General features: G+C 31.9%; 6 protein-coding genes across 10 annotated transcripts; 3 read left to right on the top strand and 3 right to left on the bottom strand.

The window, feature by feature from the left end:
* Nucleotides 1–20,513: 20,513 nt before the first annotated feature.
* Nucleotides 20,514–26,547, top strand: LOC105139224 (transcription repressor KAN1). The gene is made up of 6 exons (XM_011045598.1): nt 20,514–22,026; nt 22,252–22,328; nt 22,821–22,866; nt 23,147–23,309; nt 25,708–25,804; nt 25,949–26,547. The coding sequence occupies exons 1-6, from the start codon at nt 21,060–21,062 to the stop codon at nt 26,060–26,062; spliced, it is 1,464 nt and encodes a 487-aa protein (XP_011043900.1). The 5' UTR covers nt 20,514–21,059; the 3' UTR covers nt 26,063–26,547.
* A 930-nt stretch (nt 26,548–27,477) lies between these two features.
* On the bottom strand, nt 27,478–29,910 carry LOC105139223 (voltage-dependent L-type calcium channel subunit). Its single transcript, XM_011045596.1, has 3 exons — nt 29,446–29,910; nt 28,060–28,297; nt 27,478–27,852 (listed from the first exon to the last, which is right to left on the bottom strand). The coding sequence occupies exons 1-3, from the start codon at nt 29,731–29,733 to the stop codon at nt 27,716–27,718; spliced, it is 663 nt and encodes a 220-aa protein (XP_011043898.1). The 5' UTR covers nt 29,734–29,910; the 3' UTR covers nt 27,478–27,715.
* A 422-nt stretch (nt 29,911–30,332) lies between these two features.
* On the bottom strand, nt 30,333–34,531 carry LOC105139222 (Translation initiation factor eIF3 subunit). The gene is made up of 8 exons (XM_011045595.1): nt 34,390–34,531; nt 34,226–34,293; nt 33,853–33,925; nt 32,990–33,108; nt 32,170–32,306; nt 31,271–31,418; nt 31,019–31,178; nt 30,333–30,638 (listed from the first exon to the last, which is right to left on the bottom strand). The coding sequence occupies exons 3-8, from the start codon at nt 33,863–33,865 to the stop codon at nt 30,544–30,546; spliced, it is 672 nt and encodes a 223-aa protein (XP_011043897.1). The 5' UTR covers nt 33,866–33,925; nt 34,226–34,293; nt 34,390–34,531; the 3' UTR covers nt 30,333–30,543.
* A 2,377-nt stretch (nt 34,532–36,908) lies between these two features.
* On the top strand, nt 36,909–40,931 carry LOC105139220 (hikeshi-like protein). 3 transcript variants are annotated; one of them, XM_011045594.1, is made up of 3 exons: nt 36,909–37,167; nt 37,267–37,753; nt 40,921–40,931. In XM_011045594.1, the coding sequence occupies exons 1-2, from the start codon at nt 37,065–37,067 to the stop codon at nt 37,728–37,730; spliced, it is 567 nt and encodes a 188-aa protein (XP_011043896.1). In that variant the 5' UTR covers nt 36,909–37,064; the 3' UTR covers nt 37,731–37,753; nt 40,921–40,931. The 3 variants fall into 3 exon arrangements, with proteins under 3 accessions (XP_011043896.1, XP_011043895.1, XP_011043894.1); XM_011045593.1 differs by lacking the exon at nt 40,921–40,931 and adding an exon at nt 37,884–38,228; XM_011045592.1 differs by lacking the exon at nt 40,921–40,931 and having other exon boundaries at nt 37,267–37,976.
* A 3,497-nt stretch (nt 40,932–44,428) lies between these two features.
* On the top strand, nt 44,429–46,512 carry LOC105139219 (butyrate--CoA ligase AAE11, peroxisomal-like). Its single transcript, XM_011045591.1, has 2 exons — nt 44,429–44,722; nt 44,820–46,512. The coding sequence occupies exons 1-2, from the start codon at nt 44,525–44,527 to the stop codon at nt 46,374–46,376; spliced, it is 1,755 nt and encodes a 584-aa protein (XP_011043893.1). The 5' UTR covers nt 44,429–44,524; the 3' UTR covers nt 46,377–46,512.
* Nucleotides 46,513–56,308: 9,796 nt separating this feature from the next.
* On the bottom strand, nt 56,309–67,854 carry LOC105139218 (RNA-binding protein 10-like). 3 transcript variants are annotated; one of them, XM_011045588.1, is made up of 17 exons: nt 67,758–67,854; nt 66,753–66,868; nt 66,499–66,539; nt 65,518–66,238; nt 65,353–65,424; nt 65,168–65,260; nt 65,012–65,091; nt 64,560–64,698; nt 63,786–63,873; nt 63,617–63,708; nt 63,458–63,526; nt 62,695–62,868; nt 61,662–61,854; nt 57,709–58,665; nt 57,294–57,472; nt 56,487–56,666; nt 56,309–56,452 (listed from the first exon to the last, which is right to left on the bottom strand). In XM_011045588.1, the coding sequence occupies exons 2-16, from the start codon at nt 66,798–66,800 to the stop codon at nt 56,487–56,489; spliced, it is 3,126 nt and encodes a 1,041-aa protein (XP_011043890.1). In that variant the 5' UTR covers nt 66,801–66,868; nt 67,758–67,854; the 3' UTR covers nt 56,309–56,452. The 3 variants fall into 3 exon arrangements, with proteins under 3 accessions (XP_011043890.1, XP_011043892.1, XP_011043891.1); XM_011045590.1 differs by having other exon boundaries at nt 56,316–56,666; nt 64,560–64,695; XM_011045589.1 differs by having other exon boundaries at nt 56,316–56,666; nt 65,518–66,235.
* Between the last annotated feature and the right edge of the window lie 1,666 nt (nt 67,855–69,520).

Genomic DNA, 69,520 nt, shown 5'->3' with positions numbered 1-69,520 from the left:
AGTAATAAAAAGAGTTTATATTATATTTATTTTTAATATCATTAGTGGATCCTCTAACCTTGACATTTGTTTTTTTATCATTGTTTAATCTTCACAATAATCTAACATCTCAAAGTTCTTTTTAACTCATCATTCTCATCATTGACATCTCAAAGTTCTTTTTAACTCATCATTATCATCATTATCATCATTATCATTATTAGCATCATCATCATCATCATTATTTATAATTTATACAGTTAACCTCACCGTGATTCGATCCCAGTCTTATTGGATTATTTATTATTTCAACACTTCTTCATTTAAAAGAAGACATCCTTTTGGTTGTGTCAGCTTCGATGTGGAAGAGAATGGCTGGGACAAATCTAATGGTGTTGGTCAAGTCATGGTGGAACTAGGTCGAGAAATATTGGTGGGATTGGCTGTTACTCATGGTGGCTAGCTTCGGTGTGGAGGAGAATGGCTAGGACAGGAAAGAGAAAATGATAGTGAAGTTTTATAGGGGTCGAGGGAAATGAGTCTTAGGTTTGAGAGAGTGAAAGAGATTGGTTTGTTGTTTTATTTTTGGTTGAGAGAGGAAAGGCTAGAAAAGTTTGTTCCAATGGTTGTGGTAGGCTGAAAGCAATTTAACAAAAGGAAAGGGTTATTGGTATGCTGAAGGTTGAAGATGGGTGGCCGAGAGGAAGGTTGGTTTTGTTAGTGGAAGAGCTAGTTAACCAGAGATAGTGTTGGTATCACAATTCTTTCCTCTCTCTCGATGGTGTCTGTTATGGTGGAGGGTTATTAGCCAGAGATGGAGGAAAGGCTAGTTGATAATGGTCAGGTCTTTATGGTGAAAATGAGAATGGAGATAAAGGAAAGGCCTGGTGGTGGCTTAGCAATGGTTAAGAGAGAGAGTAACTAATCGAGGAGGGTTTTTTTTATGTAGTTGGTGGCTAGGTTTATTAGGGGTTAAGGGTTTTTTTGTGGGTATTTTCTTTAGGTTTTTTCGCTAATGGCTCTCTCTTTTTTTTATCAGTGTGTGTAACCACCTATATATAGATGGAAGATTTTATCTTCTCTCCCAATTGTTTGGTCCAACATTTGTATTTTAATTTTTTTTAAAAGCAACATCGACGCAACATTTGTATTTTGATTTTTTTTAAAAGCAACATCAACATTAACTCAATAAGAAAAATTAATGATTTTGAAAATAACATGTTAAAAGTTCAATGTGTTGAAATGATTTTGAAAATAACATATTAAAAGTTCAATGTGTTGAAAAAAAAATTGAAATTTAAGTCCTTTTGAGATGATGCTAAAAATATTAAAAATGACGCAAATACATCAAAAACATATTTTTTAAAGGGTTTTTTGTGTTTTTTTTACTATTTTTTATTTTTTTATATGTTTCTAAAATGGGATCCAAAATTGGATAACAACAGTAAAAATGGAATGCATTTCTTCACATGAAATTTTGATAACTAATATGATTTTTTAAAAGAAAAAAATTGTATTATTATTAATGTGAAAAACTATCATCTAAGTTCATTGGCTATCTACTAGCAAATACATTCTTTAATGTTATATCTAATAGGTTGTAAGGAATTTATCCTTCTCACATGTACTCTTTATAAACTTTTCTTGACCAGCTATTACAACTAAAGTTTTGCATGGTGAAACTACTCAAAAGAAGCACATTCAATTGCAAGATGCTTCATCATCAAATGTTAAGTTGCCTTGTATCAAATGTCATGCTTCAACATTAAGGACCTAGCTTTTCCCAAACACTCAATATGAAACTGGACTAAACCTTGCTACCTCCCCCCCTCCAAATGAAAACCTAACCAAATGATGTTGTCCCAAAGAAAAAAAAAAAGGTTATGAATAGAAGCACTCTTTCTAATTAACATATTTTTAGCATAAATAATGGTAAAAATATGTCACTTTCAAATCTAGAATGAAAATGAAAGAACCTTTCTTTTCTTTTGTTTCTTTTAACCTTGATATGAATCTTCAAAGAAGCAACTTAAGATGAAAATTGCTTTATAGGAGTGTTATATGCACACGTGTATTTTGATGAATTAAATTTATAAATTATTAAGTTAATGTTTGGTTGCTATCTTATAATAAAAAGAACAAACATAAGAAAAACAAAAAGAACATGTCTCTCTATATTTTTTTATTTTGAAAGTATATAAATTCACTTTATTTTATGTCTTCTTCTTTGATCTTTCAACTCACCATGTTTTTGTTCTTGTTTTTCTTGTTTTTCCTTTCCCGAAACAGTTACTAAATGCTATCTAAAGTTCAAATAATGAGAAATAAATTCTTTTTATTTTTCTTATTTCAAAACAAATAATTTATTTCTAATAAAAGATAGAGTTTAATCTTATTGTGTAAAATTGTTACAAAAATATACCACCTAGACAATAAATATATATAGTCTTTGTCCTGGCAAAACTTTCATCTTCATGATATCAGCTAAACTTTTCAGGGATTGTTTGAAAAATCAAATTCCTACCCAAATTCATAGAAAGATTTTCTTGAAGAAATAAATTGACTAAGGTGATGTACTACACCCCCACATCGATATCCTAGTAAAACGCAGCACTAATTACTTTGGAAAATAATGTTGATCAACCATCTTGGCCATGCATAATACAAGCATAGTCGTCAAGGATGGTTGAAAATTAGCCACTCCAACTTCTTTGTGGAGGGGAAGGTAGGAAAATTATTATACTAACATGCTGATTTGTATGGATTAAAATTGTATTAATTTTGATATTATTAATTTTTCCTAATTATTATACTGACATGCTGATTTATATGGATTAAAATTGTATTAATTTTGATATTATTAATTTTTCCTAATTATTATACTGACATGCTGATTTATATGGATTAAAATTGTATTAATTTTGATATTATTAATTTTTCCTAATTATTATACTGACATGCTGATTTATATGGATTAAAATTGTATTAATTTTGATATTATTAATTTTTCCTTTGGTATATATAAACCAAATCCATACTATAATTATTCAAGAAACCCTGCATATATGAATAATATCCATGCACATGTAGAAGGTAGAGCGCAAGCTTGTGAGTGAAAAAAAAAAGTGGGAGAATAATTAAGAAAATGTAATAATTATGCTGAGTTGATTGATGTTGGCCGACACAAATAAAGCATGGTTTCAATCACATATGTTTCCCTTAAAGTTATCGAACTAATAAAAGAAAAAAATAGTCTTTAAACTTTTGAATTTTTATCTATAGAAACCGTTTTAATTAAGAAAATTTAATGAGATCAAATCTTCTATTTTAATTAGAACAATAAAATACCATGTGCATCTTTATTTAACACATCCTTTCGCAATATTCTATTCCGACGCATTTAAGAGAATAAATTCTTTATATGCTAATTTTAAAATTCAAATCCAACAAAATCAAGAGAATATTAAACAAATCTACTTTACGAAACCTATTTATTGTTTGGAGTTGCAGTGGAGACAATTTTCAAAGTACGAGTACCCTCGAAGACTCCCTCAAGCTAGCTCCTTTAATCAAGCGCTTGAGCTTTCATCGAAGTAAAGTCTCATCACTTGTGAAAGGTAACACTACTCTTGGCCAGAGAGTACAGGTAGACGAAGGAGAAGGAAAAGTCTTTGAAAGAATGAAAGAGCATTTAATACTCAAAACAAGGAGAGAGTTGGATCCTTAATTTCTACATGTGATCTCCTTTCAAAAGTTAAGGCTTAAAAAAAAAAAATTGAGTGATCCTTTTCCTCACCCTTCTTTTAATTAGATCTTCCTCGTCCTTTAATATCTCTCTTGTTGGGCCATATACAAAGCATTAATGTGAGAGCTAGCGTGGGGGCTAGATAACCATTCTGTGCTTCATATTTTCTTATGCTCATTTACATACATGGATTGGAAAACGTGCCCTTTCCCTTTGTTTTTTTTCTTATCTCGAGTTGTCAACACTTTTGATATAAATTTTAGGGATTAGATACTAACATTGCATGGCATCAAGCCTTGTAAGTTGAAATCGAAAACTTACCTCTTTTATGTAACTCGAGACCTAATTTATTTAGGGTATTTGCATAAAAAAAAGAAGAAGAATATTTTATCCCTGCAAGTTGAGGAACACAACTCGATCAAGGTTTTCATGGAAATAAAGTTTTGATTGTGACGTTGGGACTATAAAATTCAGGATTTTATGTTTAAGTTTCTGTGGGGAACATGTTAGGGTTTTGATCTAGGTTAAAACTTCGGTTTTATTATTGTGTAAATTGCTAAAAATTATCAAGTGAGGGAACCATTTTCTAATGATCAATATGTTAGTGCCATTAAACGTAGTTGCTTGAGGTTTTATTTTGATCTCTAGAGCGGGTGGGGATGGGTGTTCAGGGAATAGAGCACTGTTGTTGGAGCCCAAGATCGATCTATATATACATATTGAGCCATTAAACCCTCCAAAAATCATATTTAATTTCTCAGTGAAAGACTTGTTCTATCCCTTATTTTTATTTTTTTATTTTGCCTGACCACTCAACAAATATATAGATGTGCGAAGAAGAAAAAAAAAGTATACTGAGAAGAAAAAAAAATGAAAGTTAGAAAATGCTTATCCCTTATCTGCGTGTATTGGCCTGGGAATTATATAACCTAAGCCTGATTTAGCCGCTTTTAATAGTGTAGTTTTATAAAGTAATTTTTATTTAAAAATATATTAAAATAATATTTTTTATTTTTAAAAATTATTTTTGATATTAGTATATCAAACTAATTTAAAATATTAAAAAATAATTTAAAATTAAAAAATTAAATTTTTTAAAAATATTTTTAAAATACAAAAACAAATAAAAATACCGTTATGCTCGCATTTTAATGTACTGAGAATGGTTTTTATAGCTATAAATGCTTGTATAATGTTTGTATGGCTGTAATGGCCCTGACGTGTCGGCGGGCTCTGCTCTCATTTAAATAATTGAGGTTTTTCTGGTTCAAAAAACTAGTGTAAAGTGGTATGCTACTTTATTATTCTTAGACATATAAACATCAATATATTAACAAACTACTTATAATATATAATATTATTTGAAAATAATACAAATATATTTATGCAGAATGTAATACGTAATGATATATTAAAATAACTTTTCTCTATAATATGTAGCTTTCATAATACAATTTATATGATTTAAAATATATAATTATTGTTTGATATAATATGTTATGTATTATAATGTATTTTCTATAAATATTATTTAAAAAATTTTGATAGTATTAAAAATCTTCTTATTTTAAAAAACTTAATAGCTCAAAATATATTATTTTTCATCTTATTTTTTATAATAATTTCAAAGATCAAAAAATAAATTTATATGATAAATTGAAAATTAAAATAATCTATTTTTTTAAGAAAATTACTTTTTTTTAATTCAATTTTTAAAAGGGATCCAGTTATAGCCAAACAAATACAGTATATTAGATGCTAATTGTTAAATGTGTGGACCTCCTATGTTAAGTGGGGTGTTTAGTAGTGTGGTGGAGGATGCTTTTTAAAATATTTTTTTGTTTAAAAATATATTAAAATAATATTTTTTATTTTTTAAAATTTATTTTTGATATCAACATGTTAAAACAATCTAAAAACATTAAAAAAATTTAAATTTTAATAAAAAAAGTTGCACCGCAACCCTAAATAAAATATAAATATTATAGCAATATCTAACTATAATTATTAGACCTAGACCAGATTGAATTTAATAACTATACCCGACTGTTGTTATACCCAGGCATGCATTTAGCCCATGAAGATTCGTGTAACTTGCCAAGTCAACTAGGATCAAGGTATCCCGTAACAACCCAGTATAGACTTTTTTATATATATTAATAAAAAAAATTAAAAAGCTAAACTACAAATACCTAGATTCATATTTTTAGAGTGTTCCTTGAACCAAAGTCAATTTTTTTTTTTAACAAACCAAAAAATTAATCTACAAATACCTAGTTAGCGATTGAACAAATTTCTTTGGGTGGGAACTAAAATAATGATTTAAGTTTAAGAGCCAAAAATAAATTAATACTAAAGACAAAAGGTTCACAAAACATAGTTGTTGTCTCACACATAGAGGGATAATTGGAGGTTTTTCTCTTGCTCAACTCAACCTTGCATGCAAGTTTATCTCTTATTAGTTGCTAGATCATATCAAAGTCTATTATATCAATACTAGAAGAAAGTTTTATTTTTGTAATGTAGGATTGGAAGCCCATTAATATATATATTCTATGTTTATAAAAAGAAAACTATGTTTTTCTTACATATATATTCTATGTTTATAAAAAAAAAAACTATGTTTTTCCTATGTGGGATATAAAATATTTGTTGTTTAAATGTTTCAACTTAAAAGGAGATGATAGTATTTTTTTTCAATGTGAGATGAAAATTAAAATAATCTATTTTAAAAAAAAATATTTTTTAAAAAATTCAATTTTTAAAAGGAATTCAGTTGTAGCCAAACAAATACAGTATATTAGATGCTAATTGTTAAATGTGTGGACCTCCTATGTTAAGTGGGGTGTTTAGTAGTGTGGTGGAGGATGCTTTTTAAAATATTTTTTGTTTAAAAATATATCAAAATAATATCTTTTATTTTTTAAAATTTATTTTTAATATCAGTAAATTAAAACGATATAGAAACACTAAAAAAATTTAAAAATTTTAAATTTTAATAAAAAAAAAAAGTTGTAACGCAACCCCAAATGAGGTATAAATATTATAATAATATTTAATCATAATTATTAGACCCAAACCAGGCTCAATTTGATAACTATGGCCGGTTTTTGTACCCAAGCATACACTTAGCTCATGAAGATTCATGCAACTTGCAAGTCAACCCAGGATTAAGGTGTCCTATAACAAGACCTTTTTTTATATCTCAACCCAGGATTAAGGTGTCCTATAACAACCTGGTATAGACCTTTTTTTATATTAATAAAAAAAGCTAAAAAGCTAAACTACAAATATCTAGATTCAAATATATTTTTAGAGTGATCCCTGAACTATAGTTAATTTTATTTTATTTTTGAACAAACCAAAAAATTAATCTACAAATACCTAGTTAGAGATTGAACAAATTTCTTTTGGTGGGAACTAAAATAATGAGTTAAGTTTATGACAAAAAATAAATTAATACTAAAGACAAAAGGTTCACAAAACATAGGTGTTGTCTCGCATATAAGGATAATTGAAGGTTTTTCTCTTACTCAACTTAACCTTGCACGCAAGTTTACCTGTTATTAGTTATTAGATCATATCAAAGTCCATTATATCAATACTAGAAGAAAGTTTTATTCTTGTAATGCAGAATTAGAATTAAGCTCATTAGTATATATATTTTATGTTTATAAGAAGAAAATTGTGTTTTTCTAACGTGGGATATAAAATATTTTTTGTTTAAATATTTCAACGTTAAAGGAGAAGATAGTATTTTTTCAATGTGAGATAAAAAATCTTTTGAGATAATATTTAAAACTTTATTGTTTACAATATATATAGCTACATCCATATAAATTATTTTTATTTTTTTCTTATGAGATATTAAAGTCTCAAATATGTTTTAAAAAAAATTGAGTTAATTTGGAACAATCCATGTAATTTAGGACCCGGCCTTCTAGCCAATCCAACCCTGAAATGGGTTTAATAACTATACATCCATCTTGATGGAGAGATTGGGGGTATGATCTTATTATTATTCATCATGTACCATTACTTGTTTTATCAAAATTATTCTATAATTATTCTTTTTATTGTCAGGATATAATAAAAAATAATTAAATACCACATAAAAATAAATGAATAAAAAGTTGTTTTAAATAAACACTATCTAATTTTTATATATGTTTGAATTTTGAGATTTTTAAATCTAGCTAAAATCTTAAAAAAAAAAAAAGATATTATTACAGTACTCTTGTACTAAAATGATTGAAGCACCTCAAAAGCATATTAAAAACAAATCATTCACAACCATTTAGTAGGTGATCTGATGATAAGAATTTAAAATTAGAAGGTTTGCTCCCCTGTAATCTCAAGTTCTAGCATTATAATTATTAATATGATGGTTACTGGAGGTTTACATGGTCATTAATTTCAAAAATTGTAAAATTAGTTGAGATACGCACAAGCTAACCCGAATACCCATATTAATTTAAAAAAAAAAAAACAAATCCTTCCCTGCTTGTAATTAAAGGATTCAAATGAACAAATTCTAAAAGTATAGCAGCTAATTAATTAGATGATTTAATATTAATCGGTGTTAAGGGTTACCTTTAAAAAAAAAAACGAGGAAATGAAAATGCGGGACCCATAAAATGGCTGTCCATTGATAGAGCTGTCCCAGAACAGAAATATTAAGTGTAATGTCACTCACAGGCTATTCCATATTCTCTACCATACATTCTTGTCAAAACTGACAACCAATTAATGAGATACATGTGGAATATATATCTTTCTGATCATAGTTTTTGTAAATTATATTTATTTATGTGGGATTTCTTAGCAAATGTTGTGTCCGGTCCCTCGTGGTTCATTGCCAGCCATGCCATGAAGACAGATATGGGATTTCATTCAGATTTTTGCATGACAATAGTACAGTATATTTAAAGTTTTGCATGAAGATATATGGCCCATTACCTTCCTTCTTTCTTTGATTTCCCCTAATAATATTTGATTATTCTCTCCATGCAAAAAAAAAAAAAACCACCATTAATTTTATCTTTGAAACACAAGAATAAATAGATTTTATATCTATTATTTTTATTTTAGAACAATATTAACCAAACACAACCTTAGTTTTTGTATAAAAAGGTTTCATTGTGAATTTTGGTCCCTCTATATTTAAATGCATGTTATTTTGGTCCCTCGCTAATTCTATTTACCCGATGTGCCATCCGTCTAGGCTCTTTCTCTCTATTTTATAATTATTATGTCCTTCCATTAATGAAGACAGAAAACCCTATTGTTAAGTGTCGCATGTCTTTTTATTCCAAGCGATGCTATCTATGACACTTATTGCATGGAACATGGATGTGAATTACATGTAAAAAAGGTGCCAAAAAAAAAATCAACAGCTAGTTTTATGGTAAATCAAAATCCTAATTAATATTTCAAATATTTCAGATAAGAGTGTGGTTATGTAGTAAGAAAGATATTCATAATCATATATTTTACCTAAAGTAATCTACATTATTATTTATTTTTAATAATTAAGGTGTTTAATATGCTTATATGCTAAAGGTTTACCTAAACCGGTATATGCATGTTTTATTATTAAATGTAAAATATTATTATAACCTAAGTCAATAATTTAATACCCAAACCTGGTAATAAATTCTCAATATAAGCATGTTCAAAGTTATGTTATGGAAATGGGTCCAAAAGCAAATACTCGCACTTAATAAATCCATATGAAATTACTCTGATCCAACCCAAATCCGCTTACAATAATAAAGAAAGGTGTCCCCACGAAGAAGAACACAAAAATAAAATTAAAAACACATCCACTTGGACAAAAAAATATAAAGTAAAATAAGAATTAAATTTTTACAAATCAACGTCCACCTTAACATTTCATAAATCATCATATTTTAATTTTAAAAATAATATTGTCACCGTAAATAACTTTATTTTTTTTAAAATGACTAGTTAGATGACTGGAATATTAGTTCAGAAGAGTTTTGTCAGGTACCCTTAAACTCGTCTAGATTCACAAGAGGATAAAAACAAAACTTATTATTAGTTTTTTAAAACAAAATCACAAGATAAGAAAATAAAAAATAATATCTTGAAAATATTTTTTAATTACACCTTATGACTATGTCTGGTAATGGTTCATTGTTACGATTAAAATAAACTTATTAGTCTAGATTCACATGAGGATTTTAAAAAAACAAGAAAATTACAAGTTAAGAAAAATAAGATCTTGAAAATATTTTGTAATCACAACTTATGACACTACTTAATGATGGTACATCTATCATAAATAGGATCGGTGGAGATAACAACAAAGTCACGAGAAAAATACTTCTTGATGATGATATTTTTTTTATAGATAAAGAATTTAAAAATATTTTAATATGATGTTTTAAGTAATTTTATTATTGACTAATTTTATCCTAGGATACTTTTGGATGATGATGCATCTATAATGGATAAAGAGTTTAAAAATATTATTATATTAAATTAAATGATTGTTATTTGCTTATTGACTACACCCCATGACACTACCCCATAATGGTTTATTTGTCATAGGTAGGGATCATTAACCAAACAATACATGATTCAAACACAAGAAAAATAGATTTTGGAATATTATAATTTATTAAGCGATTTTATTACTTACTAATCAATCCCTATAAAATGTCCAATAATAGTATTTCTCATAGATAGAATCGCTAGCCAACCAAAAATGATGATGTGACTTATTAAGCAATTTTATTTCTCACTAGTTACATCAATGACAATGCCCAATAATAGTAAATTTTCCGTAGGGAAGACCATTGACCAAACAACACAAGACAAAACATATTTCGATTAAACAAATTTTTAATTAAGGTATATTTAGGCATCTTAAGAATTTCATTAAGGTTTGTAGTTGGAGATGGAAAAATAATGAGATTTTGGACAAGTAAGTAGGCAGGAAATATTTCGACCCTCTCACATCAATACTTTACAAGGTTGTTTGCCTTATTAGTGCTACAAGCAAGTCGAATTTCACTTTGAAACTTGGGTGGATTTAGAGTTTTTGTTGGAGGAGGGAGTTATAGGTACTTAAACAAGAAGTTAACAAGCTTGAAGGATTGCGGACCGATTCTGATGACAAGAAGCACATACAAATATGGTCTGGTTTTTAGCTTCATGCCTTGTACTTTTTATCTTAGTTACACAATCTATGTGGCTAACTTTCTTTAGTTAATAAGGCTCCACTCGTTTATAAATAAATAAATAAATAAGAGGATGTTAGACCATACCTATGAACGTGGTTGTTATATAGAGTTAAATCCTTCTGTGTAGCCAAAAACTAAATTAAATAATAAATTTCCCTCCACATTTTATTTTTCGTTCATTTTTTTTACATAATTGGTAAAATATGGGGCTAAATGATCAGGCCAATTGACAAGGGTCACCAATCTCGTTCAATTTTATTCATCATATGTGTCTCACACTGTCGGGAAAAATTGACTTTTCCTTGCACAAACGTTAAGAGGGAAACTGACTTTGCAGACCACTTTAATAGGCTTAATTTAGCCACCAGTTTTCTTAATTATAGATCAAATTGACCAGAAAATGAAACTGAGGGGATAAATTAACTTCTTTTTTCGTAATAAATAGAGGAGGCAAAATAGGTATTATCTCTTTGTATATGAAATCATGCACTATCATTAAATAAAAAATAAAAAGATAAAAAACATAATGTGGAACATATATATTTCACTGGAAGCTATTATGTTTAGGTACCATTCACTACTTAAATTTTATAATTTACCAACATAATATTATGCTAGTAGTTAGAAACTAATTCCATCAACAAGGTGTTTTATCGACAAACTCAAAGATAATTACTTTTCATCGGGAAAACTTTTCTCAATGATTACTATTCTATCAGTTATTCTATTGTTAATATAATTACCGATAGATTTACATACAAAAAAAGCACATCAAATAAAAAAAATATTCATTTTATTTTGTTAGTATTTTTATTGGTGAATATGACATATTATCGATAAAAAAACCATTTGTAATTTCATCAGTAATTTTTTAATATTATCGATGGAATTAAATCGTTGTGATTAAAAAGTGACGGTAACATTTGAAGTAATTCTTTTCCAACTCTCTAGAATATAACGACGGACTTAACCTATCGATAAGACTATCCATAGTATTTTAAAAATATTTAAAAAAAATATTAAATAGAGTAGAAAATAATTAAATTAAATTAATATAAAAAATCTAATATTTATTATATATTTAAAAATTTATCAGTTCAAATGTAATTCATCTAGAAGATAAAGGCTGGAGGAAGAGAATGAGGTCTTTGCTAGGACCAAGGAGCGATAAATAAGGCACATGGACCACCCATATATGATTTCAGCTCCATGTAAAATTGCCAAAGTTTAGTCGTCTCAGCAGTAAGATGGGTTGTCAAAGCTTTAACTTGTTGGTTGAAAATTGCTTGGAACTCTGAAGATTGAGTGCTCGGAACTAATTGCGAGCATCCAATAGTTGAAACACTTTGGGCTGTTGGCAAGTCCTCAGCTATTGTGTTTGAGATACTGTAAACTCAATTTTTATTAGGCCCACCGGACGATCCTACCTCCAACCATAATTTCAGATCAATTTTGAATGGGTCGAAGGACCGTCCTCATATCTCTCTTGTAACCGGGTGTTATATTTTCTAGAATAAAAAAAATTAACATATTCAAAAAATAATAATAACTTAAGAAAATTACAAAAAGAAATTGTTGAAATTCAACATATCACGAACTTCTGAGCTCAACTATCCACGAGTTGTCACAACCCTTTGCAACGGTTATTATTCTGCATGTGCATTTCTGCAAAAAGCTTCATTGGTCTTGATTTGCATCCAAGAACCGTACAAGATAAAAACCTTGTTAGTTAAACATATTCATATAAAACAATAATTTAAAAAATAAATATAATAAAAAATAATCTTAATAAAAAATAATCTTACCATCTACTTCGCATATGAAATGAATGGAATAGATCTACCATTGTACGTGATAATGGAATCATGAATCGTTATGTTTCAGTTCTCCATATTGGATTGTGACTGTTTCACGAAACACTCAAACATGACGTGTTAAATATATTATGCCTATATAGCCTTCAAGACGTACGGAGGTCTAAAATCCTTCCAAATCACCATGTCTTTCCAGCCTGGAAGCTCTCTTTCTTTAGCATAATTGTAACCTTTTTTATGCACCTTATACCAAAAATCATGCAACCTGTATGTTACAAGTAAATTATTTCTTAATAAATGAAAAATAAAATTTTAACATTTGGATAAAAAAAATATTTATTCTTATTTCAATTTTATCTAGTTACGTTGTGATTCTCTTAAATCCTCATAACAAAAGTGTTGTCAGCCCTATCACAGTAAGATTTTTCTTTGTAAGTCAAATTTGTAAAAGAATTAATTCATTAATATTAATAGACTAACTGAATTAACATAATAAAAAAGTTGTTTAAGTATATACTAACCTTGAACTTTTTGAACCATGTATTAATCATAGATTTTCATTCAGGGTTTTTGAAAACCTGACACCATTAAAACAATGATGTTCTCATCAACAATTTTATCATTGGTTTTATCATTCAAACAACCTCAATATTTCTAAACCTAGAATTGCATTCGTTAATTGAAATTAATTTTTCAAAAATTATTAACTATTCTCTATTTTTTAGTACATGAAAGGAAAATAAACTTGCATTGAGTGGTTGGGCTACCATTAGGCAAAGCACTTTCTAATAAATGAATCCTGCTCTAAATGGACCCTTCTTAGCGTGGTGGCATCGCACTCGACGAGCCCATGTTAAGAGAGGTTGCATATGCATGTGCCTCGGGTGCTTGTTCATTGTCAACACCTAATGACTCATGGTTGTCAAAAGGGTTGCTAGAAGAACTAGTTGCGATCATGTTCATACGATGTGTTACTGACTTTCCCCAAGACATGTACACAAATTAAACAACTAAGATACTGTAAACCATTCCTATTAAAACAAATTCACAACAACTCTCCTATACAAGAGACTATCCAAAAACATTTTACCTGTAAATACACATTAATAATATATTGCCACAAACCAGTTTATTTTATTCAACTTCTAAGTCATTTATTTCATGTGTTTATTAGTATAAAATTCTAAATTTTAATCATTATATTTATATCGGCTTACTTACTACAATTTTTATAGCTTCTAACTTTTCAATATAAATATTTTTGTTAGACTTGGATGGCTTTTATTTTTTATTTAACTTTATTTAATTTTAAGACTTTTCAATAATAAATTTGAACCTAACAATCCAATTCTTATGCTTTTAAACATTAACCACTTACTCAATGTCAAGTTTTAATTTAAATTCCATCATTATTTCAATATTCTTATTACTAAACAATTTAAATTTGATCTTGTTTTCAAATAATTCCATCTCAAATTTATTATTCATATTTTATGTGTACAAAAGTCACAAACTAAATTTGTATTTGTATTTGTATTTAAAAAATAATCACTTTATATGCACAAACTAATTTATATAGAATTTTAAATTCAACAACTAATATATATTATGTATTATGTTAAATTCAAAATTAAACAACAAAATTCAATTAAGTCATTAATCATGTTATCTAAACCACAATTAACTCATAATAACATAAATTCACATTTCCAATCACAAATACTCCTAAAACCTATAATTAAACAAAATTTCACAAAAACATCACAATCAATTCAAAAATTCAACAGAGAAATTCTAACAACTTTCCAACAAAAAAATTTCAGAAAAACAAAATACAAGGCAAAAAAAAACCCTAAAATAAGTAGAAAATGAAAAATCTTACCTCTTAATCTAGCTCATGAAGCTTACACTATTTCTTGCAAAGATAAAAACAAAACAAGAACAAATTCATGTCATCATAATATACACAAAAAAGGTAAAATTGAGAAGAGAAGAGAAAAGAAGGAGTTAAGAAAAAGATATTGAGAGAGAGAAAAGAAAGAAAATGAGAGAAATTTTATTTTATTTTATTTTATTTGTAAAGAAGAGCAAGAGAGAAAAGAAATAAGGCGTATCTGTTATGAAATTAGAGATTATAGTCTTTTAATTTGAGGCTTTTTTATGGATAAATAGTTAAATATTAATGTTTTAAACTTGTTTATTGGTGATTATATCTGTAATATTTGATTGAGATTTTTAATTTATTCAAAAAAATCATAAACCCCCCTCCAAATATCACCAATAACTTTTCAGGCCGTCAATGATTCTATCTATAAATAACATAATGAACAGTGCAATTATGAAATGAACAATTACAAACCTTTCGGAAAAATACCAATGGACATTAACCATTGATGATTCTATTTGTAATGAACATGATGAATAATTTGTCGATAATTCTATCAGTATAAAATAATTTTTATGTCCAGATTGTATATGTATTTCATATCTATCCATCTTTCAAATACTTAAAACCACAACATAATAACACTAGTTTTGTATGTAATAATAAAATCATAAAAAAAATGTTTATTTTTCATGTAATAATAAATTCACATCATTTTCATTAGATTAAAGCTAATTTCATCTAGAAATATTACATTTAATTTAATTTCATTACACTTTCATGTTCTGCAAATAGTCAGAATTGTCTTCATCCTTTTTAATTTTGTCATTTTGATCTTCATCGTAATCTTCTACATTAATTTTATCGCTATAATCATCTTCATCAACTTTTGTATATTTGTTAGTTCTCTAAATATCATTTAAATCCTCAATGTCAACATCAATAAAAGTATTCTTAACAACAGGAAAATTTGAATTTTCTTTTAAGTCGGTAGATGAAGCTACTCAATATAGATTGACTAACTCATCAAGTTGAAAGACATCATCTCCAGTAGTTACTTTATCGTTACCATCCTGAACAACTTGAAGACAACCTCTAGGTTTGATTTTCACTATTGATAACCAAATAACTTTGTTTTCTCGAGACATTAGATGACCACAACTACTTCAACTCATCAATCAACAATAGAAGATAAAATTCTATATTCTGACCTTGATTAGTAGGACTTGGCATGACTTAGGTAAAAACATGAATTTCAATCTCATACATATTCCTAGTAGCAAGTTATAAACTATGAGTGTCACCGGCCAACAAAAATAAGGAGCAACAAATGACCCAAATAAATTGAATATATTTGTACTTAACCTAAGACGTACATTCTTTAATTCCATTAAAAACTAAGAAAACATCCTATTAAAATGCTTCTAGGCTTTACCATCAAATGAGTGCACTATAACACTATTCACCTCATCATGTGAATGATGTCATGTTATATGCTCAATATTTTTTAGAGACATAAATAACATTTACATTGTAAAAGTGTTGGGAAGTATCTAAGTTTTCTATGTGCGATAAGAGTTCTTCCATTGTCATTTTTGGGTTTATAATTAACATGCTATATGTTTTGTACTTGATCAATGATATATTTTCAAGATAGTACAACATGCAAAAGTTTGTACACATGTCGACTTTCTGGTATCTTAGGCTGGGGGTTTCATTAGATTTTTAATAGGCTAATTTGATTTAATCACATGTCTAATTAAAGGTTTAATTAAGTTTAAGAATTAATCTAGTTTGAAATTAAAAGAATTCATTAAGTGCAAGCACTTAATTAGACTTTTAATAGTTCAAATTATTTTTTTTAAGGACTTAATTGGTAAAAAAATTAATTTCAAAGCCTAATTCAAGCTTAATTGAGAAGATTGGAATTTTAGAGGACTGAATTTAATTTTTACAAAATTAATCCAATGAAATCAGGGGAAATTGTAAGAAAAACAAAGTTTAGGAATCAATTAAGGGCTGAATCAAAACTAGGACCTCTCAATGAAAGGCACACATATTTAGAGACAAAATTCTGTTAAATTAGGGACAAAATTGAAGAAATTTAAAATTTAAAGGTTTATCAATGATGAAATTGAAAATATTCTAAATAAGGGATCAAGTTTGCCTCCTTACAGTGTCTTTTTCTCCCTCGTTCCCCCCTCCTACACAGGATAAAAAAACACATCTCCATCATGCCTTAATATTGTACTGCATCTCCAACTTTGTTCCCGTTAGTTTATAGCTCCATAGTCACTCCAAAACCCGTCTAAAGTCCTTGACTCGGCCAGCCTTAACAACATGGTTTTGCAGTACTAGGTTGTTGGCTCATGACCAACAATTGGAATCTTTTCCAAATGAATCAATAGTCATGATTCATATCTGAAAAAAATCACATACACCTCTTCACCTTTTATAAATAGAAGTTTGTCTCAACTAAGAAAAGAATGAAAAAAAAAAGATAGAAAACTAATTCTAAAACAACCCTCTCCCCCTGCATCAACAATATTGACACTAGTCCAACCAAAAATCTAAACATTACACCAACGACCACCTCTTATTTTCCCTAGTTCATAGTTACTGTACCACTATCTTGCACCGTGAGCCTCTCATATAAACTCTTTATCTCCAATAGCTTTATCGTGGACCTCCAGCAACCCCAATCAAGTGCACCAGCTTCCATCATGGACAACCACCACTTCTCGGTTGAACCACCTCTTAAAAACAATAAGGGTTGAAACTCCCATTTAATCCCAACCTATGTGGCTGGGTTGGGTGTGTGTTTGTGTGTGTATTATCATTGGGTCGCTTGTTAGCCTATCATATGGGCTTAGGCCTCAGGCCAATAAGTCCAGCCCACGTGATAAGCTCAGTCCGCCTTAACTTTAAAGGCGTGTTTAGCATGCCTGATTTTTACCTAAGGAAAAGAAACCTTTTTTTTGTTCTTAAGACATGTTTCTCAAACATGATCTTAAGGCAGTTTGTGTGCCTCTGATTTTTGGATAAGGATGCGTTTGGTAAAGATGCCTTATTTTATTGTTTTAACACTTGTTTGCCTTTATTTTTGTTTTTTGCCAAACAAGCCTAAGTAATTTTCAAAAATTATTAAAAAAAAGTCATGGATCATTTTAAAATTATTTAGGGATCTCTCGCATGTTTTTTCAACAATTTCACTTAATTAAGGTTGTAGACTTACACTTTAAAATATTGAGCTAGTATTAAAAATATATTCTTTTTTTTTTAATTTCAAAAAACAATCCTTATTTTATAAAAAAAATATGTTTTTGTTTATGTGCATACAACCAAATTCTAAAAGTTTTTCATGCATATTTTATAAAAAACAAAACAAATTGTATTTTTATCATGCTTTGAAAAAAATACAAAAATGGGCATCATGATCAATTTATGATTATCTATTAAGATTTAATCAAAATTTCAAAAATATCATAAAAATTAGTTTGTTTAATTAATATATGGAATATGAATATTATGATATAATGCATATTTTCGGTATTAAATTAAATGAATCAACAAGAATAAATGTTAGGAATTAATTATAAATTTTAATACTTAGCGTTATAAAATTACTCTGTAAAGTATATTTTCAAGTATTAAAGATACAGGATAGAAATAATTACAACATTGAAATTTAAACTTTAAAATAGTTAGGTTTTAGCCTGATAAAATAAAGATCTCCGAACTGAGAAAAATCTATCTTGAATTTTAGACAAACCAATGAATAGAAATATAACTTAGAAAAAAACAATCAACAATGTATTTTATTATAGATATGATGCACTAAGTGTTATGTATCTTTTTTATATAGTTAATTTATCTAGATTCTTGCAAATTAATAAATTTTCTAGAAACCATTATATTAAATAATTACTCCTTTAAAATCATAACTTTGTGATTTAGTAACCCTAATACATCTTAAAACTCCGTTCAGTCCCAAAAGCATAGCAGATCTGTCATTGTGCACGCCACTAACATCCAAAATAATTAAGTTGTCATATCTTTATGTTTGAAAAATAGATTTGGGCATAGGCTCTAATTAAATACTGATTGTAACTTAACCTCGGGGTTCATCACTCTTAACTATTATAGTTGTAGTTGATTGATGTTGAAATCAGCGACACCATAATTAATGAAAAAAATAAGATATTTATGAAACCATTGATGTAGAATGTGGGAGGTTGAAACTTATATTGTTATTTTGTTAATCTTGTTTTCATATATATTTTTGTGGACTTAATCAATATATTAAGTGGCTTAACTAATGCAATATTGGGTTTAAATTCAAAGAAAATTACGAAAAATAAAATGTCTCATAAATTCATCTAATTCTTTAAAAACCTAACCCAAATTTGATAACGAAAAGCTGATTTAATAGCAAAGAGGATTAGTGCGGCAATAAATATGGAAGTCAGTGCTAATATTAATTGTACCGTAAAGGTAATGGTTTACTGTATATGTATATATAGGTGAGAGTTTCTATATAATCACAATACAAAATATGTATTACCTAGAAGTTTAAAAAACCAAACAGCATTTACTATTACCCTATTTTGCATTTAATGCACCATCCAAACACCACCTATGAATTAGTGTTTTGTCCTTGCTAACATTGGAGAAAGTGGCAAACAGTAAAATCCACTACATTAGAATATTCACACCTATTTAAGATACTTGTTTTTCAATTAAAAAATCGTTTTTATTATTTTTTTTTGTGTTTTTATATGTTAATATAAAAAATATATATTTTATAAAATAAAAAAATATTATTTATATATATATATATATATATATATTTTAAGTATTTTAAAAAATAACCACTTTCATAACTAAATAATCTTTACTAAGGGGCTTGGCTGCCAAGACAGTCAGTTTGTTATCACCAGCAAACACTTTGCATCAAAAGATTAAAAAAAAATAAAAATCAGGGTTAGTACTTCCCAATTCTCTACAATAGAGTTCTTAGCAATCCCATAATAATAAATTATACTTATGATTTCGCCTAGGGTTTTGTGAAACCCTAGCAGATATGTATATAGTCAATGAGCTAGAGCTAGCTAGAGGATGAGAATTGTTATATATTGTGTAAGTATGGTTCTTGTGGATTACTCTATTACAAAAATCTACACACGATCATGCCTAGAGACCAGGTTGTTGAAAGATTATTATTAGAAGGGGAATATTTGGGAGAATGAAAGGGAATTAGAAGGTAATGTAGAGTTAGGGTTTACGATGTATCCACATGAAAGCAAACAAACAACCCTTTATGTGGGTCTCTTACTCTACGTATATAAAAAGTCAATGGGTCTACCTATATAATACAAAAATACATGTATTATTATTATTATAGTTATTGTGTGATCTGTTCTACTAATGAGCTCAATACCTTCTCATAATGTGAAAAAGAAAAATAATTAAATTATATATATGTACTATGTACTATTTATTTACACGTTAATCAAGATAAATTAAATTATATTTTGAAGTAATTTTAAGAACGCATTCTATATGTTAATTTATTGTATTTAGAGGAAATAAAAATATTGCATAATTACCAACCAAACCCATTTAAGCATAGAAATGGCATCCTAAAGTAAAAGTTCTTGGAATTATTAAGCATGTTGCATAGAGAGGGGGGGTGAGGCGAAGAGTGTGGGGGAGGAGGAATCCTACAAGGAAGAGTCTTTCTCTTTCTAACATTTGTCATCCCGTTCTCTACGGGGAAGGAAAAACAAAGTGATGGAAAGTTTTTATAAAAAAAAAATTATTTTATATATTTATTTATGATTGATTGATTGAGTTTTGACTAGATAGAGAAATACCTTGTGTTCTTCTTCATCTCATAGTGTCATTTTCCTAGATATACTCTCGAGGTGTGCAAACCAAAACCCATTGCCTTGCCTTTCAATGCACTTTCAGATATCAATTTTCTTTTTTCAATATATTTATTGATTATTTTTATTTCCCTTCTTCTTCCTTGCCTAACAGCACAAATCCCTCTCCCTCTTTATCTCTTGTTCTCTATCTACCTTTCACACGCACTCTCTCTCTCTTTCTTTCTTGAGCATGTTGGTTTGTTGATGAAGATTTAAAGACACTTCTCTTTGCTTCATCTCTCTCTTTCTTTCTTTAAGCCTTTAAAGTAGAAATCTATGGTGTGTTCTTTCCAAGCTTTTTATCTATCTGGTGTCAAAGCTGGCCACATCTCCATCTCTCTAGCTAGCTCTTACATGTATTGTCAAGGAGAAGGAAGAGAGAAAAGGGATTAAAGACACTCACTCTTCACTATGCTTGCCCTTTTTTGCTTTGCTTCCAAGCTAGCTAGCTAGCTTACATTAGCAAGAGAAAAAGGCCACTAGCTTGTAAAGAAAATGCCCTTAGAAGGGTTTTTCATTGAACCGTCTTCAAACCCAGTTCCTGATCTTTCTTTACACATTAGTCCTCCAAATATTTCCTCTCCTTCTTCACTATGTAACAAGAAGAACAATAACATTAGCAACAAAGTGGATGCAAGCTTCAATCTTTTGGGCAGACAAGAAGCCATTCATAAGCCCAACACAGTTAGCTCCATGAGAAGTGATTCTCAGGCTTATATAGAGCTCTCTCTAGCGCATCCAACAACTGGCCTTGATGAAGAAAGTAGAAGAAGTAGAAGAAATCTATCAAGTTCAAGAGCTGTAGAGCTACCTCAGCTCAACCCTTATCATCAACATAGTCATAATCATCAGCAGCAGCAGCAGCATCTTCACCATTCTAATAGTACAACTCATCACTTGAATCATATAAATCATGGGGTTTCTCTGCTTGAAGTATCAGATGGTTTGAGACCAATTAAAGGGATTCCAGTTTATCACAACCGCTCATTTCCTTTTACGCCTTTAGAGCATTCATCAAGAGAGAATAAAGATCCCAAGATGTGCTTCTACCAAATGCCCTACCCTTCTTCCTCGTTTTTCTCTCCTGTTAATCCTTACTCTTCTTGTTCCACTTCCTCACCTTATAGTATTGGAGGAGGAGGTTTAGATCCCATGTCCATGTTAAACTCATCAGGACCTAATCAAGCTTTGCCAGGTCCTTACAACAGATTAGCACCAACAACAAGATTTAATGGGTTGTCAATGGATGCTTTCAAATCCCACCAATTGCACCACCACCACCACCACCACCATAATCAATATGGAGTTGGATCTACTGAAGGTTCTCCTCATGGGTTGATTAGATCAAGATTCTTTCCAAAGCTTCCAACAAAGAGGAGCATGAGAGCACCGAGAATGAGATGGACTAGCACTCTTCATGCTAGATTTGTTCATGCTGTTGAGCTTCTTGGAGGCCATGAAAGTAAAGAGCTTCAAAATTTTCTTCTGCTCTTACTTTTTTTTTTTTTTGGCCCTCATTTTGCTGCTACAATAATTTTTGTGTGAATGATTGGTCTTTGAGTTTTGGACAAACACTTTGAATTTTAGAGATTTCTCAATGTTTTGTTTTGACTTAAGAACTCTTTTTTTCTTTTTCTTTTTTCTTTTTTCTTTTTTCTTTTTTCTTGGATTGGCTTGTTGTTTATAGGAGCTACTCCAAAGTCAGTTCTTGAACTCATGGATGTCAAAGATCTCACATTAGCTCATGTCAAGAGCCATTTACAGGTAATCTCTCCCTCTCCTTCTCCCTCTATCTAGAATGTGAGGAGGATAGAGAAGAGGAAGGTGTATCCCACAGGCACAGTAGCCAAAGAAGGCAGTGTGAATGGGCGGGTTAAAGAATACTAGAGAAAGGAAATGAGCCTGAAACATCTGAAAGGTCTCAGACAGACAAGTTTCTGCTTTCAAAGAGGAGAGAGAGAGAGAGAGAGGATGATGGCAGACAAAAGTAGTCATCATTTCTCAATAATACACTTACTCATTACTATCAAACATCAACCTCGTGATTAATGAATCAATCCAAGACAAGCACAGAAGCCCACAGAGAAGAAAAAAAGAAGCTAGCCAGAGATTGATTTTAAAAAAATAAAAAAATGAAAAGGGTTTTCAATTCTAAAGTTAATTATTCATTTTCTTTAATTTTATTTTGCTAGCTCATATGTCTTCCTTTGAATAGTCTTTGTTTTACTACCTACGGATTCCTATTGGACTTTGCAGATGTATAGAACTGTCAAGACCACTGACAAGCCTGCATCCTCTTCAGGTAATTCGCGTTGTTTAGTCTTCAATATTTCAGCCTTTTCTTCTCTCTTTTTGAGGAGATGGTCTTATTTTTGTTTCTTCTCTTCAATATGTACACTTTGTGCATTGCATGCATATGTCTTATATGGACACACAAACACATCGAACACTCGCGCATATGTACATTCAAGAATTTTGTGGTGTGTTTTTTTTTTGTACAATGTAAGAATGTGTGTGCATGCTTTTGCATTTTATTTGAAGTTTTTGGTGGGTAAATATTAATTTGTTGAAGGGTAAAGCAGATGGATCTGGAGAAGAAGACATGTCTCCAATTGGAAGTTATGGTACTGCAAATGAGCGTGGTGGGCTGCAAAGAGGAGTACAATCAGATGGGTCACCTGTACAACAAGACATGGACTACCCTTCTTCTACTACCACTACAACTCTATGGAGCAACTCTTCGAGGTAACTCTGTCTCTCTTTTCAGTGCCTCTCTTCTGTGCCCTACACTTTTTTGAAAGGAGAGTGATGGACTAATGAAATAGAATGCTTTCTTCTTCTTCTTCTTCTTCTTCTTCTTCTTTTTTCTTTTTGCATCGTACTTGATCAGCTTAGAAAGCCAAAACCCACTCACGTCCACACCATTTTTTGAGGAATAAAAGGAGTTCTTCTTGCATGTTGTAGGCAGTCAGCTTTTGCTTTCTATATTATATATATATATATATATGCTCTTCTTTTTCTTTCTTGATCTTTTGTGTCTCGGAAGATCTTCCTGCACACATGAGATTTGCAGTAGTAGCTTTAATTCATTCGTATTAATTATATAAAAAAGAAAAGTAATTAAAATGCAATCAAACACTGATTAGGAAGCAATTCCCTCAGCTGCACTTTTTCTTTTTCTTTTTCTTTTTAAAATTACTATATAATATTGTCATATATATTACTGTTAAACCCAGCTGGTTCTTGTTCCCTCCAAGAGACACATTGCATATATCACCGAGAACATCGGCTCCCATCTTGACTTCTTATGTGCTTTCCTCTTCTTAAAGTTCAATTAAACAATCCTAGTGCTGTGCATTGTTTAATTAGTAGTTAATTAATAATTAATTAGCACCTGCTTCCACTAAATAGCACGTAGAATTCCAGGTTAAAATTTAATTGATATTTCTACTCTCCACTGGTTTTTTTGCTTCCACTATATATAGTCCTTTAATTGATATTTATGGTTCTTTATTCTGTTTGTAATGCTAAAGAGTGCGATTGTATTGGGCATGTATTAACGTGAAAATTTGCAATATGCAACTATGTATAACATGCACAGAATGTTTTTATAATATTTTATGCCTAAACTAACTTGTAATAAATATGAGATAGTGTTTGGAAACATGTTTTAATTTTATTTTTTATTTAAAATTATTATTTTATATTTTTAGATCGTTTTGGTATATTGATTTTAATGCATTTCTGAGTAAATATAATTTTAAAAAGTAACCACTATGATGATACCAAACACTATCTTAATTACTATTTTATGATAGGAAAAAAAATATAATAAAAATTAAAATGTATTTAATTGAAAAGATAGAGACAAAAATATAAAATAAATATATTTCTTAGAATAATTTTTTAATGAATTTTTATATTAACATAACGCTATATATTCATCTTATTATAGGTATTTATTATTAATTTAATAAATAAGATGTCCCTGCTTACAAATTAGGAGAAGGGACCTCGATATTACCATTTATAACATAGAAAATATATTCAAGTAATTAAACTGCAAATGATCCATATTACAATCACACATCCACCAATGGAGTTTTAGGTTTTGGGTGCAGTCAATGCATATATGACTTCTGGATGCAATCGATGATGTTTTTGCTGAAAATATCAAGGATTACTTTTGATTTCTTGTTACAACAAGTGAAAACGTAAGGGTACTAGTAATTCTCAAAATTAAGTATTTAAAACCTCTGATGATCTTAGATACTACCCTGTCTGAAAGAGAATGTTTTAATTAGGGCTTTTAGAGCCACCTAGATTGGAAGCAACTTACACTTTTTATGCTGACATTTCCTCAAATGTCATAGCTTTGAAAAACAGTTCATCAAATGCATCTTCGTCCCTTCCTGTAACATCCTTTTTCAGGCCTTTCTTAAACACTCAATGGCATGGATTGAAATGGCATGCATTGCATAGGTACAATGGTTTAGCTTTTGTCTCCATTCATAAATTTCTTCCGTCATCCTTTTCTCTATAGCTACAGCCCTTGTGCATGTGTTGAATGTGATTTATATTGGACTAGTTAAGAGAAAATGACAGAAATCTAACCTTTCTATGTCAGTGAAAATGAAAGTTGAGTTGTTCTTAATTAGCTTTGAAATTAGAGATAATGTCTTCCGTCATCCCTTCCTCTATAGCCCTTGTGCATGTGTTGAATGTGATTTATATTGGACTAGTTAAGAGAAAATGACAGAAATCTAACCTTTCTATGTCAGTGAAAATGAAAGTTGAGTTGTTCTTAATTAGCTTTGAAATTAGAGATAATGTTACCATTCAAAATACTTAAGTTTCAGCTAAATCAATGGTATAAATTCAGCTATAGATAATGATATGCATTGTTTAATAAATGCTATGATGAATTATGATAACAATTATGTTAGTGGATGCATTTTTCATATACTGACAGACAAGTTCTCCTTGTTATATTCTTTATAGCTTGTAGACAACCTTATGAGAGAAAGACTTTGCTTAATATGGCTTGATGAAAATTCTTTCCGCTCTAGCTAGAACAAAAATATTGCTGTGCACCGTGTCAATATAATTTCAAGCTAATTCGATTATATATGTTACATTTTAGTGGTAGGGAAGCATGGCCGCAAACAAACTCCAACGAGATGGATGGGCACAGACAAGGAACGTTCCAGTCACAACAAAGATCTGGACAACTAATGGAGGTATCATCCCAAAGTCTAGAATTCCTTAAAGATTTTTCAAAATTTCCAGAAATCTAACGTATGGGGATAAGAGTTTAATTACATGGATTTGCTTGACTGTTTCTTACAAGAGGTGGCATGCACTTCTCTTAATTAATACTGCAGGAAAGCGATTCGACTAGGCCGAAAAGCTACTTGGGGTCTAGTTTGGCTTGCAAGAACCCCAGCTTGGAGTTCACGTTAGGAAGACCAGATTGGCCCGGGAAAGAACATTGCTGATCATGCATAAACAATCGCTATATACCATGGTTGTCTTTTTTTACTTTATATTGAGTTTCTTGAGTAAAATTTCATGGTCTTCATGATTGAGAGGGAAGGCATAGATACATAATTATTAGTTCTAGTTCTGTGCCATTTTAAGTCTTTTTTGCTTGAAGAAAATGTGTTTTGTGGCAACAAACAAGAAACCAGGAGGAGAAGCAATGAGAGAAAAGGGAGGAAGGGGAAGTAGGAGTACTTACTGCTAATTAATTCTTTTCATTGTGTCGATCACGTATCACGTCTTCTTCAGCCTCTGTTTTATTCTGGTTCTGGTTATAATCTCGGTGGCATAGAATGAAGCAAAACTATCGTTATCAATGGAGAAAGTTAGGGCAATATTAGCTAAACAGGAAGCATCCTGCCACTTTTGTTTCTGCTTGATTACTTGTAAAGCTGAAATTTGATGACGGAATTACTAGCAATCATTTTGATTTTGGAGAAAACCCCTTTCTGTTTACTAGCATTGATGTCTGACTTCCATCTGAATTAAGCAGCAGGAAATAATGCTGTCTCAAGAAGACAAGTCCACGGGTTACTTATTTAGTAACCAATCCATTGTTGTGGTCCTTGTGATATCCAAATTTAGGGTTTGATGAGCCTTGTAAGAAACTCTTCTATTCTGAACCTTTTCAATTTTAAGACACCAACCTTGGTGTAATAACTGAGCTAAAGATCGTTATGAGCTGAGTGCACTATCCTTTTCACCTATATGCCTAAAATTGAAACCAAGCCAAACAAGTTCTTACAATTGAAACCAAGCCAAACAAGTTCTTCTCCGTCCTTGTATAGATAATTTCTGTGGATAAACTTTCATGAGGTTTCGGGCACGCATGGACTGAAAGACCCAAGATTAATAAGAGTTCAAAGATTTTTTCAAGTGACCTTCCTTTTCCTAGTCTCTCCCTCTCTCTCTCCCCGCTCGTATGCAATTAAGGCCCAATCCTAACATTTTGACTGCAATGAGCCCACCCATCTCCGGCTTTATAGGCTAACATTTCCAAGTTAAATCCTTGAAGGACTGCAAGAAAAACAGTTCCCACATCCTATGTATGTCAAAGCACATCATATGCAGGATCCCAGGGCAACATTGTCCAACCCTAGAGGATTATCGAACCAGGCAATCTCGGGATCTGACTTGTATATTCAGGCGAGGTGAGATTTCTCCTATAGCTACCAGGTTTCCAGTGATCCGAACACATACCATCTCCATCTCCTTGTATGAAGAGCAACATTATATGAGGTAGTAGGAGCGGCAGGAAAAGGAGTGATAATCGAGTATCGCGAGCTACAACCCATATAGCAAATGTCATACATTATTTCAAGGTTTTGGAGGGTTAGTCAAGATATACATAAACTAGTTTGGATACCCACTATTAACAAAAAAAAAAAAAACATAAATCATGAACCATATATGCTTTCAAACTACACTACAAATCTAATCATATGCTTCCAGGATATACACAAGCAACAATCAATGATCATAGACGCTTCAATCGCAGCAGTTCCTGGGAGATTATTGAAAGCAAAAACAAGTACTGATATCCAGGTCATAAGAGGATGTTTACATGAGTGAACATCTGATCACCACGACACTTCAAGCTTCCAACTTGTTTAGTTATAGTGGTCCTTAGCATGCCTGGCAGTAGAGTAAGCTGAAATTGTTGACCCAGTCACTATTAACGAGTGCTTGGCAACTCCAATGCTTTTCTTTGTCACCAGCCAGACAGTCCAGAAGAATCCAATCCAACCTGATTCAAACAAATTTTAAGTTCCAATCAAGGAGATGCAGATATTTATCACACATAACAGGCTGGCTTACATCAACTATGAACTCTCAAAAAAAACTTTACTTGAGATGCATTACATTTAACTCACTAACCAATTGAAGGAAGAACAGCTGAACATTTTTCTAGGTATAAATTCAAAGAAAAGATAGAAAGCTGGATTCTGTGTACCTGTAACGATCAGAACAGCTACAGTTGCTGAAATCGTGGCAGTGGAAATGACAAATACAGCTACTGATAATGCCCCTATGTATATAGCTGTCAGAAAAGCAAAGAACAGAGCCAAGAAGCCTCCTGCAGCTGCCAAGGACATGAGAAGAGAGATGACAATAGCATTGAAAGTAGCTGCCAGAAAGAAGAGCATAAATACAAGCACTCCTGTCAAGGAAAGAAGAGCAATGGTCCCAACCTGTAACGATTTGAAAAATAGACAGAATCATGAGAGGTCCTGAAGACAATATATGAAAGGCAGCAATACAAAATTTAAGTACTCAAGAAAATAAGCTGCACTGTAAACTTAATACGATGCAACTGCAATAATCTTGAAAAGAACAAACGAAATATGCAAAGTGGGAAAAAGGAATGAAAAATCACAGCCTTGTACTAAGAAATCATCACTCATAATGCCAGTGCCTCAATTAGCTTTTCTGCTAATAAAAAAGATAACTTTATTAATTTTCTCCCAATTCCAATCAACAGTGATAAGGCGAGCAAGCGAGCAGGCAGAGCTTGACTTGTACAGACAACATACTCCACTGAATCATATAAAGCCATGTGGTTAGTCGAATCCCGTCAACACTCAGAAACAATGTAGTGCACAATTCTAGTTACCAGATTGAAAAGTACCAAGATCAAATAGAATTCAGAACTGTGATCCTTACAGCTTATGACTCGAGTGTACCAAAAGAGATCAGATCCAGATTCAATACTTCCGGGATTTAGGGGTTGTTCTTCGCTGAGAGCTTCTTCTACTTATTCAACCAATCCAAGTAACTTAAAAATATTATTCTCATTACCAACACTTATTGCACTAAGCTGACTAGGTCTATGTCCAATACAATCAATATCAGCTAAATTATTAAATAGGAAAAACAATGTTGCAGGAATTTTTATTTTCTACAAATTAGTCATAAGATTTTAACTGATTTTGTAATATCCAATATCTTTAAAATTCCACAATAACGAGAACACGTAATATATAATCAATAAATCTTCAACAAGAGTGCTACCACATCAATTCCCCGGTGAAAAAAAAAATCAATTTAATTTATTGTTAAAAGTCAAAATCTACTCAGAAAATTAAAAATAAAATCTCTAAAATGGTGAATTTTTCAACTTTTTTCAACTTAAACGCTTAATGTTGGCATGGTGAGTCCCACATAACTACATATATAATATTATTAAAAAAACTCAAAATAGTAAGTTCTGCTAAAAAAAAGTTTATTTCTCGCAATTCTCACTCAAAATTCAGTGACGAACAAACAAGTCAAAGCACAGAGTACAGAGTACAATCAATAAATGCAAATCAAAAAAAAAAAAGTGAAAGTACACACTTACAGAGATAACAAGGAGAGCTCTTAAAGGACTGCCTCGCTGACTCCATTGAAGAAGCTTCTTTCCACTGTTTCTAGAACCTTCGCCAAGCAAAGGCAAGTTCTCCGATAACACAATCTTGATCCGCTGCAGCAGAGAAGTTGATGATGCACTGCTTCCTGGATCAGGGTACAAGATCATAACAATCACACGGTGGATAACAGTATACAGATCAATTTCTTGATCGCATTTGTCCCCTCTCTTCTTGCTTGCTTCCACTCCGTTGATTACCTCTGGCTCTTGATCCGCCATTTACGGTTTACGCAGTTCGAGAAACGTTCTAGAGAGAGAGAGTTACAGAGGGAGTTATCTTTGCTTGATGGAAAGGACGCTGGTTGGTTGAATGGGGATTGGATTTGATGGAGATATTAAATATTTGCTGTTCCAAGCAAATTATCAAATAGGTCTCAGATCACAAGTTGTTTCTAGATTTAGTCCCCTAACTTAAATTGTTTGTTCTCGTTTTATATGGAAGATTGGATTTGATGGAATGAGATAGGTTTATGACTGTAGATTTTTATCTTATATATCAATCTCCTGATATCAATATAGAGAATGAAAATTGAAAATTATATATATATATAAACGGGAAAGGGATCGACTTGCATGAAATAATGGTTTTTTTATCGGTTGAAAATTATGTATATTGAAGCTTATAATAAGATACTTCTTTTTAATTATACAAGTTTTTTCACGTTTCATTTTAGCTGCTTTTCATCGGTTCGAAACGCAAGACAAGCATAAACAAAAATGCTCCGAGTGTTCAACGAGAGAATTGAGAAGATGAGATAATTAGGTGATGAGCCATGCACAAGCTAATACGAAAGCTCAATGGGGAGTTGAGAAAGATGAAGCATGGAACAAGTGCCTGATTCGATTATGAATAACGTCTTTCAAGGGTTCAACAGAACAAGTTGAAAAACAAAGGCAAAAAACGCAATGTTTTCCTCTTTAACAACATTGTTTACAGCTTTCACTCAATCATCATCAATCATGGTGTTTTAATGTGCTTATGATGAAACATGCGGATCCCAAAAATGCAATGCCTATCAACCAAACAGATTACATAAAGTCGTCGTAGTCATCGAGAGCATCGTAGGTATCACCCACCAAATCATCGCCAGGTTTACCAACATGAAGCTGTTTTTTCTTGCCACCTGCAAGGACAGAGCATGCAAACCATCAACTGGTTAGTTTCAAATTCATTGACAAAAAGTTGAATTAAAAAGCTATATGCTATATTCATCAACATCCTAAAAGGAAAATCCTTGGCACCATCAGTGAGATTTCAGTATCTGGGGGTTGCATAAGGGTCCTCGAGCCACAAATACCAAAATTCTAGCAGAAGGTGCCTGTACAGCAGAATACTCAAGATTTTCCCTGTTCTGAACCAACACCTTCATTTCATTTAACTAATGTTTCAAAATCCATGACTTGAAAACCAAAAAAAAAGAGAGAGAGAAAAAGAAAAAACCAAGTTCACAATGTCTAGGCTTACTGTTGATAGTTTAAGAAAAAATTGTGCAAAAACACATACCTGTCTTCTTCTTGCCAGCAACGGCTTCTTTCTCAGCTTTTATCTTTTCATTTGCAATTGCACTCACAGAAGTTGAAACTTCTTTTGCATCTGCAGCTTTCATGGAAGTCATGGACAGTCTCATCACTGTCTTGAGTAAATGGATATAATGGTAACTTTTCTGCATTAAATAATGTATTCATTTTGCCAGGTCAGGTATTACACCCACATTTAATTGAAAAAAGGAAACAAAATGAAGTTAATTCAACACACCTCAAATGGACGAAGTTTATGAGAAATGAGTTCTGCGTATTCCGAGAAGTCACTTTCAGATTTTGGAATGAAACTATCAAGCGACTTTTCATCATCTTTCTTAGCAAACAATTCTGCAGTGGATCTGAAATCAGCTTCTTCCACCAGCCTACAATCAATTAATTAAACCTTTAAGAGAGCATTTCTTACAAGAACAGATAAAGAGAACATATAGAATAAAATAAGTCAAAAACAAAACATGCCTACTGCAGATTTTTCCAAGACCTCCTGACTAAATTGCATGAGAAGTTTCAGCCTGTAGAGCTACATGTTAACATGCTTAAAATCATGCTGCCAGAAGAAATAATTAACTGAACTAAATATGACCTGAACAGCCTTCAGAACACCAATCATCGAGCTGGATTTTGGTGAGAGGTCATAATATTTTACGAAAAAATTTCATTAATCTTAAATGTTCAAACTGTGCATGTGCATGGAATATTTACCAACTAATCAAACCATCAACACCATGAAAACAGATCAACTTGTCAGTCACATTAATCAGATCTCCACTATTGTCTGCTGAGGAACTTTTCTCTTTTCATATTTTTGTTTTTCAGTTCCAAAACAATGCAAGGAGAAAAAAAACCAAAGCAGCCAAACCTTAAAACAGAACAATTACACAAGGCAACTCAAGGAAGGAGAAAATTCTACATAGGGAAAAATATGTTCAATATTAGCATCCTATTTTTGGAGTTGCATCAAATTGGTATGAGTGGGGAAAATCATCAAATTGCACTTGGATGTTTGTTCCTAAGTAATTCAAGGATATCATGGGTTTGAGAGACAATGTATAAAGATTTCTTATGAACTGTTCAAACTTCTTGTTAACAGAGATGAAAGCTGCAACTTGAGTATACCTTTGCTGGCGAAGTTTCTCGGCTAATGGATCAAGTGGTTGAACCTTTACTACATCAGCAGTGTTTCCCTTCTTTTGAGTAGACTTCACTGCAGGTTTCTTAGGAGCAATTTCAGGAGGAGGTTTCACTACAGGTGCCTGATCCAATTACATAAAGAAACCACAAATAACAGATCAAGAACCAACATATATAAACAATAATAGACTGCACCCCACTTTATTTCTGTTATTACATATAAACATGGAATAAAAGACATAAAACTTATCAGAGCATAATATAAGCTAAGGTCTACTAGAGCACATGTATGCACTTCTCAATTAGCCCTGGCCGCAACTCTTCCCCCTACCCCTCCCCAAGTTCCCACTCCCCTTGAACTAAAAAGATAGCTCCAAGAGATATGCACACTTTTCACAGATTGCATAAGAGTTCCTTTCAAAACATCAATTAAAGGCATTACTAATCATATTAAAAGCCTTCGCTTGAAAGGGACAAAAAAATATATCATGGTTCTCTAACCCCTCATTAATTAGTTCCTATATCAATTTCTCCCCAATCATAGAAAGAAAAAACAATATAAAAAAAATATCAGAATGCAAATTAAACTTTTAATGGTGATGAGTGCTCCCACATGCTAAATTGATGTTCCATTAGAAAAACCAGGAGTCCTATCCCATCTACCATTTTCCATAATCAGCTGTGTATGATATTCCCATAATCATCACACCTATTATAACATTCTACATTTTAGCATTCAGTATCTTGAAACTTGAAGTGACCAATAAATGTTAATGATGCAGCATGATCACATTATCAATCATACCGGATCAGGTTCATCTTCATCCTCCCATGATTCTTTCACATCATCTTCATCCACATCTTCATCATCCCATTTACTTTTAGGCTGGTTTTTTGCAACAAGAGGTGGAACTTGCTCATCCTCTGAAAAAATAACACATGTTAACTAAAATTAGATACCAGAATCAAAAGCATGAACATGGAGAAAACTTCATCTAACAATGTAAGAGGCAAAAGATTTACATTGAAAAAGAGAAATATATTAGATTCTTTCTGTAAGCTTCAAGAATATAGAATTGACAACACTCTCTGTCATTTTCTTTTCAATATCTTATATAAAATACCACTGGCAGCGCATCAAGTGAATTGCTATTACAATTACCAACCTTGGTGAAATATTTGGATGTCACCTGATTCGAGTTACAGCAGTAGGGTGAGTTACAGCAAGCCTGGCACATCAGGTCAATTCTTACATTTACACAAGCTCCTTTAATTAGTCTAAAAGCCTTATGTTTCTTACTTGTGTAAGATAAAGAAATGATACACAAACATTAAGTCAGGGGCTATGGTTGATGAAGTTAATTAAAAGCCTCACAAACCCATATTTCGCAGTGCCTTGTGCTTTCAAAATAAATAAACAGTCTGCCTTCAAGTTGGGGCAAATACAGCCACAACATGGAGCAGCAGTATAGTGATGACCCTAGTGGCAACATTGTACACAGTTGAATATTCTGTCAACCACAACTAAACAAAGTAATCCAAGCATACTATTTTTTATCAAGCAGCTATAAATCACCACGGTATTTAAGGGGACAAAAACACCTTGACCAATCAATTCAAATTGAAAGCAGATCATAACAAAAGTAGAAACCAAAAAAAATCTCTCACCCCAATCTTCCATCTTTGACTCTTATTTACCAAATCAAAATCTGCTATTATCCCGCAAATCAAAAGCGCCACCCTGCACAACCAAAGCCATAAACACAATTAAGGGTTTCTCACCAACAGCAGAAAACTACTCATTAGATTTTAATTTCAAACTAATAATATAAGAACTGGGACGCAAAGCAAATCAGTAATTGGGAAACAAACAACCAAACAATAAGAGAGAGAGAAAATAACCCATCAACAAAAGAAGAACTAAAATTTAATAAAACAAGAAAATCAAGATCTTATGTTTTATTCATCTATACTAATTCCTAGTCCTGAACCCATAAGAAAAAAAAATTACTAAAAAAAGCATAAATAAAGAGAAAGGCACCTTGTAGCGGTGGCTGGTTACTCAACTTCAGCAGCCTTCTTGGAGCAAAATTCAAAACTTCAAGATCCCTGATAATAAACAGAATCAAAATTGATTCAAAAAATTGAGTTTTTGATTAAAAGAAACATGGGTTCTGTTTAAGACAAAGAGAAAGATTGATTTACCAAATCAGTTTGGGATCTTGACGAGAAAATTCAATTGAAAACCCAAAATCCCCTTTATATTGCTGGAGAGAGAAAGAGGAGATGAAAGAGAGAGAGTAGGGTTTTTAAGTAGCTAGAGGAGGAGGAGAGGATTTTTTTTATATTTTTATTTCCCTTTATGGCATTTTATATTCTACTGCCAAATGCCAATAAAGAAGCCATTTGTGCGTTTCAAATTAGAAATTGAAGAATTTTGTTGCCGTTTCGCTTACCCACAAAACTAGAATTCTCCAGCAGGGTTTGTGGATTTGGACGGACTTGGACTTTTTACCTTTAAAGCATAGCCCATGAAGAATATGCTTCGTTCTTTCAAACAATTTTTTTAGGATTATACCTTGGCTAGTTTCGTTTCTAATCTTCCGTTTGATTATTGTTTTATGATTTAAAAAAATGTTTAATTAAAAAAATATAAAATAAATTTATATACTCTTGAAATAAAAAGATATATAAAAATATATATCCACTATCTTTATCTTTCCAATCCAAAGAAACAATTGGCTTCATTAATGTCTAAATATCTAAAAAAGTTTTTTATCTTAAAAACAATGTGGGTAGGATGTAGAATGTTTTCGATGGATATTTAAAAATAAAAAGACTTCATCCATTATGTTCAATTATCATTAGTTTCACTAACTTATCCAAATTCGTTCTTTTTTGTTATTGCTGGATCATGAAACTAATTTTATCCAGTTTTTTTTTTAATACTATTGAATTATCTAAAATAAATTTAAATAATTACTTGCATTACATATTTTTCAAATTTTTTAAAATTTTAAAAATTAATTTAAATAATTATTTTTATAGATAAAAATATTACTTATGTTTTCACCATTCTAATTTGATGAAACCAGGAATTACTCATAATTTTTTTAGTTCTTCTCATAGTTATGAATCAAATTAAGATTGAGGTTTGAGGAGGTCATGTTTGGATTAACCAATTAACAAGTTAACTTAATTTTCTAATCGGATTAATTAGGTTTTTTATTTTTTTTCTTTTTATCTTAATTAGTTTAGACCCGAATTAATTAAATTTAAAATTATCTTAAAATTTTAGTTAACTACTCACATACAAGAATACCATAATGTTTAAATTGTTTTGGATGAAATAATTAATAATTGTCTTAAAATTATTATCATACATAATCGGTACAAAGATAATACTAATGTGCATTAATATAACACTTTAAAGTAATTTTAATATTAATATCATTACAATTCAACCTAAATCCATGACAAATAGTTATTTTTTTTATTTTTATATATGACATGTTTAAATTATTATTTAATAGCAACTTATTTTCGCTACTATATATAATATTAACATTCATGTCAAGAATAATAGTGTCATCGTAATAACATGTCATAAATATATTATAAAATATTTTGTAAAAAAAATAGATTCTAGTCAATTAGATATAATTTTAATTATAATACATTACCTCAACCCTAATTGATAAAATTCACAGTAACCCTAATTGATAAAATTCACAGTAAGCTCAATCAAAACTTTCAAAATTTAAGACAAAAGCCAACTTCACCAAAATTAAACATGTTTCACGATACAAAATTTGTTTGATATTTCCATACTCAATTGATTTAAATCAAACTCAAATTCATAATAAATTAAAATAATTCATAAAAAATATCAAATTAATCAATTTATCAACAACCCAACACAACTTGTAATTCATTGTAACTCTACCCCATTCATACTTTGTTGCATGAAATCATAAAAGCATAAATAATTATATTATTAGATGATTTTAATAATTCATATAAAATTTTTAATTCAGTAATTAATTCCAAATTAAACGCAACATATTATTAATTAAAATAATAAATTTAATTTATTTTCATGTTTAATTATATCAAATCAATCATAATTGTTGATAATAATAACTAATTTATTATTAATTCAACAAATCTCAATTCAATATAAAAAATTATTTTATTTCAAATAAATTAAACATAAATTTATAATAATTAAATATATTTATCTTGCTCATAAAACTAAAAAAAAAAAGTTAAAGCAACAATGGTGGTGGTGGTAAATTTCAAACCAAAAATATTTAAGAATATTTAAATACTAAAATGTGTTTGATTTTCTAGTTTTTTAAAAGGAAAAAAACAAGTGTTTTATGAAAATTTTTAAGATAAGAGTTGAGAGAATTGATTTGAAGAGAGAGAGTGAGATTTATTGTATTTGTGTGCTCTTTTATTTGAAAAAAATATTTAAATTTTATGATATGTTGCGTTTTAAAAATATTAAAAGTTTAAATATTATTATTTTAAAATATAGTAATTATTTTTTTGCATTTAAAAATAAAAATATTTAATAAATATCACATTTATAAAAAATAATAAAATAATAAAATATTATTTCACCAAAAGTTTTAATTTATTACGGTAATTAAAAATAATAATAATAATAAAAAAAAAAAGCAATTCAAACATTCCAAATCTCTCTAGAGTTTCTAGATGCTACTAGACTCTTCTACACCCACAACTTCACCGTTTTTCAGACAAATGACTGTCAGCACTCAAATGTAGTAATCCTAATTGAAAAAGTAAACATCATCACTTCAATCCTTAAACCCCCGCAGAAAAACACAAACACAGAGCTCAAACCTTAAACAATGTTCGGCGTTGTGTTCCCCGACCGCAGTTTCCCTATGGACATATCCGCTTTCTCACAAATCGACACTTTTCACTGGATCCTCGACATGAACACTTTTGTTGGTAATAAAAATTAAACCCCTTTTGTTCATTTGCTCTTCTTTTTTTCAAATCATTTTGCGGCAAAATCCTACTGATTTCAATTTTTTATGTTAATTTTAGGTGAAGCATATGATCAAGTACGAGAAATTTGTATTTTTCTCTTAAACAGCTTTACTCTTCCGCCAGATAAAGCTCTGGCGGTGTATATTCAGTCTCCAGGGTCTGAATTTCAGTTTTGTGGGGCGGTGACAATAACGCGCCCTTCGGTGGTTTTGACGTTGAATTGGCCGGAACCTGGGGGTCAGTTGCAGCTGACAGGGCCAGATACGGCACCCCTTTCGGCGAAAATCGGGGTGTCGGTGGAGGATTTGGCAGCATTGCCTTCGCTGGATGTAGCGGCGGAGAAAGGGGTTGAGAGGGTTGCGATGAAAGTTGGGGAGAATTTGTTTAATTATATGCAGTCTTTTTGTGGGGTTGATGGGAGTAAGTTGATTGTACCTATGGATATTTTGGATAGGTGGTTTAAGAAGTTTCGAGAACGGGCGAAAAGGGATCCTGATTTCTTGAAGAGTTTTCGGTTGTAGTTTTTTATTGAATGGAATTGAAGGTACCCTTTTGTTTATTTTATTGTTCTTGGAGTTTATAGATGTTTTGTTGCTGTTCTTTGTGATTAAAGAAATTAGAATCAGTAATGATTTATGCTTTTCGTTGCTGTTGCTGTTTGTTTTTGTTTCTAGCTTCAAATTCAGAAACTTTCAAAGCTAGTTATAGCTAGTTGGTTGCCTGGGTATCAACTACTCTAATATATGCAAATGTGGATATTTTGAGCTTATTAGGAGAAGAGGCTGCGCTTTGTATTCTTACCGTGTAGAGTTATGAACATGTTGATCTTTGCTGTCTTAATTCGATAATGTTTAGAATTATTCTTGTTCTGGAGAAAAGCATACCCTGCTTTATTGTATGCACACCAGATGGAGGACCTTTATTGGGATCTTTTATTTGGATGTCCTGAGAACTGAAGGAGAGTCGGTAAATGTAGTATTCTGGGTACCCTTATCTTTATTCTTAATGATTTTGAAGCTTAGATATGTTCCCCCCACTTTGCTATGTTGTTTTCTGCGAATAGGAAATCAGAGTTAATAGTGATTTTTGCCTTTCTGCTGTCCCTTGTACTGGTTTTGTTTGTAGCCCAAAAATTAAAAACAAGGATGGTTCGTCGCATTTTTTGAACTTACTTTTTCTATGGTATGACTGTTGTGAGCTTGCTAGGAGAAGGGGCTGCACTTTGTATTCTTACAAGGTAGAATTCAATGTCATAATTAACAAGTTAGAAGCAGTTTGTTTCATACTGTAATGGTCTTCTGGGTGCATATGCTGGTGCTGAAGTTTCTGATGTTTGTAGTTTGTACTATGTTGTGATTTTGTGCGAGAGAAAGCTTACACTGCTTCATCATTGACGCTCATGTTTGAGCTTGCTATGTTTCTTAGGATACACTGCACACTTCTTTGATATCTATTCTGCGATGATGGTTTGATAATTTATTAAATGAGATTGCACTTTGAGCAATTGTTCTGATTTTTTCGTTGAGTTAACTCACTCAACAGGGTTTATGATTCTCTTGTCCTGATTTGGCACCCATCTGTGCTTCCAATCATTGGTGACCATTGAAAATCTACTGTGAACTGCATAACTGATGAAGGCATTATTGTTATACCACATTAAAGTTTGTTTTGAATAGCATCTCTAGAAAGAGGGTGCCTTGCCACACCCACATTTTTTTGGTCGAGGAAAGGTCTCTAGTGTAGCCTTTTCCTTCAATATATGAAGGGAAGTATGAGATGGAAGGGGCTGCATTTTTTTTTCTTACACGTACTTGGAGACAGCTAGGCCAATTCACTAATGTCCAGTATGTGCACACAGCCATGCGGAAAGTTTCTTGTTCTACTGCATTGCAATCCCTGTCCAATAGAAAAGCATACCCTGCTTTAGCAGATATACATATCAGATTGAGTGCATTGTATATTATCTGGACATCCTGGGAATGGAGGGATGGGGAATTGCAGTATTTTTTTCTGCTGACAATTTAGATATATTGAGTGGGATCACATTGTCAGTAATGGTTCTGGCTATCTATGAATGTACCTCACTCAGTTGGGATTATAATATCCATCTTTGACACCTAGCTTTACGAATAGCATGTCTAGTGAATATTATTACTGAGACTAGAAGTAATTTCCATCATATCCTTGCCAAGCGGGTCTGATTGAATAGCTCTAGGTCTTGAGTGTGATCTTCTTTAATTGATAATAACCAGTGTTGTCTCCTTGTGGCATCATTTATCTAAAGGTCTATAGGAGTATTTCAGATTTCAAATGATTTTCCAACAAACAGTTGCTGGGAGAAAATGATTTAGTAGCTTCAGGTATCCAAATTTCAATGTAGCCTCTCTCTGGCAATATCTATTCGTAATATGAGATGCGAGTGTCTTAGGTTTGATATGATTTTCTGAAGTAGCTTTGCTGGAGCCTGGAGGACCTGATTGAATGGCTATAGGTCTCAGCTTCCCAGCCTCCAGCCTCCTCATGTTGTTTGCTTAGCAGGGGAAGGGGCTTCACTTAGTATTCTTACCCATGTAGAGTTCTATGTTGTAGGCTGCCTATAAAGTTGGTATCAGTTTGTTTAGCACAATAATCTCCTTTGGGTGTACATGGCAGTGCTGTTGTAACCATCTTTTTTCTTAGTACATTATGATTCTTGTACAAGCAAGAAGCACATCCTGCTTCATTGTATACGCACTGGATTGAGTATATTTCCTAAGATCTTCCATCCGGATGCCCCTTGATTCCCGTGACTGAGGGATAATTGCCTTAGTTACACCCAGGGCATTTTGGTTGGGTTACTAAACGAATCACACTCACAGCAATGGTTCTAAGTATTTGTGAGCTCTCTTGACTCAACATTGTTTTGGAGAGGTTTTCATTGTAGCTTTTCTTAGCTATATTTGTGAGAGGTATGGAATAGCTGAATGATTTTTAGTATAGCATTGCCAGGTGGGCATGTTTGGATGCCTCTAGTTCTTCTGGTATGGCTGGTAAGAGAATAGAGGATTTGGAGCATTTCGCTTTGGTATGATTTTGCTAGTGCATTTTATGTGTTTTTTAAGTGAATTTCTGGATCTGACTGCTGCGAGCTCATGGGGGGAAGGGGTTGTGCATGTTTTCTGATCCTCGGTGAGTTCAAAACAACAGAAAAACAGCATGCCCTGCCTCTATGATGTGCACCAGATTTAGCGCATTAGCTAGGGTTTTTAACTTGGACATCCAGGGACGTGAGAGGGGTTGCTGCAGTGTTTTTTTTTTTGTTTGACGCACGAAGATTCATCAATAAAGTCACAGTTGAGCAATGGTTCTGAGCATCTGTGAAGACACATCACCGTGGTTGATGATTCTCTTTCCAGTTCTGGGATCCATCTGTGATGCTGGATATAAAATTCATTGCTTCCATCTGGCTTATTAAGCATGGTCCGGCCCGGCTAGGCAAGTTGATTTAGTAACTCGTCGATTTAGTGTTTGGATGGCATTGTGTTTTATCTTGAACTATCTTTTAGATTGACCTGGTTAGGTTAGATTTACTTCAAGGATATTTAAAAAAAATAATTTTTTTTTGTCTAAAATGATTTAGATACATTAAAAAAACTAAAATAATATAGTTTAAACTAAAAAAGTTTGTTCCTTTATGGTTTCTAAGAAAGAAATTTATGATTTTTTTACCAGAGAAACGGGGGATAAAGATTGTTACTTTATGATTTCCAAGAGGGTCTTGCCAGGTGGTGCTGATGATATATTCCCATTTTGAATATTTATAGTTGACATTTTCAGATTAATTATGAATTTTCACGTGTTCTCTTAATTTATTGTTGCTGTTTAGTTGGAGATGCTCCTTGTCTGTTTGAAAAAACAAGTGTATAATTAACGACATGTCCGTGTAAAGATTTATCAAAAACAACACCAGTCTTCAGTCTGCACATGTTCATCACATCTCGAGACCAATGCAAGAAGGTTTGTTGGATCCGTGTTCAGAGGCCCACTCCCCTAGGAAAACCAGTGTGAATCCGAAGCCTGAGGATCACGTTCATGGCTTGGAAAAAAAATTCTTATGAACACATTTCGGGGGGCTTGGTGTTTTTGTATGTCTGAATGTATACATGTTAATAATAAATTTTAAAGAATTTAAAATATATTATATTAATATATTTTTAAGTAAAAAACATTTTCAAAAGTAATTGGGTTAATTTAAAACAATATTATTTTATAATTTTTTTAATTGATTGATTTAATAAAATTACAGATTTTGTGTTCTTTTTTTAAAATATTTTCAAGCCCATTCATACCACAAAGATATTAATCTCCTAATAAACCACAAGATGGACAATAATGATCGTTAAATTAATTAACGGCCGTCTTTACGCACACACGGAGCCAGTGCATGCAGGGAGTTCTTTAACGGGATAAGAAAAATGAAAAAAAATAAAAAGATTATATTTTTAAGACAAGGCACAGAAAAAGACAACTAGGTGGTAGCTTTCCTGCTGCAACTCATATACCAGTCTTATCCCTTGAATTTTTAAAATAATTGATAGTATTTTATGAATCCTATTAAATATTATAAAAAAACGACTTCGTTTTACACGAGAATTAACAGTTTTTATTAAGAACAAAAAATCTTGCTTCGAGATCCCGGCTCATGAATCAAAATTTGTTCCTATTAACCTTTTTTCGTGGGCTGCTGCCACCTGGCAGTCCTTGGGTTCTCATGCAACAACGTAACAACCACAAAAATATTCGCCAGCGGTGCGCCTGAGGTTTCCTCCGCTCTTCGGTCAGCCTCTCAACAACCATCTATCTATCTTTTATTTTGTATATTTATTTTTATATATTTATATCAAAATTTAATTTTTAAAATAAAAATATATTTTAAAAAATAAAAATACTTTAAAAATTAACCATTACTATAATACCAATTTATTTTTTCATTTTAAAATTTCTTCTTAAAATATTTAATTTTTTATTCATTTTAAATTAATTTTTTAATATTCTTAAATTGTTTTGATGTGTTAATAAAAAAAATGAGTTTTTAAAAATTTAAAAAATATTATTTTAAAATATTTTAAAACAAAAAATATTTTAAAAAATAATTATAAGTTAAAATAACAAGCTACATTAAAATATTAAAATATAAATGCTGATTTCAGAGAATTGGGATTTTCCTTCCCTATCACATTTATGTGGCCACGGGCCCACCACGACGTGGAAAATACACGTCTCTCTCCTATATGTTTTTTCATATCAATTCTTAGGAGTTTCTTGACCACACAACTACTTTCTTTTTAATCCAATCTATACCTTTACACATTGAGTCGGCGGCAACTACAAAACCTGAATAATAAATCCATATGGATTAATTATTAAAAAAAATATTATTTAAAATAAAAAAAATAAAAAAATCAATGCATTGATAGGTGGGCTTTAACCAAGTCACCACGGCAACCAGATTTTTTATTCTTCAAATGTGAAAACCCTAAAAAATCAGTACCATCATAATTTTGAAGAAACTTCCTAACATATCTATCTTTTTATTCATTAAATCCTTCTTATTTAAAAGAAAAAAGAAAAAACAAAAGCCATAATCTCAATAGGAAAACACAATAGAATAAAAAAGAATCCTAATAATACTGAATATCACAACAAATCCATTTTCTACTTAAATAAAACTAAAAAAGAAAAACTAAAAAAAATCTTAATAATTATATAAATATTACAAATAAAAAGCTCAACCTAAAACACTTTGAACCAAACCCAGCTTCTAAAAAGCCTTTCTATTTTCCCATCTCAAAAACATTCTTGAGAGCAAAATGAGAATTATAGCCTCACCAAACACGCACTCACCGGTCCAATTCCAATCAGGCAGAGTGGCACCAATTTGGAGTCGTTCCTCACGAAATATGCTGGACCACAGCATAAGATCGATCACAGTCACACACAGCAGAAACAAAAGATGGCGAGTGGGCGAGTCAATCAGCAGCCTGAAATGTGAATGATGATCCCTTTCCACAGAGGAAAAAAAAAAAAAAAGTCATCTGGGTCAGTCAGTATAGTCTATGTTCAAATTCAGGCGAGCAATTTCCTCCCTGTTTCCACACTACTCAGACTCATTTCCTAGTAACCCCCACCTGGAAAAGTCTAGGTAATGTGTGGCTATCAAGTAACCATCTTGGTAATTATCATATCAAATTATTATTATTATTTATTAATACAAGTATTTGAGTAGTTTTGTATGTATCTCGATCTATTTTTTTATCTTGAAATTAATAATTATGTAAATTTTTAGTGATTTTGAAATTTATAAAATTTAAATTAATAATTTTAAAAATTAAATTTAAAACTTAATCAATTAAATTAATATTTTTAAAAATTATTATTATTATTACTACTGTTATAATTCAAGTAATTTGAACTCAACATCTGTCCTATTTTCTTTCTTTACCATTAGATTTTGATATTAATTATGCATGATTATCATGCAAGACAAGAGTTGGACTCGACATTTGTGGCATTTCTTTTAGCATAGCAGATATTAACGTTACCAACCAACTTCATCTGAAAAAAAGACTTCTTTGGATTTGAGAATTTACAAGTGAAGCAAGTGGAGGCATAAACAATAGACAAAAAACGTAGTAGTGACGACAAAAATAGAGTAGAACACAATATAATATCTTAATTTGTAGTTTTATTGTTGAAGAGAAAACTTTCTTATAATTTTTATATTTTTAAGGTTTACAATTTCTTAAATATATCTAAAAATCAATATAAATAAATTAGAAAGCCAAACATAATAAAAGCCCCAAAAAATTAGAAAAATAAATATCAATCTCAACTTATTTCTAAAACTAAATAATAAAATAATATAAAAATATTATTTTAAATTAAATAGTAAAAATAATAACTAAGCAATATAATTTTTTCCTGAAAATCCTCTCATATTACACAGTAAAAAATGAAGGGCAATGAGATTTATTATAATTAAAAATCCTAAAACACCAATAATATATACCATATTACCTAATCATGCTATTATTAGACTATTTGTTTATCAACTTTTTCACGTATGTGAAAATAAAATAAAAATAAAAGTATTTGTGGCTTGGTTCAAACATTAAATCCATAAAATAGTTAGTTTTTACTAAACCCGCCCTCCCGTTCTAGCCCTCGCTTATTTAAACCCTACACGTCCATCAAAGATGCCACAAGAACCTTTCCTCCTCTCCTCCCATATCTTCAAGCAAGCTGCAAGACTATCCAAAAGCTTCCATCGCCAACAATGGATCAACTACAAAAATGTGATGCAAATTATGTTCCTCTCACCCCCATAACTTTCTTGAAGAGAGCTAGTGCTGTTTATGCCAACCGTACCTCTGTTATCTATGAAGGCACCCGCTTCACATGGAGGCAAACTTATGAACGTTGCTGCCGCCTTGCTGATTCCCTCCGGTCCCTTAACGTCGGAAAGAACGATGTTGTAAGTTCATCAATCTTTGTTCTTGGATTTTCTTTTGACTTTTTGACGCATCGTATCATCATTTTTAATGTTTTTTTTTTTTTGCTTATGTACGTAGGTGTCCGTGTTGGCTCCAAATATTCCAGCAGTATACGAGATGCATTTCGCTGTGCCTATGGCTGGAGCAGTTCTCAATACTATCAACACAAGGCTAGATGCCAAGAACATAGCCACCATTCTTATCCATTCAGGAGCTAAGGTTTTCTTCGTGGATTGCCAATACAAGGAGTTAGCCGATAAGGCCCTTCGTTTCCTGGAAGGCTCTGTGCCATCAATTATTGCTAGTATCGATGATGTTGACACACCTACCGGTGTCCGATTCGGTCAGTTCGAATATGAACAACTTGTCCAAAGGGGCAATCCAGGATACACAGGTGAACTAATTCAAGATGAATGGGATCCTATTGCCTTGAATTATACATCAGGAACAACATCTGCTCCGAAAGGAGTTGTGTATAGTCATAGAGGTGCTTATCTTAGCACTCTAAGCCTAATTCTTGGCTGGGAAATGGGAAGTGCGCCTGTTTATTTATGGTCTCTGCCTATGTTCCATTGCAATGGCTGGACATTCACTTGGGGTGTCGCTGCACGCGGCGGAACCAACGTTTGCATACGCAACACCAGTGCTAAAGACATGTACCAAAGCATTGCCGCCCATAAGGTGACTCACATGTGTTGTGCACCAATTGTTTTCAACATTCTGCTTGAGGCCAAACCTCATGAGCGCCGCGAAATCACTTCACCGGTCGAAATACTCACAGGAGGTGCACCCCCACCAGCCTCATTGCTTGAAAAGATTGAATCTCTCGGATTCCACGTGACGCACGCCTATGGCCTTACTGAGGCTACTGGGCCAGCACTTGTGTGTGAATGGCAGACTAAGTGGAACAAGCTTCCACAGCCGGATCAGGCAAAACTCAAGGCAAGGCAAGGAATTAGCATACTGACACTTGCCGATGCAGACATTAAGGATTTGGACACTATGGCTAGCATGCCGCGTGATGGCAAGACAATGGGAGAGATTGTCCTAAGAGGTAGCAGTATCATGAAAGGTTACTTCAAGGATCCCGAGGCAACTTCCAAGGCCTTCAGGAATGGATGGTTTGTTACTGGAGATGTTGGTGTCATTCATCCTGATGGATACCTGGAAATCAAGGACAGGTCAAAAGATGTGATTATTTCTGGTGGTGAAAATATCAGCAGCGTAGAATTGGAGTCTGTACTCTATAGACATCCAAGAGTCCTGGAAGCAGCTGTGGTGGCAATGCCACATCCCAAATGGGGAGAAAGTCCCTGTGCATTCATCTCAGTGAAAAAGAATTCCAGCGGCGAAACGAATGACGTTAAAGAATCTGAAATTATTGCTTACTGCAGGCAAAATCTCCCCCATTTTATGATTCCAAAGAGGGTGGAATTCATGGCTGAGTTACCAAAAACTTCAACAGGAAAAATTCAGAAATTCCAGTTAAGGGAAGTGGCGAAAACTCTTGCTGTCAATGAGAAGTTGCCCAGCAAGAAACCTACTGGAAGCAGCACGCCTTCAGTTTCTGGTCAAGTCAATACAGAAGTTCCAGGATATGCTCATGAACAAGTTCTTGCTATGTCTCGTCTTTGAATTTTGAATTCAATACTTGATTAAACATTGAAATAAGATGTGTACAGGGTGCTTTACAACTTTTTAAGATAATGAGCTTAATTTCTTCTTTTTATCTTTATCTTTTTTTCCAATGAGAAATAATTTTAAGAATTAAGAGGCTTCTCTTCTATCAATAAAATTTTATTTCTTTTATAAATATTAATGTTGGTCTCCTTTTTTTTTTTCCAATTACGTTTTGACTGTGACAATCAATATATATATGATCATTTGAATGCTAAATTGTTGTTTAAAATGAGTGTGTCTCATTCTTTTCATCTTCAACCAATTGCCATGTGATAGTCCACTAAAATTAGGTTTCCCATACGTTAAAATTACAGGTAAATTATAGAGAACTTTGATCTGATGAGTACTGTAAATCACTAATAATAATCTTTAATAATTTGAATACTCAATCTCTAACAATATAAATAAGACAAAATGTTGTTCAAATATGAGATAAAATTGACTTACCTAGAAAACCATATCAAATAAAATTCCAAAACCTAACTAGAAAAAATAATAAATACATCATCTAGTTTATTTTAAGCATGCTCTCAATCTGAACCATACTTATAGGTCAACTCTAGTACGAAACAAGATTTGTGGAACACTTTGATAAAATTGCAATGGGATCCAACAATTGGATTGTTATGTATGTTTCATTTAAAAACTCATTGATATATTTAGATTTATTTTTGGACTTGAATTTATTGATACACATCACACTTCAATATATTTTATTAAAAATAAATCATAAATAAATCATCTATGACAAGACTAAGAGATTCATAAAAATATATTTTCTTGATGATGTTTCAAAATCTAATAAGTTCGGGAAAAGATTATTTGGTATTTGGATAATTGTTAATCAAATATTCATATCAATATTTTCTTTTTCATTGCACAAGGAGTAAATAACTAATAATAAAAGTTCTAGTATCTTATTTTAAATAACTAATAGTAAAAGTCCTAATACTTGTAAAATAGTCTCTTTTGATGGGATTTAGATTTTTTTTTTATTGCACAAGAAATAAATAACTAATAGTGAAAGTTCTAATATCTTATTTTAAATAACTAATAGTAAAAGTCGTACCTTTAGAGATCCTTTGATAATAAAGTTAATAACTTTAAATGAGGATTGTAATAAATAAAAAAAAAATTTAAATTTCTAAAACAAGAATATTTGTTCTTGCATTGGTATGATAAACACATTAAGAATTAAGGTATGAATGCTTGGAGAGTAAAAAAAGATGAATCTTTTACTTGGGTGGTTTATGAGGTGTTTATAATCTCCAAACAGTATTGTTTTAATGGAATGGAGAGACCATAAAGTTATTTTCTCTTAATAGCATTGATAAAAATAAAAATCTCTTACATATTATTAATAAGATACAAATATCTCTTATAAAGTATTAATGAGAAGGAAATATAATAAGCTCTTAAATAAACTTTTACATATCTCTGATATAAAAAAATTATTAATTTAAGATGAACAATTCATGTTAATAGTCTTAGAAAAAAACCTTATGATCCTTATATGTATCTTTAGTGATCTTTATGCCTCAAGGATTTAGCGTATAACCAAACCTATAGAAAATGAATTTGGTGGTTTTTCAGCCTCATGTTGCATTGAACTTAACACATGCCTGAACTCTTATAAGTTAGGTTAGATAATTCGCTAGACTCATGTTATCTTAAACTTAACATATAGTTGAATCCAAATAAATTGGGTTTAGCGATTTATTAAATTTACGTTAACTTAGATTTAATACATGATCAAATTAAATATATTAAATATTACAATATGTTATATTTATGTTGTATTAGACTTAACACGTGACTGAACTCAAATATATAAGATATAATAATTTATCAAATTTACAGCAATTTAAATCCACACATAACCGAACCAAATATACCTAGTTTAAAAGTTTTCCAGACCCACATTCACTTATATCATACCTTCTTATGAGTTTAAAGCTTCTTAACAAAGCATAAAAATACCAATTCAAACATCATTTCTCATTATCTATTCTTGAAACTATAGCATGGCCGACCGGCTTGGAAAATATGCTCCCTCACCTGGCTACTAAATAAATGGTCATTGACGAGTGATTTCAAAGCTACAACATTAGACATTCAAAAAGTAGCGTCCATTGGAGAAGAGAAGAATTCCCCCACAAATTATGTAGCAAGATACATTACATATTCTCATGAAAATAATTCAAAACAAGAAACACAAATAACGAAAAAATGAACATCCCACTCTGCTGTGTTCAGGGCGGAGCCACCGCACTTGGCTTTGAGCCAAAAAGAAAGCAGAAGGTAAAATTTACAGCTATTCAAGGCGATGGACGGGGAAAAAAACAGGGGGCGGGGCCTGACAGCCACACCCCTGCCTCCGCCCCTGGCAGTGCTGTCTCGAGTAAAAATACTACGTTGTGCTGCAGCATGCATATATTTATTTATTAGATCCAAACTAGAAAATCTAACCTCAACAGCATAGCATTTCTGAGCTTAATATATTATATTTGTTGTGTGTTTTAAAAATATTTAAAAATATATTTCATTTTTTTTATTTTGTAATTTTAAATTATTCTTTTATTTTTTTACATCATTTTAATGTGCTAAAATTAAAAATAATTTTAAAAAAATAAAAAAACTATATTATTTTATATTTTGAGATCATTTTAATAATCTTGATGAATACTGATGAAAAAATTATTTTACAATCGAATGAAAACAACGAATTTAGAGGCAGGAAAATGAATAAAAAATTCTTTTTTAAATAAATAAATAAACTGAAGCCGACACCGAACATCCATGGTTGTATCGTATAGGAATATCAATTAATGTTCTCAACAACCCTTGTTTTGGCTTTGTCTTGATGCCGTCAATCAATCGATAGGGACATATCATACTTCTTTCTTCCTTTCTCTCATAAAAATAAAAATAAAAATAAAAATAAAACCTACATCCCTTTTCGAGGAAGGGCAAGATTATACATGAATTAATTTGCCAAATATTCTCTTAATTAATCTCCCCTTGAATATGAATAATTTTCCTTCATGTTTCTCTTAATGTATGAAGGTTAATTGGTTTCTTCTTGTAATTAATAATTGGGATTTATGCTACAAAATATACAAGTATAATGCAAATAACAAGTTCTTGGATCAAAAGGAGACTCCTAACTATATAATAGTTTTTATTTGGGTCCTCAAACATTATTTTTTTCTAATAACACCCTTCAAAGCTCATCCACGATCTTCTTTCAAATTCATGTAATGTTAATACAAGTTTCAAGAATCTCTTTAATTAATACTTCTCTCCTTTCCACTCTTTCATTAACTTCTTAGAGAAATCCCAAGAACAAATTGAAATGGAGGCGACGCCTGCCTGCCTGTAGATCAACTGACACCTGTTCTCTTGCAATAATCTCACTTCGGTAATAATAATAAAAACTAGAAACAAGAACACTTGGAAGGGTCAAAACCTCGGAAGGGACCAAGAAAATGGTTGTTATAACTATCCTTTACTTGGAGTGTAGTGTATAGGCATTTGCATTATTTGACTGCTACCATGTCTTTAGAAAAAACACAAATACTTGTGTTGGGCTATGTATTTTGAAGGTTTCCTGAAGGGTTCTTGGTTTGTTTTTACTGTACAAATGGGAGATTTTATTTTAAAAGCGGTTTTAAAGTTTAAATTAATATTTTTTTATGTTTTTGGATTATTTTGATTTTTTAGTATTAAAAATAATTTTAAAAAAATAAAAAAATATTATTTTAATATATTTTTAAATAAAAAACATTTTAAAAACCAAGTACAGCCGTTTTTCCAAACCCAAAATTCCAAAACCTAACTAGAAAAAATAATAAATACATCATCTAGTTTATTTTAAGCATGCTCTCAATCTGAACCATACTTATAGGTCAACTCTAGTACGAAACAAGATTTGTGGAACACTTTGATAAAATTACAATGGGATCCAACAATTGGATTGTTATGTATGTTTCATTTAAAAACTCATTGATATATTTAGATTTATTTTTGGACTTGAATTTATTGATACACATCACACTTCAATATATTTTATTAAAAATAAATCATAAATAAATCATCTATGACAAGACTAAGAGATTCATAAAAATATATTTTCTTGATGATGTTTCAAAATCTAATAAGTTCGGGAAAAGATTATTTGGTATTTGGATAATTGTTAATCAAATATTCATATCAATATTTTCTTTTTCATTGCACAAGAAGTAAATAACTAATAATAAAAGTCCTAGTATCTTATTTTAAATAACTAATAGTAAAAGTCGTACCTTTAGAGATCCTTTGATAATAAAGTTAATAACTTTAAATGAGGATTGTAATAAATAAAAAAAAAATTTAAATTTCTAAAACAAGAATATTTGTTCTTGCATTGGTATGATAAACACATTAAGAATTAAGGTATGAATGTTTGGAGAGTAGAAAAAGAGAATCTTTTACTTGAGTGGTTTATGAGGTGTTTATAATCTCCAAACAATATTGTTTTAATGGAATGGAGAGACCATAAAGTTATTTTCTCTTAATAGTATTGATAAAAATAAAAATCTCTTACACATTATTAATAAGATACAAATATCTCTTATAAAGTATTAATGAGAAGGAAATATAATAAGCTCTTAAATAAACTTTTACATATCTCTGATATAAAAAAATTATTAATTTAAGATGAACAATTCAGCGTATAACCAAACCTATAGAAAACAAATTTGGTGGTTTTTCAGCTTCATGTTGCATTGAACTTAACACATGCATGAACTCTTATAAGTTAGGTTAGATAATTCGCTAGACTCATGTTATCTTAAACTTAACATATAGTTGAATCCAAATAAATTGGGTTTAGTGATTTATTAAATCTATGTTGACTTAGATTTAATACATGATTGAATTCAAATATATTAAATATTACAATGTGTTATATTTATGTTGTATTAGACTTAACACGTGACTGAACTCAAACATATCAGATATAATAATTTATCAAATCTACACCAATTTAAATCCACACATGACCAAACCAAATATATCAAGTTTAAAAGTTTTCCAGACCCACATTCACTTATATCATACCTTCTTATGAGTTTAAAGCTTCTTAACAAAGCATAAAAATACCAATTCAAACATCATTTCTCATTATCTATTCTTGAAACTATAGCATGGCCGACCGGCTTGGAAAATATGCTCCCTCACCTGGCTACTAAATAAATGGTCATTGACGAGTGATTTCAAAGCTACAACATTAGACATTCAAAAAGTAGCGTCCATTGGAGAAGAGAAGAATTCCCCCACAAATTATGTAGCAAGATACATTACATATTCTCATGAAAATAATTCAAAACAAGAAACACAAATAACGAAAAAATGAACATCCCACTCTGCTGTGTTCAGGGCGGAGCCACCGCACTTGGCTTTGAGCCAAAAAGAAAGCAGAAGGTAAAATTTACAGCTATTCAAGGCGATGGACGGGGAAAAAAACAGAGGGCGGGGCCTGACAGCCACACCCCTGCCTCCGCCCCTGGCAGTGCTGTCTCGAGTAAAAATACTACGTTGTGCTGCAGCATGCATATATTTATTTATTAGATCCAAACTAGAAAATCTAACCTCAACAGCATAGCATTTCTGAGCTTAATATATTATATTTGTTGTGTGTTTTAAAAATATTTAAAAATATATTTCATTTTTTTTATTTTGTAATTTTAAATTATTCTTTTATTTTTTTACATCATTTTAATGTGCTAAAATTAAAAATAATTTAAAAAAAAATAAAAAAACTATATTATTTTATATTTTGAGATCATTTTAATAATCTTGATGAATACTGATGAAAAAATTATTTTACAATCGAATGAAAACAACGAATTTAGAGGTTCGAAAATGAATAAAAAATTCTTTTTTAAATAAATAAATAAACTGAAGCCGACACCGAACATCCATGGTTGTATCGTATAGGAATATCAATTAATGTTCTCAACAACCCTTGTTTTGGCTTTGTCTTGATGCCGTCAATCAATCGATAGGGACATATCATACTTCTTTCTTCCTTTCTCTCATAAAAATAAAAATAAAACCTACATCCCTTTTCGAGGAAGGGCAAGATTATACATGAATTAATTTGCCAAATATTCTCTTAATTAATCTCCCCTTGAATATGAATAATTTTCCTTCATGTTTCTCTTAATGTATGAAGGTTAATTGGTTTCTTCTTGTAATTAATAATTGGGATTTATGCTACAAAATATACAAGTATAATGCAAATAGCAAGTTCTTGGATCAAAAGGAGACTCCTAACTATATAATAGTTTTTATTTGGGTCCTCAAACATTATTTTTTTCTAATAACACCCTTCAAAGCTCATCCACGATCTTCTTCCAAATTCATGTAATGTTAATACAAGTTTCAAGAATCTCTTTAATTAATACTTCTCTCCTTTCCACTCTTTCAATAACTTCTTAGAGAAATCCCAAGAACAAATTGAAATGGAGCCTATGCCTGCCTGCCTGCATGTAGATCAACTGACACCTGTTCTCTTGCAATAATCTCACTTCGGTAATAATAATAATAATAATAAAAACAAGAAACCAGAAAACTTGGAAGGGTCAAAACCTCGGAAGGGACCAAGAAAATGGTTGTTATAACTATCCTTTATTTGGAGTGTAGTGTAGTGTATAGGCATTTGCATTATTTGACTGCTACCATGCCTTTAGAAAAAACACAGATATTTGTGTTGGGCTATGTATTTTGAAGGTTTCCTGAAGCGTTCTTGGTTTGTTTTTACTATATAAATGGGAGATAGTTTGTTTTAGTATTTTAAAAACAATTTTAAAATTTAAATTTAAATTTAAATTTTTTTATGTTTTTAAATTATTTTGATATACTAATATTAAAAATAATGTTTTTAAATAAAAAATACTTTAAAATACATTCTTTCAAAGCCAAGGATACAAGAAGATCAGAATTATTAGCCTCATGGAGGACCATAGACACTTTAACCTCTCAGCTGACATGTACTAGCTCGCAACACATGAGCACAGGGACCGCACTTGTTCATATGTGTCCATTTCCTTTTGCTGTTTTTTACACTTATCATGTGGTGTTCTTTAGTTAATTTGTGGATATTAATTAAAGCTAAATTCTTTTTTTTTTTTTATGAGTTTCGCTAATGTTTGATTACTTTTTCTCGCGACACAAAAAAGATAAAAACAAATAAGATATATACCTTATATCCTGAAAACACATAAATTAATAAATTATAATTATTTTTTAAAATATTTTTATTAAAAATATATCAAATTAATATTTTATTATTATTTTTAAAAAATTATTTTTAATATTAGTGCATCAAAATGATATTCTAAAAAATAAAAAAATATTAAATTAAAAAAAAAATTAAAAATAATTTTGAAACATTATTGCTAAAAGCAAACTTGTTTTCATCATTTTTATGTTTAACTTTTTTATTTCAAAATATTTAACCAAAAGCAACCTTAAAGCTTCATGCATGAAACATCCATTTCTAGTCAAGTATGAGGCCACTTCTTTCAAGTTTATTATGTTAGACTTATATAATTAAACATTATGGTATGTTTAGTAACCAATCTAATCATCAACAAAAATTAAATAGAAGGATCAAACCCAAACCCATTAGTGTAGAACAAGGATCCAATTATCATTAAACCTATTTTAACTTAATCTCAACAATCTCGTCACTAGTTCTTAATTACAACCCATATCTTGCAATAAAAAAAAAGGGTTACCATATATAACCAAAGCACATGCTTCTCATATAATTTGATTGCTTGGAATATGTCTCGGAGGTGTAATGCCATCAAATAGACAAAGGCAAATCTGTGATGACACAGATGTGATCTTAGTTCGGCATGTGTGGGATCAATCAAGTTGTTTGAGCCTTGAGGGCCCTTTTTCTTACAACGAAACAATATTAAGGTAGTTGAGGCTAGATAATTCACTTGTAATTCTTTGAGTTTTGGACAAATTGAAGAAGACATCATATATATATATATATATATATATGAATTGTTTCTGTTCCAACCCCACGAGATGGGCATTACTTCTGGGTCGCCATACTTTCAATGTCAGATCCCATTGTCTTAGAAAAGCCGAACAAGAAAGGAGACGAATCTTTTTAAATCTTGAATAGTTTGTTCTTGTGTTTTGAAAAGATATTTTGAGAATTTTGAATTTTTTTTTAAATTAAATCTTTTAATGTTTTCAGATATTTTGATATCAAAAGACCATAAGAAAGTACTCAGACAGATAAAAGGCTAGAAATCTGGATTGTTGGCATCATGGTGGGCTCATCGTTTGAAAAAAAGAAGGATTAGTCATGGAGCAATATGATTCCCCAATCTTTTACTGTTCTCCCATTCTTTGGATTTGGCCACATCAGAATCCATCGACCTTTTAGTCAAATTGCTGATGTTCTTCATAGATTTTTCTAGCTCAAACCAGATAAAACTAGGGATCTTGAAAACATTCTAATGCCATTATATTCATTATATGTTTTAAGCTTTGTGACAAGTCAACAGGAACTATTAAAATTGGATCAGAGAAATTAGCATTATTTATTTTGAAATGTTATTCATTCATGTTTGTGTGTTTTAAATTTTAAAAAATATATATTATTTTTCAAAAGCAATTTGAAAAATAGCCTAAAAAACTAATACCAACAAGAAAGGAGAATAAATATTATTTACCAACACTGCCAATTTTCCAATCTCTCTCTCTCTCTCTCTCTCTCTTGCTAAGGAAGTAGTCAAGGAAGATTTTAGAGATCAAACCCAAGCCTTTTCCTGTCACTTCTTTCAACAAAGACTGGACTAAGCACCTGAGAAAAATGCCTCTGTATTCCTGTGGTAGCAATTTCCACAGAATTTCACTACCTTTGATGAAGACTTTCAGTAGACTTTTCATAAAATCCTATTCCTTGCGGAAACAGCCAGGTTGTTGTCTTGTAGAGGTTAACTTTGTACTTGTCTTTTTAGGTTAATGTGGGAAGCAAAACAAGTGGTTGTCAGAAGTTATAAACCATTCCTTAAGCAAGAGTTGAAGTATACAAAACCCCATAGGGAGAGTTAAATATGGAGCTTAGTTATTTTCTTGAGATATGAAAAAGTTGAGATAATAAAAATAAAAATATATCCTTTTATTTCAAAAATATAAAAATTCAATCCAAGGTTGTTTATTTATGTCTTTACAATCTTTATATATATATATAAAGAAACACTAATTAAACATAATCCAAGAAAATATAAAATAATTAGATACATGTTTTGCCTATTAAAAGTATATAATTAATTAGCATACATCATAACCATAATTGTACTCCGAAATCTTTCTTGAAATCTTAATTTAAAGAAAATATATAATTTATAACTTTTTTTTAGACTTATATTCCATGAAACCTATCAATACGCAGAACAGCAAAACATGGAAGGGAAGAAAGTCGGGCCCAAAAATACTGTAAAATGGTCACATCTCTAGTCCTCCATCAAAGTTGATCACAACCAAACAGCCTCCTATGTATTTGATCAAACCATCAGTGATTATTCAGATTGAGTCGTTTGGCAGTGGACTTTGCCAATATTGTTTGTAGCTGCCTGTTGTCGAATGCAAGCTCAGTTAAAGATGAATAATACTTAGCGCAACCAAGTTCTTTAACTGAACATGGAATTTATTCATCCCTTTCTTAGGTTTTTACCTTGTACTATTAACTTATTCATCCCTTTCGATTTTCCCTTTTCTTTTGGTCATTACAATGGCATGCTGGTATTTGATATTGGTGCATCTTTTGCTGCAGGCAGGACTGCAACTCTCGTCATCGGAAAAGAAAAGGAATCGAAACAGTTGAGACAAGATTCTGGAATTTCTATAGATTAATTTTCACAAGTCTACAGAAGAAATTTGATCTACAGTAAATCACCTAAATGCATTGCCCCACAAAATACCACGATGTCCTCAGCGTCAGAGCTTACGCGGCACATCTACAACCCCTGCTTCATAGCTTAAGCCTTTAATCTACGACATCTCCCTGAACCTGGCAAGGGCCTTCTTTTGAATCAGCGTTTTGTAACTATCCCCAGCTTGTACCTCAAGGCTAGGATCCAACTTCTTCTGCTGGCTCCCAAGTCCTGCTCTCCTATCTATGGCTTGAGCTTGGACTGGTTCAATCATTCCACTTCCATCCTTCCCCAGTCCCTGCAAATCACATCGATCACCAAAAACCAGAGAAGACAATCCCCACGGTGAATAAGAATTAGAATCCAGTTACATGAATGCTGCATAAGCATTGACCACCAGTATATTTGATTCAACTTTAACAGTGTAGGGCAGCAAACAAATAACAGAACATTGTAGCCATAAAAAGATGAGGAACATCATGTGATAGAAGTAATTTCGAATATTGGCAGAACTGTAATGAAACTAGTTGCATGATTGATGCAAAAGCATGGACAACCAGCATATATGATTCAACTTTAACGGTGTGGGGCAGCAGGCAAGTAACAGAACATAGTGGCCATTAAGAGATGAGAGGAACATCATATGATAGAAGTCATTTCGAATATTGGCAAAACCATACAGAAATGGAAGATTTTGTAAGAGCACAAATTTGCTTTCAAAAGACTTAGAATATGATTATAGAAAAGGAAGAAAAGGCTGTACTAACTAAAACCCATATTTCACAAGGATGACCGGCATCATTATCAGCAGTAACCAATGATTTACAACCTACAACCCATTTCAAAAGAATAACCAGCATAGTTGCGAACAGTGGTCAATAAATTAGCAGTTAAAATTGTCAGGATCAAGAGAAAGGAATGATACCGAGCCCTCTTGCCAGCCCATATTGCGAAGCATTCGATTGCCTACATTGCTCTCGCCAAGTGCCTTGTCTGCTGTAATCACCTCATAGCTCTGCGCATCTCCAATCCCACGTCCTCCTCCAACACCAGGGGGGAATGGCATTGAATCCAAAGCACTCCTTTTGAATGCAGACTCCCGATCTTTAAGTGATCACAAATAGAAAACACAAAGGATTCCTCGCAAGTTAATATTTCTATCAAGACATAAAGTGTTGGGACCCATTCACTCAGACTGAGAAGTTTGAGAAAACCAAGATCTGATAGATATCCAGGGTAACTAAGCAGGCAGAAGTAAAAGGTACCAAGTACAATGTTCCTAATATCATATGACCTTGTAAAAATAAAGGTATAGTAAAAACCATATCGCTAAAGCTTACGTGAATCCATGTCAGGCAAATCATCTCCCACAGAAGATGAACCATACAAACTCCTCCTTTCAGCTGCTCGATCCCTGTAGGAAGTCTGTGGTTGCTCCTTGTGAGTAGAAGCAGAAGGCAGTGGCATTTCAGAAAATCTCCTCTTGCCACTCACAGCAGCAACAGGTGGTGTGTAAGAGCCCAACGCAGATGCATCTGTCCTAAAAGGAGTTGCGGCTGGAAATGTATCAGAATTTGTTGATGAACCTGCCATAGTTAGTGGCATGACAGCATTGGATGTAGAAACACCAGCAGATGGTATAGAATATGAAGTATCAGACTTCACAACACCTCGTCCAGAGCCCCTTATAACCCCCATCAAAGTCCCTCCTGAACTGTTGCTCGCAGGTCTTGGCTTCACTGGAGACTCCAAACCAGTAGTTTGGGCAGATGGGGTTGCGGCAACTCCTGAACTGGACATATTGTTCTCCTTGGTGGTTGTTGAATCAGATTTAAACTTGCTCTTTGTGGATTGCCCAGCTGAAAAGAGCCTATCATCAGCTGGAACAGATGGGTGACTATCATCAAGAGCCACACGGGTAGCTTGTCCTTCATGACTCCTTTGCTTCCACATTGTTAATACGTTGTTCATTTTCTTCTTGTTAGCCAAAATACTGCTCTTTGAAGCAAGTTTTATCTCTTTTGCCTTCTCCTTCTCCTTCTTCTCAGCAGCTAATGCTGCTGTAGCAGCAGCCTGGACTGCATCATGTAATGAGGCAGCCTTCTCCACAGATGATGTAATAGTAGCAGCCGGTGCAGAAATTACAACTTTTCTGTTACTGGAGCCATCAGATGACTTGGAATTCTCAGACTGTTTACCAGAAGCTTTATTATCATTGTTCTCCGTGTAAGGAATGTACTGCTGAGTTTGCTGGTCATATGTGTACCAAACCCCACTGTTACCATCATAATAAAGACCTGCATATTACAAGTGCATAATACTCAATCAAAGAGCCGATGACTTGCAAAGGAATTACGATTTCAGCTTAAACTCCGAAGATGACCCATGTAGAATGCTAGTAACAACTATTCAAACTGTGTCCAAAGTTCTTGGTCCTAGAAAATAATTCTAAACAGAGCATAAAACATTCCCAATGCTAGCAGGAAATACGATCACCTTAATGGCAAATGCACCTACTAGGGTTTAAACCTTACAAAGTTTCACTCCAAAACATACCAAACACCATATCAACCAGAAGGGGTATATGATTCCCCACCCAAATTCTTCTAACAGACATCCCCGTGGATACAAAAAAAATTATCTCATACAATGCAATTGCAATTCCACACCATGCCTGGGTCTCAGTGCACTTTTCGAAGAGCACGTTTTTAGTTCACAGCAACAAACATGAAAAAATTTCCTAGAAGACAACCACTTCACCACAGCAAAATAATCTCTTCCTGCCGAATCTTTGAAGATGTTCCCAACAGTGTTGTCAAAAGGTGCCCATGTGCTCGCTTAAGCACCGGAGGCGAGGCGAGGTGAGGCCGAGGTGCCTTTCTTAGCCTGAGGCAATGGAGTTTGAAGTGGCGCCAAATAGGCGAGCGCCTGTGCATGGGAGGCAGGCGATAAAGGCGTCGACTGATGAAAATTATATGACAGACACTGACACTCATGATTAGTTTGAAGAAACGTCTCTTTGATTTCTGCTTTCTTAAAAAAAAAAAAAGACTTATATTTTTTCTTATTTGTCTCCTTTTCTGGTCTTACACAAGAAAAAAAACTCAAGGGTAGTTTTGTAAAAAACATAGATTAAGGAAAAAAAGAAACCGACATCAAAGTCAAAGAAGAAAAGAACCAGATATCAAAATTGAAACAAGAACAGAAACAAACATGAAACACCACCAAAGAAGAAGAGAAAGAAGTCGAGTGAAGACACAAAAAAAACAGAGGTGTTCCTTCAAAAAATATTCTTCTGTCATCTCATCTTTTTCTTTCTTAATTTCTCATATAAAAACTCTACTATGTTATATCATATAAAAATTCTGTGGAGCTGGAGCTTTGTATGTCGAAAATTACAAAGATTATTTGACCAAGTCATGACACATGCAGTTTGCTTGTATATGATATATATATTATATTCTATCAATACAAAAGATTACTTTTATATATTTTGAACATGACTAGACTAGTACACGCGCAGTTTGCTTGTGCGTGTGTGAGTGTGTAGTCAATGTGCTTACTGAACTTGGCCACTTTTTCTCAATTAATTGTTACAAACTTGCATCATGTTGACTATGTACATGGGGGCTTGCCACCTCACATGTTTTCAACTTTTCATTATTCCAGCAGTAGTGGTACTCTGATTATTTATTTGCAATCCCTAGAACCAATAATAGACAACAAACAAAGTTGAGAGGTATATGAACATCAAGTGCTAGAACTAAACATGAAGAGGGATCATGTTCTAGTTTTAAACAAGTGCAGTATGGTTTAAGAGATGAAGATTTGGATTATAATCATGAAATGGATGATATGGAGAGCTCAAGTGAAGGAGAGGAAAGCATGGATGAAGAAGTTTTTGAAGATTAATGAATAATGATGATCATATTTAAGTTTGCGTTTTAATCTATTTGGCTACTTACTACTTTAAATTGTTTTGTTTTGTTTTGTTTTGTTTTAAAGGTTAAAAATGTAACTTTATATGAATATATTATGGTATTTTATATTTTCTTTTGATTTTCTAATGATCTAATCTTAATTGGTATATATTTTAGATTTATATATCATAATATAATATTATACATTTAATTTTTTATATCATACAGGTTGAGCGCCTTCGTTCATTTGGGCGAGCACCTAGGTGTGCGCCTAGCACCTCGGGCATTTTCCAGGCTTGGTGCTTTTTAGCACCTTTCACCTTCGACAACACTGGTTCCCAGGGAACAATAACCAAGTTTTAAATTTTCATCACAATTCTCCTCGAAAAGGAACCAAATTGAAAACAACTTGTCCAAGGAAACTAGACACAAAATTGCATCTTCAGAAAACTAGAATTGAAGGTCAAAATATTCCTCAAAAGAAATTTAAGAGATTAAGTTATGGATCGCAAGCCTCTAAAAGTAAAGCAGGCATACAGTTAAGTAGCTCCAGTCAATTCATGGATGACAATGAAGTAAATCACAAGCAAATGCACCATACATGTAAAGTTGTATGGACGTTATCCCGTTTTATAAACTCATGTAGTTGTCCCACTACATTTTTCCTACTGCATACAAATCACCATTGTCCAGCCAGTTATTAGAAGCTGGGAATTTCAAGCTCCAAAGTTAAAATAGAAATAACAGTCAAAAAATCTCCACTGCCTGTATATGCCCACACAAACTTACCAAAAAAAAAGGTCATATGTTCCCAAAATATTCTGCCTAATCAGCAATTTTGCAAGATCTACAGGAAGTATCTTAGCATTTGCTCTCAAAATCTCAGTGACTACCTTGAAACTTAATGATTTTGTACTAGCAAGAATGCTAGAGTTCCTAGAAAGACAGTTAAACATGAACATGATTTCCAAGTTCCACATAGGAATAGTATTCCCTCCTTTTTCTCTACACAAGAGTATAATCAGATAAAACTTCTTGACAGGAATAAAAATGAAAATATATCTTTATACTACTTCAGGGAGGGAAAAATCTATTATAGCTTGTACCAGGGAGAAAACCCATGGATAAAGCATTTGAAAAGAGCCAAACACACCAGTTATCTATCCAATTATACCACAAAAATGAAAACAGCAATGCCCTTTCTGGATTATTTTTTTAACGTGAAGACAACAATCAGAAACTTGCCATCTAGTAAAAGATGCCCAGATCAAGTTACAACATTCATTATAACAATAGCTCAAATCCACAATGCACGCAAAATGTTATCTTCCACTTCCACTTGGTGCAAATCAAACAAGAAATGTAGAAGGAACCTGTATTTCCATCAAAGTAGAAGCCAGAAGCAGCATCATAGTAATAACCAGATGCTTCATCCCACACAAAAGCAGATTGTGCAGCAGAACCATCCTTTTGGACTGTAATCTCCCCACCAGCTTGCTCCTGCCCACTGACAGATTGTTTTTCATCTGGGTTATATTCCTTAGGTGCCCAGCCAACAGCATCATACTAAAAGATGAAAAAATAAAATTTTAAGAACTCAGATATCATATATAAAATCAGCATAATCAAAAACCAGAAAGCAAGCACAAAGAATTAAGATGAAGGGTACAGGTAGTAATATAAGTATAATATAACAATAATATTCACTAATATTCCAAGAGGCAGAGAAGTGATAGGGACAAGAAGAGAATTCTTAGGAGTTACATCTCCATTCAATGAACCATAACAAAACCTGTGTCTAATGCATCAATGAAATCACAAAAAGATCAACATCAAAAAGTTCGAGCACAAATCCATTAACGTGAAAGTAGCACCTTGACAAACACCCAGACTGATTGCCATTAACAAATTACAAGTTGATAGTGAAATTTAGTCTTTGATCAAAAGAAATGCCTACAGCCTCACAGATAATAATATAAAAAACTTCCTAAAGTGGCTATTCTGAGGTATGAAATAGATGTATCATATCAGAAAATCAATTTTCTCTAATCTGTTCATCAACCTTCACTTCACAGAACCATTTCTCCAGAAAAAGGGGCCTTTGATATGAAGGTATCTTTTACATTTCTATGGTACATTGTACATTGTACATAGTACAAGTACAATGTCAACTTTCTCCAACTTCCCCACCAACAATCACTTCATGAAAAGCTTTCAGTGACTTCAAATAACAGAAAATTAAAGTAGTTTCTAGGCTATGTTGATTTTCTTCATCCAAAAAAGGTTGCTTTTCCCTAGACTTTCAAATTCTAAGTATGAACAAACCATGTAAAATTTAGTACTTCGATTTAAAATGTACAATAAAAAAGAAACTACAATAGTTGAAGAAAAGATTCATTCATATACCTGTTGTGCAAATGCAGCTGCCTCAATCGCAGCAGCTGCTAAGCTGCTTGACTGCGATGATCCTGACGACCCTGGGCCAAGAATGCTCTTTGCATATGCCACTCTTAAGATCTGCCCATTCTTCTCAAGAGTGGTTCCATTGGTCGCATCAAGGGCTTTAGTAGCATCCTCAACCTACAACACAAGAACCATATGATTGCAAAGAATGCATCTATTATTTCTGCTAGTAACTCTCTTTTGTTGTGTGTCTAATTCTGAAAAGAGCAAATAAAATCACCATACAGAGGGGCAGGGGTCCTGCAGGATGCAGAGGCCATTCAACTAAAATTTCAAAAGAAAATCTTAAGTAGCAAAAAGTACCTAAAGTAAATCAGTCTGAAGTGGGATTTCATTAGGTAGCTAAGCTATAGATATCAGCAACATTCAAAATATGCGACAACCACCATGGTACCACTGTTTGATTAGTTTTATAGCCTAGAATGGAAGGTGAAAGGAAAAACAATACCACCAAATCATAGTTTGTTGTATAATCTTTCTAAATAATTTCATCATAAAAATACCACTGAATCACTGTTATTAAGTTTACCTTAGCTCCTAACTTATATTTGTCAGTTGTGTATTGTTTATAATAAATTTGGACTCGTAATTGTTTGAATTGCATGACAACCATCAAAGATTATTTTGACTAAGAAAAACTGGAAAGCAAAAAATAAGAGGAACAAAATATTCAACAAATCCAATCACCAATAACAAATGAATTTACCGAATGGAAATGTACAAAGGCAAATCCCCTTGAAACATGAGTAAACTTGTCTCTAACCAGTCGAAGATCCTGCAAATTAGGAAAGATAAAAGTGTGAACATGCCAAAAAAGGGGGGGATTTTCTAATAAAACAAAAATGAATTTTACAGAATTTTGTACCTTAATTGGAGCATGCTTAGAAAATTCATAGCGAAGCATCTCCTCATCCGCATTTTCATCCAATCCACGAACAACCAAAACATGAGTTGGGCCTGATTAGGAATCAGCTTAGCAAGTTGTGGCATATGTATTAAAACATGTCAGGAAAAAAGAAACATTTCAAACCAACCTGCCTCAAATCCTTTCTTTCCTGAGGATGGTGGGTTTGATAAAGCCATATCTGCTGGTGGTGCATCATCAGTCCGTGGCTCATTGCACTGCAACATATAATAAAAGAGGCCATTCAACAATTTGTTTTCAAGGATCTTAATTCTCAAACCATTATAAAATCCACCAGAATCCCTGGGTAAAGTTTTTCTTTTCCATTTGCTGTAAAATCACTAAGCAAGAGCTCTGCGCAAAAGAACTACAAGTCCATACTATTTAACCAAAGCATGTCACAACGCCAAGTGGAAATCTATCCCTGGTACAAGACCCCTCTACTAGAGCTAAGGGGTCTTCAGCTTAAGTGAAAGGGGCACGTGCTTAACACAAACAAGGGAAATAAAGGATCACTTGAAGAAGCTGAAACTTATTAGGGACTTTGGGAACAAGAAACATTGGGCACTTCACTTAATAGAAGGGAGAGGAAAAAGAGACTCATCAAATCAGAAAAAAGGCAATGAGAGGTTAAGAAAAGGCTCTTATCACCATGAAGTGACAGCATGTTAAAGGTGTCAATGTGACTTCCAACACACATTAACCTCCAAACAACACTAGAAAAAATAATGATTGTCATTTCAACACTTGACATGCTTGCTCAGCACCAGCAGGGAATTGTTCTTGCCGTGCTAGTGCTAGTGCTAACAAATGAAACTAATGGCTGATTGTGTATTCATAAAAAATTATAATGGTTCAACTTATCAAAAATCAAATAAGGAGAAAATGAGATGGAAAAAAAAACCTGAAAGCAGGATGTACGCCTTGCAAAATTGACACAACCACAGATAGTGCACATCCAATCAGATGGCACTGTGATGTTTCTGTGTTGACCAGATTTCTCTTGGCCAAAAGGCCCACCTGCCCCCCCAGTTGGTTTACTACTGAAAGACAACAGAAATAAAAGTGATAATGGTTATGCTTGAAGCCAAAAAATGTGTCCTAGGGCCACCATATGCATGTACAACAACATTAATGTAGCGTTTTCATCAAAAAAAGCCACCATCAGTCAGATATTGAAGGAGAATAGTGCTAGGGAAGCCACCAACAGCTAAAGTAAGAATGTATCTGGAATTCACCAGTACGTGAGATCCAACAAAGATGCACAATGTACAACTTCAAGATACTAGCATGGAATAAATAATCACAATTGACTTTCATGATACCACAATCATGGCAATGATGAAAGAGAAATACCTGTACTCAAAGAAAAGCTTTCTGTCATCAACAACAAGACCATCATCCCCAATCCTATCCATCATTGTGCATGCTGCTCCCTGTTTCAGACAAACATTATTTGAATGCAATTCATGAAAGAAAATGCATCCTTGCCAGGATTAGGCAGATAAATACCACAGAAGGAAAGTCAATAAAGGCAAATCCACGGGAGATGCCAGAATTCCTCTCTTTGATTACACGAACATGGCGAAGTGGTCCCCACTCAGCCTGATGGCCACAAGAAGCAAATAAATGTTATGAAAACTTCTAATGAGGAAAAGCAACAGTGCCCGGATAAAGAATGTAAACTAAGACATTACAAGTATCTGGTAAAGATCTTCCTCGGTTGTCTTCTGTGAGAGACCCTTCACAACAACGGTTGCAGATGGGGCCTACAAGAGACAGAATTCTTGTTAAAGCCCGGTGACTCACCACAGATCAAGCCAGGCAGTAAATAACAATAAAGAAGGCTGTATGTAACATACCACGTCATAATGGCCGCGCTGACGCTTGTGTTCACGCTCCCTCCTCCTTTCACTCCTCTCATGCCTGCCACCATCATAGCTGTCCTCCCTTTGACTTCGGCTATGACTTCGACTCCGAGGAGACCTTGATCTAGGACGATCATCATATCCACGAGACCGAGATCGTTCATGCCGTCTATGTGGACTCTGAGATTTTTCCTGACTCAAACCTCTCTTGTCATGTTCTCGATCATGGGATCCACGCCTCCTCCAATTGCCATCTCTCCTGCTGCCCCTTTCATAATCAGAATCATAGCTATGCCTACCATATTCATAATCCCTCTCATGGCTAGCCTCCCTACTTTGATAAGAAGTGTGTGACTTATAGTCATAATCATCATATGCATAATCATCACGGTCACGTTCCCCAAACCTAGAACCCCTATCAAGTCCGTGATCACGGTAGTTGTCAATGCTGTGGTTGCCATCCCGACCATGAACAACATCTATATCATGGTAAGCATCGTAGTATGGTCTCTCATGTCTCCTTGACTCCCTATCAAGTGGGTATTCTTCTTCATAACTTCTCCTTCTTGATTGAGGCCAAACATCAACAGCAGGAGGTGGGGGATAGTTCTCTCTCTCTAGAATGTTCCGGGGGATGGCATGTCTTGGGTATCCATTATCCCTTGAATACCGGTCATTGATAAACCTCCTCTCATCATATGAACCACCACCCCTGCTAAAATAAAATAATTTAATGGAAGACCAGACATGAGAAATCATGAGCCAAAGCTTGAAAAAGAAATAATGACAATAAGATTACAGACCACAACAAAGGAGACATTTAGCAATTATCAAGCATAAGAGGCTTCTGGAAAATCTTGCATGAAATAAATACCTTAACCAACAAAACTCAAAAAGGAAAATAACAGTACACAAATTTTCAAACAAAATATTTTACCATGAAAGCCCTGACAGCAAGCATCGGGCCTTACTTACCGGTAGTTAGGCTCATGGACTGCACCATACCCCTCTAGAGCCTGTGGATTCAAGAGAATAAGCTTATGTCAGCAACAAATACCAATCAAGATAGGAGGAGGTTACGCAAATCCATTCCATATCCTCACTGCCCCCAACAGCTTTCTCTTATTTTTCTTTTAAGGATGAGATAGATGATGCCCAAAAACTAATGGACAATCCTAAAAAATTTCTTGCATTTTTATCAGTATTTTTAAGGAGGAAACCACAATTACGCTGTTATTATCCCATCCTTGCTGAAGGCCATAGCGACCAGGATCCATGTCTTGCAAGCAAAACCACCCTGCAATGCTCTTTCTTGATGATCGAATGTTCTAATTCCTTTTATTCCCTGTAATATATGCACAAAAGAAACAGACACACAACAGTCATGCCCTTGAATCAACCTTTACTCAATAATTCCCCCATGTATCGAGTTCTTATTAGCCTTGACGTTCGTAAATCTTCAAATAAAATCAAATCCACTCCACAAACCAAGATTTAACCAAGACCCACTTGACCATTCCTCCAAAATTCTCTCAACAACAACGAAACAAATATAAAAGCCATGATCTTGATTGGCAGAAACCAAACACCGCATCCACAAAATAAAGTTATACAGACCAAAAAAAAAACTCAAGTTGTGAATTGCGTTATAGAAACAAAATCAACAGAACAACTTCTTCATATTAACAGATAGTGATCGGCTAAAAATGCCACAATATACTCTCAATTACAATTTACACTGCAAATTTTTTTTTTAAAAAAAAAACTTCAGATATAACCAAACCCGCTTCAGAAAATCAAGAGACAAACAAAACCCATTCCATCACTTGTCCAGAATTATCTAAAAAAATATATAAGCAATGATCTTGACAATCAAAACCCAACCCATAACTAAATATCATCCAAGATTCAATTATACCCGAATCAAAAAAAAAACCTCAAAAAATTGTGCATATCACTTCTAAAATCTCTCTTTCGACACAACAAAGCATAGAAATTAGGATTCTTATCATCGAATAACACAGAACCATCAGCTTATTATCATAACTCAAATGAAAAAAAATCCCGCAAAATTGTGAATTTGCATAATAAAAATGTCTCTATCAAATAAAACAAATCATAAAATAACAGAAACCCATCAGCTATATACATGTGTATGTATCTTTAGTACAATTAATATTGCAAAATTTGAAGTGAGTCTGTAATTTTTGAAACTAAATCAAATCAGTGCATACCAGGCAAACCGTGGATGCGATTTCATAAGAAAAAATAAGCTTTTTTCTCCGAATTGGTATTTGTTGTTTCTTCGTTCTCGTACCAACGATCGGTTCTTGTAACAAAGTTTTGTTCTTGCGATTGTTAGAGTTGTTGTTGTTGTTGGGTTTTTGGTTTCGTCTATGTTTGCTTTTAGGGTTACGGACGTTTGTTTCCTCGGACGAAGAGACTTTTTGTCGATGACAAAAGTAGATAAAGCTAATTTGTTTAGGAGGTGTTTTTGTTTTTTCACTTATTACTACTCTCCTTCTTATATTTTAAAATTAGCACTTACCTTAGTTCATAACTAGAAGCCATTTATAACGTGTTTTGTGAAAAAACATTATGAAAAAAATAAAATATAAATAATATAGAGAAAAAAAATTATAATTTATAATGTTTTTTAAAATATTATAAAATTAAATTTCTAATTAATTTAATATTTAAAAAATAAAATTAACAAATATAATTTTAAAAAATCATAATAAAAATAAAATAATCACGCAAAAAAATACTGTAAAAATTTATAATGTTCACAAGAAAATCTATAGTTATAATTCTCAATCAATTCAATATTAAAAATAATAAAATTAATAAAGATAATTTTTTAAAAAAATCATATGAGATAACACTGTAGCAATTCATAACATTTTAAAAAAAAACTACGAAGCTAAATTTTCAATTAACTCAATATGAAGAAAAAAATTGACAAAACAATTCTAGAAAAAAAATCATAAAAAATTATATGAAGAAATATTGTAGCAATCCATAGTATTTTAAAGAAAAATTATAAAACTAAATTCTCAACCTACTCAATGTTAAAAAAATAAAATTGACAAAACAATTCTGAAAAAAAAACAAAAAACAAGAAGGTAATTTTTTTTTTAAAAAAAAAGCAAAAACAAGAAGAAAATAAAAAAAAACATGTGGGAAAGTTAATGTTAAATTCTCAACCCGCTCAATATAAAAAAATCAATAAAAATAATTTTAAAAAATTATATAAAAACACTATAGCAAAACAAAAAACCATGTGGGGAAATATTATAGCAATTCATGGTATTTTAAAGAAAAAACTACAAAGTAAATTTTTCAACCAGCTTAACATGAAAAAATAAAATCGACAAAGATCATTTTAAAAAATAAAACAAGATCATATGAAAAAACAATGTAATAATCCATAATATTTTTTAAAAAAATTATAGAATTAATTCTTAATCAGTTTAATATTTAAAAAATCTGACAAAGATAATTTTTAAAAAACATATAAAAAAAAAATTATTTTAAAGAAAAATTATAAAACTAAATTTTAAACCTACTCAATGTTAAAAAATTAAAATTGACAAAACAAGAAGGTAATTTTTTTTAAAAAAAAAAAGCAAAAACAAGAAGAAAAGAAAAAAAACATGTGGGAAAGTTAATGTTAAATTCTCAACCCGCTTAATATAAAACAATTAACAAAAATAATTTTAAAAAAATATGTGAAAACACTGTAGCAAAACAAAAAACCATGTGGGGAAATATTATAGCAATTCACGGTATTTTAAAAAAAAACTACAAAGTAAAATTTTCAACTAGTTTAACATGAAAAAATAAAATCAACAGAGACCATTTTGAAAAACAAAACAAGATCATATGAAAAAACATTATAATAATTCATAATATTTTTTTAAAAAATTATAGAATTAATTTTTAATTAATTTAATATTTAAAAAATCTGATAAAGATAATTTTTAAAAAACACATA

Source organism: Populus euphratica, unplaced genomic scaffold, assembly GCF_000495115.2.
Source record: "Populus euphratica unplaced genomic scaffold, PopEup_1.0 scaffold89.1, whole genome shotgun sequence".
Lineage (NCBI taxonomy): Eukaryota > Viridiplantae > Streptophyta > Magnoliopsida > Malpighiales > Salicaceae > Populus > Populus euphratica.
The sequence above is the reverse complement of the archived record's forward strand: the minus strand, read 5'-3'. Positions and strand labels throughout refer to the sequence as shown.

Coding starts and splice junctions, on each gene's coding strand:
- LOC105139220 (XM_011045594.1), top strand. CDS start 37,065: ATGTTCGGCGTTGTGTTCCCCGACCGCAGTTTCCCTATGGACATATCC. Junction 37,168..37,266: donor CGACATGAACACTTTTGTTG/GTAATAAAAATT, acceptor TGTTAATTTTAG/GTGAAGCATATGATCAAGTA.
- LOC105139219 (XM_011045591.1), top strand. CDS start 44,525: ATGGATCAACTACAAAAATGTGATGCAAATTATGTTCCTCTCACCCCC. Junction 44,723..44,819: donor ACGTCGGAAAGAACGATGTT/GTAAGTTCATCA, acceptor TTATGTACGTAG/GTGTCCGTGTTGGCTCCAAA.
- LOC105139218 (XM_011045588.1), bottom strand. CDS start 66,800: ATGGATCCTGGTCGCTATGGCCTTCAGCAAGGATGGGATAATAACAGC. Junction 66,239..66,498: donor GTCCATGAGCCTAACTACCG/GTAAGTAAGGCC, acceptor ATTTTATTTTAG/CAGGGGTGGTGGTTCATATG. Junction 65,425..65,517: donor AGCGCGGCCATTATGACGTG/GTATGTTACATA, acceptor TGTCTCTTGTAG/GCCCCATCTGCAACCGTTGT.
- LOC105139223 (XM_011045596.1), bottom strand. CDS start 29,733: ATGGCGGATCAAGAGCCAGAGGTAATCAACGGAGTGGAAGCAAGCAAG. Junction 28,298..29,445: donor GAGCTCTCCTTGTTATCTCT/GTAAGTGTGTAC, acceptor AAATCGTTACAG/GTTGGGACCATTGCTCTTCT. Junction 27,853..28,059: donor AGCTGTTCTGATCGTTACAG/GTACACAGAATC, acceptor TGTTTGAATCAG/GTTGGATTGGATTCTTCTGG.
- LOC105139224 (XM_011045598.1), top strand. CDS start 21,060: ATGCCCTTAGAAGGGTTTTTCATTGAACCGTCTTCAAACCCAGTTCCT. Junction 22,329..22,820: donor ATGTCAAGAGCCATTTACAG/GTAATCTCTCCC, acceptor TGGACTTTGCAG/ATGTATAGAACTGTCAAGAC. Junction 23,310..25,707: donor CTATGGAGCAACTCTTCGAG/GTAACTCTGTCT, acceptor GTTACATTTTAG/TGGTAGGGAAGCATGGCCGC.
- LOC105139222 (XM_011045595.1), bottom strand. Junction 32,307..32,989: donor ATGAAGATGAACCTGATCCG/GTATGATTGATA, acceptor TAATTGGATCAG/GCACCTGTAGTGAAACCTCC. Junction 30,639..31,018: donor TGCTGGCAAGAAGAAGACAG/GTATGTGTTTTT, acceptor CTGTCCTTGCAG/GTGGCAAGAAAAAACAGCTT.